This window comes from Tamandua tetradactyla, chromosome 17 (assembly GCF_023851605.1).
Source record: "Tamandua tetradactyla isolate mTamTet1 chromosome 17, mTamTet1.pri, whole genome shotgun sequence".
Taxonomy (NCBI): domain Eukaryota; kingdom Metazoa; phylum Chordata; class Mammalia; order Pilosa; family Myrmecophagidae; genus Tamandua; species Tamandua tetradactyla.
Window position 1 is genome coordinate 82490 of NC_135343.1, and position 60948 is coordinate 143437.

A 60948-nucleotide genomic window follows, 5' to 3' on the forward strand; every position below is an offset into this window, starting at 1 on the left:
CTTCTTGAGGACAGCAGAACTGCTCTTCTCGGGTCACCTCGGGCCGTGACGCTCAAGGGCTCCGTGGGGCGGCAGGGCCAGGCCCCCTTCATCCCCAGGCGACAGCAGAGGCTGAGCTTCGGCGGGTTTGTGCCTGACCTGCACCTTGCCGCTTAGGTGTGCCCTCAGGCAGGTCCCTCCTCTTTCCGGGCTGGAATTTCCCCATCTGCCGACTGTGCATGAACACTGTAGGAAGTGACATAGGGTGGTCCATGCCCTGGCCACTCACCTCCTGTCCTGCTGGGGTCATCAGGTCTCAGCCTCCAGGAAGTCTCCCGGGCAGGGGACTGCATTGTCTCAGCGTCAGCCTGCTGCCAGCGAGTAACCTGAAACCGGAGCTGAAGCTTTATTCTGGTTAAAATTTAGTTTCACAGACCTACAATGTCAGTGGGATTGAACGAAAGGTTGGCAAGACATGCTGCCGAGGATGCCGTGCCTTCACCAGTGTCTCTGCAGCCCATCTCAGGGAGGCTGCTTGTTTCATTTTACAGAAACCCCAGCTGCAGGGCAAGCACTAGGCTTTCCGTAGAACCTGTTGTCCCTGGACTTCATGTTGGAATCCAGAATGTTCTAGGGTTTTAGTAGTACACTGGGGGCACTTCTAAACTGCATCGCGGGAAGACTTGTCTCTAGATTAACTGACACAGAAACACATTTATTTAAAAACGAAAGCTCCATGAATCCTTGCTGCCATTGCCTTTTCCTCTCTTGCCCTACCATGCACCCACCCCTCATTTAATACTTCCCCATCTTGTGCAATCCTGGCCGAGCCCCGGCTGACGAGAAGTCTCGGACTAGCTGCGCACCGCCTGCTAACTGGGCTCCTGTTCGCTCTTTTGCTCCTGGGGGGTCTCGAGGCGGAGAAGGTGGGAATGGGGCCACTTGCGGCCTGTCCTTGGGGACGGGCTCATGTGGGAGCGGGAAGGGAGGCGGCCGGCTTGGAGGGAGCAGTGCTGGTGTTGAGGAAGGGGCCAGCCGGCGTCGGAGCCCAGATGAATCCCGTAAACCAGGCCGGCCAGGGCGTGGGGCGGGGCGCGGCCTCTGCTGCCGGCGTGAGTGGCTGTCTTACAGCGGGGGAGCGGGCGCCTGCAGGTCCTCCACAAGGGACAGACCCATGCCAGGACAGGGAAGTCATCAGAACAATTCCGTGGAGGCACGAGGCCCCAGAATAAGCAAGTGGACAGTCCGGGAGCAAAAGGTCACTGCCTTGGCCAGCCACCACGCAGGGCTGCGTCACCAATGAGACAGCACCCTCAGCAGGGCTTCTTGGGTCTGGTGACCCCTGGTGCCTCGCTATCCCTGGAAGGCAGCACAAGGGCGACTGAGGGCTAGCCCTGGCTCCGAGGCGGCCAGCCAGCGTGGGGCAAGCGCGGCCGAGATGCAGTTGCCAAAGCCATGGACGCATATACCCTCTTCTGCCGTGACAGCGCTTGGAAGCCACTGCCAGGGTTTAGCCCCATGGCTGCGCGGGCAGGGACTTCCCCGAGGGCCCACCTCCCAGACAGTGGGCCCCATCCCAGGGAGAGGCCTGTGCGGCCTGGCCTGCACCTTTCCTGCTGGCCACGGGGCTGTCTCCAGGCTCGAGGCCGTGACACAGCTGCTGTCTTGAGGCCCCTACCCTGGGGCTGGAAGGTGTCCGTCCATCTCCCAGGGAGCGCATCGTGCTTCTGCCCACGTGCCCTGGTCTCACTCTCTGTGCCCTGCGGGGTGGACACACTGATGCATGGCCTGCCCTTGTGTGTGCGTCCGCCAGCCCCCTACACAAGACGGGCTCCCTGAGGCTTTCCCCTGGCATCCGGCAGAAAGGGTCCAAGGCCAGGCACTCCCCCGTGCTCAGCACCCACTCCTTCCCACCAGTTCCTGCCTCAGGAACTTTGCTCCCTGCGCCCTGCACCCCGCAGCCCCACCCGGAACCCCCACCCCTCTCGCCCTCCTGACTCCCTGCGTAGTCCTAGCACGTTGCTCTTGATTGTCTGGCATGCCTTATGGTCCACTTGGGGTAGAGGTCACCTGGCTCAGTGGGACTTTGCTGTCCGGGCCAGAGCTTCTGGGAGGCCCTCTCCCCACATTCTGCTTCCGAGGGCACGGTCGCACCCCACAGCCCACTCGCCTTCCAGACCCAGCAGACTCCACACCCAGAACCAGGGCTCTCTGGACAGCCTGGAACCAGGCAGAACCGAGACCTCGGGAAAAGAAGAGGAAGAGCCTCCCTCACCTGCTGACCACTCGCTGAGCTCAGCAAAGGCTGTGAAGCACATATGTCACACACACGTGCCACACACACGTGCACACGTTTACACACACACACCATAAACATGTGCAATACTCATGCAAATATACACACTATATGCACGTGCACACTCACATATATGCACTCACGTGCATATGCACATGTGTGAATGCTCACATATGTGCACACTCAACAGGCCCACTATTTAAACACTCATATACATGAACACACTTACACTGGTGCATGTACACACTCATGTGTATACACACTTAAACACAGTCATATACATACATACACACTATATACATAGAGACATGCGTACACATGTGCACTTGCATGTTCACACATGTACACACATTCATGCACTTGTGAACACTTACATACATGTGCACATTTAACACACTCATACGGGCACTATATACACGTACACTCACACCCACACATTCACATGCACACATACACACTTTCAAACACTTAAACACACACATACACACATGTGCACACACACCCCTTCTCACACTCACTCTTATGCACATGTGGGCACACTCACAGTACACAACTGCACACACCCATATCTGTACACGTTTAAACACTCCCATATAGGCACCTGCATGCACACACTTGCACCACTCACACACTGGTGCATGTACACACACATATACACTCACACATACACACTCGTACAATACACATTCATACACACACCCTCAGGGCTGTGGCTAGGGTGAGGCAAACTGTAAGGGGGTTCTCACTCTGCTGCCACGCCCATGTGGGGTCAGCACCCAGAATGAAGAACGGTCTCCTGTGGGTTGCACCCAGGCTCTGGGGTCCTCATATGGTCCCAGTTTCATACCCACATGCACATATACTCATGCACATGCTGCAGTCCTTCTGGCACATGCAAGCGTGCCAGGGGGACACCTTTGCCAAGTGTTCACAGGTGCAGAGCCGCCCTGGGCCTGGCTGCTGAGCCGGCCCCCTGCAGGTGAACCCCAACAGAGCCCACAGCTGCCTGGGAGCTCAGCAGACACGTGGGGGAAGCGGGGCCGAGCCCCTTTGGCTGCTTCGCAATGTGAACTGTGGCTTGAGGCAGCAGTTCTCACCCTGTGGAACTCGGCATCTGCCCTGACCCTGCTCACATCTTCTGCAACATGCCGCTCTCCCTCTGCCTGGGCCCGGGCCAGCGCCCGATGGTAGCTCCATCCCAGAGCACGCAGGCTCCGGGCACTGAGAACTGAAGGGAGATGTGGACATGGATGTCAGGTTCTGGGTCCCGCACCCCAGGCATGTTGAAGACCCTGCAGGACCCGCGTTTCTGATTGTCACACCATTGTCATGTCATGCTGACAATTCACTCCTTTGATCAACACGTATTGGCATACCTCGGGCAGTGCTTCCTGCAGTGTGCGTGCTACACGGGAGAGCTGACCAGCAAGGGCTGTGAGAAAAGTCACATCCCCTCCACTGTGAGCACTGCCCTGCAAGTGCCCCAGCGGCGCTGCCCGCGTTTTCCTCGGCAGTTAGCGTCCGGGGCAGCAGTGGGGGTTCGCTTCTCCCGGGGTGGTCTCCGCAGACTGGGGTGGCTCCTGGGTACCCAGGCCTGACACATGGCTGACAGCTGGGCTGGATGCTGGGTCCGCAGTGGCCTGAAGCCACACCGTGGGGGCGCATCCGCACCTGTGTCGGGGTGCCCTGGCTTCCAGTCTCCAGAGCTCACCCAGCACCATTCCTTTTCCTTCTCCTGAGAAGCCCGGTGCCGTCCAGAAACATGGCACACATGCATGGGTCAGCCTTGCTTCCTGGCAGAGCAAGCACACGTGTAGGAGTGCGGAACTTTCCCACCATTTCATCCCTGGGCGTGAATGAAATTCACCCCCATCATGCCATGGGCAAACCGTCCCTCTGTCTTGTCCTCAGTTTCCCTGGGGCACACCCCCCAAGATGTCCTCTGGAGAGCCTGGCACCCCTGAAGTTCTTATCACAGCCACCCAGATAAATGGGGTGTCATGTGGGGTCCTCAGGGGCCCAGCCATCTCCGTGCTGAGCTGTTCTGGTCTCAGTGTGCCACAGTCACTGGATGACCCTCTTTGCCTTCTGGTCAATTTTTTCCTAAAAGAATGCCTGGCCTGGCCCTTGGCTGCTTGCAGCCTTCTTAGCCAACTGCCATTGCCATGGCCAGCACTCGGACCCACTGGCCCCAGGCCTTTGGACGGACCCGTCCAGCCGTGCAGGTGTGCTCGAGCCCAGGCCACTTCAGAAGGCATCACCACGACCTGTTCAGCTCCAGGACAGGGCTTGGGAGGCTGTGCTGCTGCTGGCATGCTGACGCTCCAGAGGGAGAGGAACGAAAACCAGACTTTCTGCCGGAGCTTGGGAGGGAGGCGGCCCTGCCATCCAGGCAGCACGTGGGGAGGGCGGAGAGGTGGGCTGGGGCCGGGCTACTCACCCTGGGCAGCAGGCACTCAGCATGCAGACTTCGGGGTCTTGCCATCATGTGGCACGTAGCGCCTGCTACCAGAGGAGTCAGCGACCTTACATTGACGTCCTACCTCTGACGAGGCAAAAATAAGAACGTGTTTAGATCATCCGATACTCAGCGCCTCACACAGAACCCGCACAGAGTGAGCGTGCATGGAAGTGTGAGGTGAAGCCATGTATCGCTGCAATAGTGACCTCACTTGCACGTTGGAGTTTTGTAGGTGAAGCTTTGCCAATGTGAAGGACTCTGATTCTTTCAGATGCTATTGCTATAATTACTCTTATTTTTTAAATACTGAATGACCACAGGGGACAGAGGAACAAGAATGAAGCCTTTTAGGGACACCAATGAGCCATTGAGGTCTGAGCTGACACTGGGACACCTCCAGGCCCTGATGGCCTCTGACTGGCCTGTGCTGAGACACTGGATGGCAAGGTTGGGGCAGCAGTGGCCACTGAAAATGGCAAACATGGGCAGGCCTGGGCAATTCTGGCCCAACAGGCCACTGTCCAGGGGCTGCTGGATGTCACTGTCCTGGGGATGCTGGACGCCAGCTCGGCAGGTGGTCAGGATCAGAGTATTTGTGAGGACCAGCAACTATGAGATTCTGTGGGCTGGGAATAAACCTACCTAAATGACATTTAACACATAGAAGTATTTACTAGGTGCTTAATACACATTTGCTAAATGTCAGACTCATTCTTTCTTTTCTTTAGAGAAGTATTTCTCATGCGTGGCCTCCAGCCCAACACGTCTCTTAGCAAAGCGGGCCTGGAACACGCACCTTCACCAGCTCCCCAGGTGACTGCTCTGTAGGTGAGCACTGGAGAGCTGCTGGTGTGGGGCCAGCGCCCCGTGGAGGGCGCACACCAGCCGGGACTTCCCGTGTGGTGGGCCTCTTCACAGGCAGTGTTCTGCCGCACGTGGACAGCAGGTTCCCTCACGGCTACTCCGAATGGGCTGTACTCAGACCATTTCCACATACAAAGACCATAATGTTCTCTATAAAACGAGGCTCAAAATATCAGCTTTGCCTTCTCATAGGGTTGTCAAACCCAGTATCAGATGCAACTTAATTGAACTGAATTAAATTTAATTCAGTTGCCTTGTCCTGCCTTACTTCAGAGCTCTTAAGAGAGCCATATGAGTGGTAGGTGAGTTAATTGCCCACCTGTCCACCGGATCCAGGGCCGGGAAGTTCCTGGAGGAGGAGAGAGGGGCTGTGCAGTGTGGGGCCTGGAAGAGCTGGTGGGCTGGCAAGGGCCTGGGGGCAGAGTGGCTTGTGTCTTTCTGGGGCTTTGCTCCCGTAATGTCTTGACACTCTGATGGAAGGACCAAGAGGGGAGACCAGCGAGGGTAAAGAGAGGCAGGGACACTTAGGAGGGCGTGGTGCCATGTTGGAAAACAGGTTTTGCCCCCAGCTGCCTGCCTCAGCCTTGTTTGGAAGAGTCACTTGGAGGTGAAGCCAGGAGGGCAGCCGGAGAGGCTGGGCTGGGGCCTCCCCCAGCCTGCTGTGCCCTGTCCGCGGGGTGTGGCCTGTCCCTTGGTCTGCTCAGCTCCCCTCCCCCAGCCTGTCTGGACCTCCAGAGTGACTGGGACTGCAGCAGTCCTGCAGGGGTGGACAGAGAGAGGAGAAGCGCAACCTTCCCTTCCTTAAACCAGAGCCTGCAGACTCCAGTGTGGACTGCAGCTTTTCACATGTGCAACCCCTTTGCACATGTGAAAAGGGCAGGTCAGACGGGCCAGGTACACACAGGTGCACAGACCACAGGTGCACAGACTGCAGGTGCACAGACCATAGGTGCACAGACCACAGGTGTGCAGACCACAGGTGCATAGACCACAGTTGCACAGACTGCCAGTGCACAGACCACAGGTGCACTGATTGCAGGTGCATAGACTACAGGTGCGCAGACCACAGGTGCACAGCTTGGCCACAGATGTTGTACGGCATGTTGGGCTGAAAAAAGCAGTTCTTCATTTGTTCATACCTGTATCTCTCCCCCAAAAGGCAGGTCCCCTTCCAGGTCCCCACGCTGAGGGCCCAGACACACCCAGACACACCCAGCCATGCTCAGTCACACACCAGACACATACAAGCATGCACAGCCACAGGCACACACAGACACGTCACACACACAGTCACTACCAGGCAGACACAGGCAGTCACAACCCCACACAGATTCACACACAGTCACACCCAGACACACCCAGGCACACACAGTCACACCCACACACTGCCTTTCTAACTGTGCCTCCAATTCAAAGCACACCTTTTCTCGTGGCCTCAGAGCTGAGCTAGTCAACCCTCTGCTGCCATTCGGGTCCCCCAGAACGCCTCTGGCCATCCACACCTCTTTTATTTTCCCGACAAATGCAAAAGCACCAAATGCCAAAGTTAGAGCGGACCTGAATGGACACTACGCCAAACCTCTGGTGAAGCAGGAGTCTCTTGTTTGCCTCGTGTGATTCCAGGAGATCCCTTCTGTGCTTAGCTTCTCTCTCCTTTGCTCTTCTGCTCCTCAGTCACTCGGTTCTCCCAACTTCCACAGCTTCCTGCCCGTTCCCTTCCTCGTCGCCTCCCTCGGCCCCTTCCCTCCCTCACCTACCTTCTCGGGGTGAGTTTAAATCAGTATCTGTACAAAACCCTCGTTCCTTACCTTGTACTCTCAGCTGTAGATTGTGATGTCTGTCACTGGGGCGAGGTTGTGTATGACCCATCCGGACTCCATTTCACACGTGCGCGTGTACACACACAAAGCTACAGTGCACAAGCACACATGAGTCACACATATGCGCACACACCACCACAGGTTTCCAGAGCATTGCAGGAAGGATTGAAAGAGACAATGATGTGGACGGATGGAAACCCCTTTAGATTCTGTGACACGTCAGGGGTCTCAGTGTGCAAGGACCTCAGAGGCAGACACTGTGTCCTGTGCTCAGACACACACGCATCCTGGGGTACTGTTAGACAGAGTGGGTGCTCATGGAACTGAGATCTAATGAGCTGGAAACTGCTTTAATATAGACCCATTTTTTAAACGCAGCCTAACTGCCCAGGGCGCCTGCCCCAGGGGGCACAGAAGGCTCAGCACGTGCTGCGCGTGCTCAGCAGGTGCTGCCATCCACCAGCCTCGCACTCACCCTCCCTCCCACAGCAGATGCGAGGACCCCTCTGCCAGGGCCCAGAGTGTGTGATGTTCATAGGAGAGACCAGGACAAATGCTGCCAGCCTCCAGGAAGCCTGGAGCACCACCTGCAGCCTCTGGCTGCAAGTCCATGTTTAATCAGTTAATTGCTGCTTTCACTAAGTATTTATTGACCATCTAATGAGTGGCGTAAACTTTGAGAAATCACTGAAAGAGCTGCTGAAAGTACAGGTGCAGGAACACCTCCCAGAGAGGTTCTGATTGAACTCATCTCTACTGGTTTGTTAAATGCTGCTGGAATGCAGTATGCCAGAAATGGAATGACTTGTAAAAGGGGAATTTATTAAGTTACAAGTTCACAGTTCTAAGGCCATAAAAATGTCCAAACTAAGGCATCCAGAGAAAGATACCTTAACTCAAGAAAGGCTGATGAGTCTGGAACCCTCTGGCAGCTGGCAGCTGCTGGTCCTTTAGTTTCTCGTTTCAAACTGCTTCCCCTGGGGAATTTTCCTTCTGCATCTCCAAATGTCTCTATCCATGTCAGCTCTGAGCTCTCTCTAAAATGTTTCCCTTACATAGGCAAAGTCACATCTCTATCTAATCAAAAGGTCACACCCACTACTGGGTGTGTCACATCTCCATGGAAACAATGCAATAAAAAAGATCCCATCCTAAAATATTAAGTCAAGACTAAAGAACATGGCTTTTCTGGGGTGCACTACAGTTTCAAACTGGCACATTCCACCCTCTGGACCGCCAAAAGATGAGTTCTTTGCTTATACAAAATATATCCTTTCTATCAATATCACAAAGCCTTAAACCATTTCAGTAACAATACAAATTCAGTAACATACAAATACAATACAAATTTAAAAAAAAAAGTAACAATAGAAATACAATACAAAGTAAAAAAAAAAAAGTACAAAATCTCACCAAGGCAGTTGAAGGGATGGTGTGCCCTAAGGCAAAATTCTCTTCTGGCTGTGGTCTTGTGAAACTCAAAACAAGTTATCTGCTGCCAAAAGGAAGAAGAGTCATAGGCTACATGTTCCCAATGCCTTAGGGAGAAAGTGCAAGGAACACAGGGGCCATTGGACCCAAACGGTTCTGAAAGCCTGCAAGGAAAACTCCACTGGATTTCAAAGTCTGAGAGTCATCCATCCTCAGAGCTTTAGGAAGCGGCTGTCCCAGCCTTCCCAAGGGCCTAGGCATGGGCGCTGCTCTCTGCAAATGCTGGGGTGTGGGCAGCAACCTGGGGAATGTGGAGGGGACCACCTTTCTCTCGGCTTCACCCTCTCCAAGCATAGGGACAGCACCTGGGCTCTCTTACGTCTTTGGGGCACATGCTCAACCCCTCCAGAACAATGGGGCAATCACCAGGCCCCCCCCCAATCCCTGGTTTATGTGCCACACCCTCGCTGAGGTCTGGGGCACCAAAACTTATCCTGAGCAAAGAAGTAGAAACCGGCCCTCCGCCTTCTAGGCAAACTCACTCTTTCTGTGGGGACGAGTGGGTCCACTCTCCTTTCCACCCTCTTGGCCTGAGATTTCTTGACTCTAGGCCTTTGCTTCTGTGGTTCTGCCTTTGAAGGCATTTTTCCTTCAATCTGTCCCTTTTCTGTCTCTTTTAGTCCAGACTGACAGAGATTCCATTTAGACAGATCTCGCAAAAATTTCTATGTAGCGCTCAGGGATCAAAGCCATCAGGCAATAGGACTTCCCACACGTCCTCTCTAGGTAACTCCATATCCAGTCCTGGCTTTCTCAGAAACGATGGCTACTTCCACGTTTGGTTAAATCCTTACATGGGGTGCTATTCTCTGGGGCTTCACCTTCTGGAAGACCAGAATTTTCCAGAACATTAATTTCTGGCTTCTTTGTATGCAAGAGTTCATTTCTCAACTTATCCCTTTCCTCCTGCATTTCGCTATAGGCAGCAAGGAACAACCAGGGTGCATTTAGTTTGGAAATTTCTTAAACTAATGATCCTGGGTCATCACCTTTAAATTCTAACTCCTATCCAACAGCAGTACACATTTTTGCCAAATTCTCTGCTGCTTGAAAACAAAGATCACCTTCCTTCCAGTTTGCAACAACGCATTCCTCATTTCTGTCTAAGACTTCATCAGAGGTATCTTTAGAGTGCACATTTCTACCAACAGTCTCTTCAAAGCCCTCTAGACCTTCTCTATCAAGCGCTTCACAATTTTTCCACAATCTTCCTCTTATCCATTTAAAAAGCTGTTCCAACATGTTTGGTATTTGCAAACCACAGCACCTCACTCCTGGTATGAAAATCTGTATGAGGTTGTTATATGATGCTGGAGTGCAATGTACCAGAAGTAGAACAGTTTTTAAAAAGGGAATTTATCAAGTTACAAGTTCACAGTGCTAAAGCTGTAAAAATGTCCGATCTAAGGCATTGAGGGAAAGACATCTTGACTTAAGAAAGGCCGGTGGGTGTCCAGAGCACCTGTGTCAACTGGGAAGGCACATGGCTGGCAGCTCCTGGTCCTCGGGCTTCTCATTTCAAACAGCTTCCCCAGAGGCATTTTCTTTCTGCATCTCCAAATGCTTCTGTGTCAGCTCAGAGTTCTTTCCAAAATATTTCCCCTTTTAAAGGACTCCAGGAAAGGAACCAAGACACATCTTAAATGGGCAGAGTCACATCTCCATCTAATCAAAAGGTCACACCCATTACTGGGTGTGTCACTTCTCCATGGAAACAATGCAACTGAAAAGATCCCACCCTATAATATTAAATCAGGATTAAAGAACATGGCTTATCTGAGGTACATAACAATTTCAAACTGGTGCATAGTCTGAGGTGGAAAGTTTCTGAATCCCCCAGAGTATTCCAGTGTGCATCCAGGGCTGGGTAGCACCGCTCCCCTCCCTGCCAGCAGGCTTATCATATCAGAAAGACACTGCACCTGCTGTCTGAGCTAAGCATCCAGGGGGACGGTGGAGCAAGTACCCAGAGAACAGATGCAGGGCAGTAGCAGAAGCCCTACTTTCTAGGTGTCCATGAGGGGAGCAGGGGGACAAAGGTTCCTGATTCTTGGCACTGGGTGGGTTTTATTCTCTGGGGAACACCAAGGCCAAGGTGCAGGTTCGGATGAGCTATCCTCAAAGTCATGCCCACAGAAAGGGGGCTTCTCTTCTCCAGGACCCTCAGGGAGAGTTTTTCCTGCTCAGAGTGGAGGAGAAACAGGAGAAAGTGGCCCCGCCATGGCTTGGCCAACTGGTATCGTTTATGGGATCTAAGGAAGCTTGTAGAGGCCTCTAGAAATCAGAAACCCTTGGGAGGGCCCTAAAGGGCATCTGAGCCAGGGAACCCTTGGCTTGTGACCTTCAAGGCTCAAGGGACCCCATGGGTGTCCCACCTGCTTCCGGCCTGCAAACATGTGCTCTTGAGGTTCCAAACAGGCTTCAGGAAAGGGCAGGGCCTCGCCTCTAGCAATGCTTTTCTTGGGGAGCTTGTGAGTCCACTGACATTTGAGCTGCTCCATCCCTGGAAATCCACCCACTGGGGCCCTTCCTGGGATGGAGGTGACAGGGTTAATTTAAGGGCTGGGGGAGGCGGAGAGAAGACTTGAAACCACCCAGTGAAGCCAACCACTTTAATAGAGAAAGAGCGAGGGGGGTAGACCATTAGGAAGACAAAGAGAAAATCATGCCTGAGCAATAGAAAGGGAAATCTAATATCAACTAGGGAAAAATAAATGGAGATTAGGGCAAACAAATTAGCTTTAATGGGTTCACTGCTAATCCAAGAATAACAGTCGAGCTGAGAATGCCTTTGAGGGGAAGATGGGATAAAGAACCTGGGCGGCCATGCGGACGATGCAGGGAGGGGGTGGCCAGAGGCGCCCGGGGAAGGGACGAAGGGAGAAGGGGAAGCTAGGGCTGGAGGGGTGATGGAGAGGTGACAGGGAATGGATTGCTGCCCTTGCAAGGTGAGGATGGGAACAGGGAGGTAAACAGCTAGAGGTGGAGGTACGAGCAAGCAAGGCAGCAAGAAGGAACTGAGGCTAAAACCCAGGAGGAGGAAAGCCTGGAAGATGGGGTGGCGGGGGGTGCGCACAGAGAATGCAGGGAATAAACCCACCTGGAAGAGGGAGCAGAAATCAAAGAATTGGATTAATCCTCTGAGAGATAATCATAGAAGCAAACTTAGGCCCCAGACAAACTGGAAATCCGGAGAAGGTTGGAAGTAGCCCTTGGCACGCGCCTGCCTTTAGTGCACGAGGGAAAGCCACGTTTGCTCATGCAAGTGGAGGAGGTCACTTTGTCAGGCGCAACCTTGGGCAGGCGACCCATGTCCTGCCCCTCCCTTCCCACCTGCAAAGTCAGGGCAGTGTCCTACCTGCTTCCAAGGGTTGTTCTGAGAGTTCAGTGAGAAGGTGTCTCTCAAGTGCTCAGCTTGATTCAGCTGAGTAAATCCCGGGAAGCGCTGGCTGGTGGGGACACCAGGAGGAGCTCCCCTCTTCCCCCACCCCTTCTCCTCTTCTTTTGGGTCCAGCATTGGTGAAATACCAGCCAAATTTGGTTCTTGCCCAGACAGAGCCCTCTCTCTGCCCTACCCACCCTGATCTGCCCTGGACTGCGGGCTGGGCTGACGGGAGGGAGCCAAGTCCCCCCGGGGTTCTGAGGGCCTCTGTAAGACCACGGGGGCGTGCCCAGACTTGCGAGTCTAGAAGGTGGGGGCTAGGCTGGGTCTCCTAGCTGCTCGGGCCTCACATCCTGGGGCTTCACAGTTGCGCTAGAGCACAGGAGCCCCCCAGAGCAGCAGGCCCCCGGTGCATAACTGTCAATGTGGCTCTGGTGCAGGCTGGGGCTCCCTGCCCTTTTCTCATCAAGAGCTTTGGAGAAGCAGGAGCAGCGCTGAGTCGGACAAGAGGAGAGCCAGATGGAGTGGAGCGCAGGGGCTCTGCTACTGGCCGGGAAATAAACTGACTAAATTGAAGCCATTGCAAAAAGAATCAGTCCTCCTTCCCTCCACCCTTCCCATAAAACTATAATCCAAGAAGGCAAGGATCCAGGTGCCTTGCCCCTCCTATACCCCTGGATCCTGGAGCAAGGGGTGGCGTGGAAGTGGGATGCATGGTGGTTGCAGCGCTGGCCGACATCAGTGAAGGGCTCACTGTGTTAAGTGCTACCCATGGATCTTACAAGACACCAAGGAAGGAGAGTGGGGAGAGGTGAAGTTCACACGAGGTCACACGGTGGGAGGTGGGGCAGCATCCAGGCCTCTGTCTCACCAGCCTGCTCGCCTGCCATCTACTCGCTGGTCTTTGCTGGATGAACATCACCTACTACAGGAACCTTGCCCACTCACGAGGAGAAGGGCAGCAGTCAGAGTGGTCCACCGTCCAGACCTCTCGGGGGGCCGGGGTCTCGGAGGCAGGGGTCTCCTCCTTGCTGCAGCGTCCTACATCCCTGTAACCGGCAGGGGCAGGCAGTGCGGTCACCTGTGGGGCCCGCAGGCCTGCTCCCCTCTGCGCTCTCACCGCTCCTGGCAGTGCAGGCTGGTGAACCTCGCAGCAGGTTTCTGTTCCAGGGGCTTGATGGGCCCCAGAAGAGCCTAAGAAAGCAGGAGGCCGGGACACGTGTGGCCATGTCCTTGACCTCGGACTCCGGTCCCTGCCAATGACAAATGGGAGTTGGGGCGTAAGGGACCGCGTTGCCTGGCTGCCCTAGCCCGACCCTCCTCCTGTAGGGGCCTGTGGCCTGATGTCGGGGGCAGGGTGCTGACCTCCCTGGACGTGGGTTTAATCTGTTCCAGCAGAGCTGAGGGCCCCTGGGGGCCGAGTCTCTACAACCGGGGCAAGGATGGAAGTGTCTCAACTCATCGCGGTAAAATGGCCAAAGAATGGTCATCCCACAGAACGTGCCTGCAGGACAAAGGGCAGGAGGGGACCGCACCCGGCTTGCATATGCCAACCCGTGTGACAAAAAGCCACATGCAGTGTTGGCACTGAGGGCTTGGCACAGCTGCTGAGAGGAAGGCCCTCTGCTCCCTCGGAAGCTGGATCTCCTTCTGTGCGTGGGGTCAGGCGCCCTTCCTCACATGTTTCGTGCTTATGGTGATGTGTTTGTGGAGGACAGACAGAATTCTGTTTAAGGCCAGGAACGGGTGGACTTCGCCAAGCTTGCTGCGGCTGCCTCTCTTCCTCCTCCCACCCCCTCACCTCCATCTTTTCCTTTCCTCCATGAATGCACTCACCCAGCACTGCCAGGGTACCCGCTGTGCACCAAGCATTACATTGGGCATCAGAGTTTCGGAGATAAGGTGCCCTCTGCCCTCAGGGAGTGTGGGGTCTGTGGGACACAGCCAGCTGGAGACACTTAGGCGGTGCTAGGTGCAGTGGTACAGATGGTGCTTGTTTAAAATAAAGGAGAGGAAAAGCCAAGGAAGACTCCCTGGAGGGGGCAGCCTCCTGGAGAGACCCATCAGGAAGGGTGCTCCCTGCATGAAGAAGGGCAAACCGTGTGCCGTAGCAGGACCCCGAGCTCTAGGCCCCGCCAGGCAGAGAAGGGAGCCAGGTCAGTACAGCGGGCACCGCTCACACGTCCAGGGCTGCACTTGGCTGTGGAGGAAATGGCCACATGCCGGCCAGGCTCCTGATGAGCGACAGCTGTGCAGCAAAGGGGTCACAGGGCAAGCCTGGACACCCCCTGCCACTCGGCTCCCACACACCTTCCCTCAGACCATGCCACCTGGAGAGCTCGCCTGCGACCACCGCCTTGAACCAATTCCTTCTCTTGCCCCACCTCATCACTCTCTGTCGCCATACCTCGGGGTCTGGTTTCCTTATCACGTCTCCCAAGCAGTGCCCACGTCTTCATTTCACACATGGACCTATCCTCAGACTGGCAATTGCACGAGAGTGAGGATTGATTCTATGCAATCAATTCCAGTCTAATGCTTGACACATGGTGGGCGCATAGTGAACATATATTCAGTGGAAATGTGAACACATGGGTACATGAATTCTGGGGCAGCTAGAAAGGTACCGGCTAGATAAATACTGAAGAGGTAAAAACATCATGGTTTGTGAGTGTCCCACATGCAGCAAATGGGAGAAAGGAGGGTCTGCAAGTTAATTCCTATATGTATTGAATATCTAAAAAAATTCAAAATGAATGAAGCTGACATAATGTGTCTTCACGTAGCCTTTGCTCTAGTGGGACAAGACAGACATCGTTCACGCATTTGGGTGAATGCAAGAAAAGAAAGGGAAGCTACGAGAACATCCAGAACATCCTTCCTCAGCTACTCAGTAAGGCATAGCTGCCTGGAGGAAGTGGTGCTCTGTGGTGGCCTACAAAGGAAGGTGGGGGGCCCCAATGCAGGAGGAGGTGCTGTGAGCTCTGAGGAAGAAGGCCAAAGAGAGCACAGCTCCAAGGGTGGTGGAAGGTGGTCTGAGAGCAGAAGGCACAGGCTCTCGGCTCGGATATTGGCATTGATACCAACGAGGATGACGCAGAGGAAGCGCCTTTGTCACTACAGGGAGAGTCCCAATAGGACGCTGAATGTAAAGGTGGGAGGGAAGATGTGAGGTGGAGAGACCCGGACCCTGGAGATGCTGTGCCAGTTTGAAAGTATTATGTACTTAATCCTGATACAATACAATAGGCTGGAAACTTTCAATGAGATTATCTCCATGGAGGGGTAACACACCCAACTGCAGGTGTGACCTTTTGACCAGATGGAGATGTGTCCCCACCTATTCCAGGTGGGTCTTGATTAGTTTCCTGGAATCCTTTCAAAGAGGAAACATTTTGGAGAGAGCCAGCAATGGCAGAACTAACAGAAACAACAGAAACCTCAGAGCTGACCAAGAGAACAGAGACATGGATGCTTGGAGGTGCTTGGAGCCCAGCAGACGTTGCCATGAGATGTTAAGAAAGCCAGAACCTGGAGAGAGCCAAGGGAAACCAAGAGATGAAAGCCAGCCCGAGAAGCAAAGTGAGGAGCCCTCAAAGGAACAGAGGCTGAAAGCAATGGAGCCCAGGAGCAGGGGACCAGCAGATGCCAGCCACGTGCCTTCCCAGCTGACAGAGGGGTTCCTGACCCATTGGCCCTCCTTGAATTAAGGTATTATTCCCTGGGTGCCTTAGTTTGGACATTTTTATAGGTTTAAACTGTAAACTTGTAGCTTATTAAATTCCCCTGTTTAAAAGCCATTCTGTTTCAGGTATGTCGCATTCTGGCAGCATTTGAGAAACTAATACACATGCTGTCCACATTTGGGCAGCGGGTGAAAGCAGGAGAATGGCCAGACCTCGCAGAGGGCAGTCCAGGTGGAGAGGAGCCTGGGCTTTGACAGGAGTCTGAGCAGCTCCCACATATGATGGAGCCAGTGGGGAGAGAGAACCTTGCTAAAGAGAAATAAAAAGTGCAGCCCTAAGGAATAAAGAGCCAGGAGATGGCACAGAGAGGGGAAGGTGGGAGCGAAGTTTCGAGAGGGAAAGTGCAGTGCACGCCACCTCCAGCCGATGTGGCACACCAAGTGCGAGGCTGGGAGCGCTGACCAGTGGGAGGGGAGAAGTGGGGTCTGAGCGCTGAAAGAATGCCATAGTCACAAGGAGAATATTCATTATTGTTTTGCTTTTTGCTTTTTTTTTTTTTTTTTTTGCAGGTGAGAGGTAGGGAGGCAACATGGATTAATTTAATTGCAATTTAAACAATAATGAAGAAATGGGAGGTTAATCAGTTCCAGAACAGGTAGAAGGATGACGGACCAGTGAGAAATGAATGAAAATTTAAGCACCTTTTAAGCTACTGTGGTCATGCAGCGAGCTGGAGGTGAAACCGGACAGAAAATGCTGCTTTCCAGGTGGCAGCTCCTTTTGTCCTTAGTGTGACGGTGGGACATGTGCAGGTGACCCCCAAGGAGAAGGTGGAAGGAGAGCCTGGAGCATGGGGCGTCTGTGGCGTTGTGACGCTTTTCTTCGGGAGCAGTTTGGGGCAAAGACCCGGGCCTCTGTGTCAGAGCGTTGCCAAGCCAAAGAGAGCAGCGGAGGAGCAGGAGGGGTTTGCTGGCTGCAGGTGAGGGCCAGCTCAGGGCAGGAGGCCGCAGGGGCTGGCGCTGGCCAGGCCCCGCCTTTCTGGAAGGAGCCCTGACCGGCGCTCTGGAGCAGCTCCTCCACCTTCACATGCCTGTGGTCAAGGCAGAACCCCAGGAAGTCAGATGGAAATGTCCGCAGGGGTCACGGCCCCCGAGACCTGAAGCATGGAGTGCCTGGAGATGCCTTCGCTGGGAGCTCTGGGAGCGCTTGAAACAACCAAGCTCCTTACCCCTAACCCTAAGCTAGGTGGACCCTGCCTGTCCCCTGCCTCAGGGAACTCGCTGCCAGTGCTTCAGCAGAGACGCACTCAAAGGGCTCTGGGGACGCGGGGAAAGAGCTCTGCCTCTTAGAGGTCTGGGGATTGGTACATGAAAGGATTGGGGGCAATAAGCCTCTTTCTCTTCTTCTATCAGAGCCTCGCAAGGGGTGACGAAATCACCAGAGGCCATCCCAGGATCTCCCCAAGTGGTCACGCTTCCTAAGAACACACCTCGGCTCCACTGAATTCCCCGAGGGCTTTGCAGACCTCCGAACCCCCTTTCCATGAGATGAGTGCTCTCCGGCCTGGGAAGGCCGAGCCCCTCTGTGAGCAGTACACACCAGCCAGGCAGCCTTGTCTCCCCCCCCGCCCCGCCATGTCCCTCCCAGGAGCCCCCAGACCATGCAAAAGCCCGGGTCCTGCAGCCTCGACGCTCTTCCCCTTGGCACCCAACCCAGCCCAGGGCTCCCACTCCCTCCCAGCCTCCAGCCTCGCGGCCACCCAGACCACAGCCACAGGCAGGGGCAGTCAGTGCAGTGGGCAACAGGCCCTCCCCAGGGCAGGAAGGAAGGCACACCCACTTCTGGGCGCCGGGTGGTGAGTCATCCAGGGGAGTCCACTCCCCCACACCGGACACAGGAACGACAGCAGCCTCCGCACAGGAACTGAGTTCAAAACTTCACCTGGAGGGAATGCTCACCACAGCCAGGGGCTCTTCTACATCCCCCTCCTGCCAGTCCCACAGCGGCAGCTCATCTCTAAGACCCTGTGCTCCGATGATGCCCCAGGGAAATGCCATCCGCTGCCCTCCTGGGTGTTCCCCCTGCAGCTTCCCTGCGACCACTGGGGGCTCGTCCAACACCTGGACCTCTTCCAAGAGAATTTTCCATTAAAATGTTGATGCCCACTTCATCGGACTGCAGCCCAGAGTGGTCTGAAGTTTTGGGAGGGTCAGGGGTTTTGTTTGGCACAGGGTTGCATCCAGGTCTGTGTGCTCAGCTCACAGTGGTGTTGAGATGAAACAGACCCAGAACCGGAATTTAAAGCATGGGGGGCACAAGGGGGCTTCCCAGAGCTTCCGTTACGAGTATGTGGCTCTCTGCGCGGGGGCGCTTCTCTGACGCACCCTGGTGCTGCCCTGGACCTGCCGATCCAGCAGCTGGAGGCACCCAGCTCCCCAGGGGCTCCAGGGGACTCTCAAGCCTGAGAGCCCGTTCCCAGGGCCACGCCTGGCCATGCCGTGCAGCCACGTGCGCCCTAAAATTGAAGGAGTCCACGTCGCAGTTGCTCACCCCCACCTCCTCACAGCAGTTGCTTTAGTTGGGCTCCGTCCAATGGGGGAAGCACTAAGGTAAAAAACAAACACACATTTTTCAAGTGGTGAGAGGAAGACTGGCAGAGGCCAGTGAGACCCGGTCCAAGGTGCTGGAGGCCGCATCCAGCAGCCATGGTGGGAACCCACTTCCTCCACCGGAGACGTACAGGCCCACAGGCTGCGTTCTAGGGCTCCTTGCCCCCCAAAATGGGAGATTTCCCGAATCCACTGCTGCCCCATTCGGTTGCCTGGAAATGGGGTTCGGTTTATTATGTCCCTTTGGCTGCCCTTCTAGGGTGAGAGACCTCTGGCTTCCGGACAACCGTGCTGGCTCCAAGCTGCAGGCGTCCATGGGCAGCGGAAAGAGTCCAGGCAGGGCAGAGCAGCTGTGGCAGGGGGTGGCTGGAGGGTGGCATGGTCTGCTGTCCCTGCCCGGACCCAGGGGGCTGAGAGGCCGGTTCTTTCCCAGGTCTGTGTTCTCTCAGGGCCGCGTTCTACCTATGTACCCTCACCCCAGCTGTGTCTCCCCCACCCCAGCTGTGTCCCCAGCCCCAGCCATGTCCTCCCCCAGAGCAGGTGCTGCCTGCTCTGTGCCGTTCACCTGCGAGCTCTGTGTGAGAGAGAAGAATCCTGGGCTTCAGGCCCCAGCCCTGCCATCACCAGAAAAGCGCCACTGCTTCATGTCTGCATGTCCATGTGACTTGGTTTAAACTCCAGTTCTCTGGTTCTAAAGGAGAAAGAAAAAGAGAAATTTGAAAAGCACTGGAGGCACCTATGAGGGAGCCTAGCCGAGGGAAGAGAAGGAACCTCCCTGGGCCCCTTGGGGCGAGGGCAAGCTGCCCTAAGCAGGGGGTCAGCAGTGAGCTGGCAGCTCGGCCACCCTCCAGGGCCACGCGAGTCCCTCTGCAAACAGCTTCTTCAGGAGCCCTACCTGTTAGGGGGCGGCACTGCTGGTCAGGGAGAGGCCCTGCTGGTTAAGGGGCAGCACTGCTGGTTAGGAAGAGGCCAGGGCTGAGTCCAGCACCACTGGAGCCTTCGGGGAAGTCGGGCAGGGAGGAATGTAGGCATCAAGGAGGCAGAGAAACAGAAAGCAAGGGCCTGTTGATGTCTAGATTTGGGACTTTTTGCTTCCAAATCCGTGAAATTCCTGTTTTATAAGCCACCTTTATAAGTCTGTGGTATTTGTCATGACAGTCCTGGCAAACTAAGACACTGAGTCCTTGGTGACTCAGGACCATCCACCCCCAAGCCCGCTGCCTGCCCATGCCCGGCCTTCCCCCAACCGCTCCCCAGCCCATCCCTGCCTGCACCCCCATGCCCACCACCCACCTGTGCCCATCCCCCTCTGTCCATCCCTCCCCCCCGCCGATCCTCCCAACCTTCCCTACCCCTCCCCGTGCCCACCGCCCGCCCATGCCCATCCCCTGCCTCCGTCCATCCTTCCCCCCGCCAGTCCCCCCATCCTCCCCATGCCCACAGCCCACCCATGCCTATCCCCCTCTCTGACCGTACCTCCCCCAGCCCCCCATGCCCACCTCCAGCCAGGTGGGGAGCCCCTGTGGGGCCCTGACCGTGCCTCGGGCTGCTCTCTCCTAGGCCACGGAGGGCTGAACCAGCTGGGGGGGGCCTTCGTCAATGGCAGGCCCCTGCCCGAGGTCGTGCGCCAGCGCATCGTGGACCTGGCCCACCAGGGCGTGCGGCCCTGCGACATTTCCCGCCAGCTCCGTGTCAGCCACGGCTGCGTCAGCAAGATCTTGGGCAGGTAGGCGCGGCTTCCCCGCCCCCGACACCCCCTCCGGCTGCTCTCCTTCACTCCCCACCTTCCCTCTGCCCCCTTCTCCTTACCCACTCTGAGCCCCCACAGCGGGAGGGTCTGCCCTCTTTGCCTCCTAGCCCCCTCTGGGGCTCCCGAGGGCTCACCAAACACAGGGATGTCTGCATCTCCGCTGAAAGGGAAGCTGTCCAGGCGCTGTCACAGGGCACCAGGGCGTTTGGTCGAAGGGCCCCGCCCAGGCCTGCAGAAGCAGGCTCGGATTTTGTGTCACCTGGTTACGGCGTCTGTAAGATAACCAGGCCATACTTGTGATACTTGTGAAATCCAAAGCCAGAGCAGCCCTGGTTGGCATCACCTGCACCGTCACTACGTGTCCCTACCTGCACATTTTCACGTGCATGTCATCTGCACTTCTCATCTGCACATCACCTGGGCCTTCAGGAGCCCTGACCTAGTGGTTCAGGAGAAATCAGGATCAGCAAAGGCTTCTGTGCTGACATAGCCACGGATTCTCATCTGCAAAACTACGTCCGTCAGAAACATGTTGCACAGAGGATCTAGGGCTCTGCAGGCCCAGAGGAGCTGCCCCTGCACCCACAGGCCCAGTGGAGCTTCCCCTGCACCCACAGGCCCAGTGGAACTGCCCCCTGCACCCACAGGCCCAGTAGAGCTGCCCCCTGCACCCACGGGGCTCAATGAGGCCGAAGGGGCTGAGCTGTCATTGTGGGAAAATTCTGTTTCTTGATGAAAAGCATGGTCCTTTGCTGGGTAGGATAGTGAATCCTGGCAAGGGCTCTATTCTTCCACAACCAAGAGAAAGGGGTGTCACCCTGACCAGCAAAACAGCGAGCGGGGACAAAGAGGAAGAGGAGGCTCAACCAAGCTGGGCTTCCAGACCCACAAGGAGGTCAGCTTCAACTCGAACTGGCCTGGTAGAAGGGGTTCCCTTCTCCAGTGGCCCGATGGAGAGCAAAGGTGGACCAGTAGACAGGACAGAGCCCTGCAACCCCAGCTTGCTTCTGGGTAGGCGTGAGGCCAGCATGGCCAGGGAGAGTGGCGACGCTGCAGCGAGCCACCTCTGAGGACCTGACACCACACATGGCGCTACGGTGCCCCACAGGGTGGCAAGTGCCGGAGCCCAGCCTGTGGGAAGACGGGGAGAGTCCGGGGCCCGGCAGCAGTGGGCTCTACTGGGACAGTAGGCATCCGAGGTGGCGCTGAGGGTGCGTGTCTCCCCTCCTCCTGAGACCCCGCCTGCTAATGTGGGCTTCTTGGGTTCTCTATTGGAGTAGGTACTACGAGACTGGCAGCATCCGGCCTGGCGTGATCGGGGGCTCCAAGCCCAAGGTGGCAACCCCCAAGGTGGTGGAGAAGATTGGGGACTACAAGCGGCAGAACCCCACCATGTTCGCGTGGGAGATCCGAGACCGGCTGCTGGCCGAGGGCGTCTGCGACAGCGACACGGTGCCCAGCGTCAGCTCCATCAACAGGTGGGGCAGGTGGGAGTGGATGGGGCTCGAGAAGCCAGGCGGGTGCCCCGCTCCTGCTGAGCAGGCCCTCGGCCCGGGCACCCTGCGTCCTGAGGCCATGTCTGCAGTGCCCTGCATCGTGCCCACATCCCCTTTCTTTTAACACAAAATCTCTGCACTGGTCATTTCCTTGCCACAAGGCCCCTGACCTGGCTCTCCCTCGGGCATCTGCGCATTCCTTCAGTCATTCCACTGCTCGCTCACTGCCCCAGCTGACCGTTTTCACACCCACTCATTAATTCAGCCGTAGTGCGCTGTCACGACCCTGTTCACAGCCTCATGAGGAAGACACATGGATCACGAAAGCCCACAACCCACTGCCGACGCCTAGGTCCTGCTGAGGAGGGGCCATGGGGTGTGAAGAGGCAGGCGGGAGGGGCTCAGGAAAGGCAGCGTGTGGGCGTGAACTGGTGACAGTGAAGGAGGTGCCCGCCAGGGGCTGAGCCGGCTCCTTCCTCTGACCTCGCAAAAGGGGCGCCCTCGACCGGCTTTAAGCAGGAGGCTGATGCGCATTCTAGCAAGTCCACTCTGCCCCCAGCAGGGGGAATGGGTTAAAAAGGGTAGAGGCGGCTGGGGGCCAGAGTGTGAGACGGGAGGGGCAACGGCACTCTGGAGCAGATCAGGAGGGGACGGTGTGACGGGAAAGGGGGGGAGCAGAGGGGAACCCCCATGCCTCTGCCTGGAAAGATGGGAGATGGGCCCTGGGGAGGGCCAGACTGAGGGAGTAGCCATGGGTTTGACTTTGCCCAGGTGGGGTGTGAGGTTGCAGGAATGTCAAAAAGGGGTTGGATCTGGGTCTCTTCTTCTCTTCCTCACAGAATCATCAGGACCAAAGTGCAACAGCCATTCAACCTCCCCATGGACAGCTGTGCGGCCACCAAGTCCCTGAGCCCAGGACACACGCTGAGTGAGTACTCATTGCACCTGCACATGCACGCCTCCACGTGCATGCACACACATGCGCACGCTGAGAGCTCACTGCATCCGCACATGCACGCCTCCACGTGCACGCACACACGTGCGCACTGAGAGCTCACTGCACCTGCACACACACACACCCACATGCACACACACACACGTGTTCATGCACATGCATGTACACAGGTACAGCTGGTAGGCCTAATGAAGACTGAGTCATTCCACTGTTGCAAAACTTCAACTGGCTCCCAAGATCAATCCGCGAGATATTTAGAGGTGGGAGGAACTTGCCCTGGAGGACTCACCCTGAGATGAGGCAGGGCTCTGTCCTCCAGGGGGGCTTGCAACCCCCAGAGTGGGCACTGGGCTGCGAGGCAGTCACACTCATGACCTGACTTTCGCCTCCCCTGCCACAGTCCCGAGCTCAGCTGTCACACCCCCCGAGTCGCCCCAGTCGGACTCCCTGGGCTCCACCTATTCCATCAACGGGCTCCTGGGAATCGCTCCACCGGGCAGTGATGGCAAGAGGAAGATGGATGACAGTGAGTGCTGGGCAGGCCGCGGGCAGAGACCCAGCTTCTGGCCAGCACCCTGGGGCGCTTCGCGACTCCCCACCCGGGGCCAAGGTCTGGGGGGCGGGCCGCACTGAGTGCTTTCCCTGCCCGGGGGCTCCAGGTGACCAGGACAGCTGTCGGTTGGGCCTCGGCCCCCAGGGCGGTGGGCCCCGCAAGCACCTGCGCACAGACACCTTCAGCCAGCACCACCTCGAGCCGCTCGAGTGCCCGTTTGAGCGGCAGAACTACCCAGAAGCCTACACCTCCCCGGGCCACGCCAAGGGCGAGCAGGTGAGGGCCTGGCACGGCCTGGGCATGGGAAGCTCTTGGGGAGCACGTGGGCTTGCCGTCCTCCCAGCCATGCCACCTCCTTCCCGGGGGACCCCATCCCTCAGACCACCGCATCCTTGCCCCGCTGCACACACTGCCCCCTTCCACCCTGCTCCCAGCTTCTCCAGAGGGGTGAAGGCACAAGGGGTTTCTGAGACACAGCAGCATCTGATACACGGCCATCAGTGCCCTGCTGACACTGATGCCCTAACGAACCACAGACGAGGGACTGAGGAGCCCAGAATAATGACTGACTGAGAAGTTGCCAGGCAATTCCCAGCTCCAGCGCTCAGGGTGGGGAGCACAGGTTTAAATGGTGGGCTTCTGGGATGAGCTGGCAGGGGGCTGGAGGCTCCACCCAAGCCTGAAGACCCCTAGCTGTGACAGACCTTCCAGGTGGCCTCCCCTCGCTCCAAGCCCTAGCCAAGGAGCTTCACACGGGTCAGCTCAGGCCCCCAGGTGTGGCCCACGTGCCTTTACGGTCGGAGCAGGACAAAGCCTGAGGTGGGGAGCCACCAGGCCCATGCTGCAACAGTAGCAGGGGCCACCTGAGTCCCCACCACTGGGTCACCTGTTCTGCCACAGTGCCACTTCCCAAGCCTGGGTCCATTCCCAAGCCCTGCGGGCTCTGTGGGCTCACCAAGCCCAAATGGCTCCAGGACCTGGAACCGCAGGGCCCTCAGTGGCCCCCAGGCAGGTGTGGGGCATGGAGTGCAAGCCTGCAGAGCCCGCTACCTGCTGTCTGTGCTGTGCCCACGTGGAGACTGGGAAAAGAGCTGGGAGCTGCCCAACTCTTCGTCCTCGGGATGAGGAAACCGGGGCCCAGCAAAGCATGTGATGGTTCGTCCCTCTCTTCTTCATTCACGGGCCTGCACTGGAAGCACCTCTCGCCGGCTGCCCTTGTCCGGCCGCTGCTGTGACTGGCAGCTTGGAAGCCCGAGAGGAGCACAGGTGGCCACCAGGTCACTGCCTCCTGGGAACAAACACAGTTCAAGGATGTGCCCCTGGCCTCATCTCTGGCCATCTCACGGCCAGGCCCCGTGAAGCGTGTGCAGCTCTTGTGCCCTGTTTTATAAGCAAAGAAGTGGGTCAGCAAATGGGGACGTGAGAATGAGAGACCAAGCATCAGCAGCGCCTGCCTCCATGCAGTGCAACCATGGCCCCCATCCGTCCACCTCCTGCACCATGCCTGGGTCCCTGACTGCAGCCTTGGGCACCTCCCAGTCCCTGGAGAACACCTGCATTCTGTGACACGCACGCACCCTGTGGGGTGCTGCAAAGCCAGCTGTGGCCGCACCCCACTTTTAAAGCACCACACCCATCTGCCCCACTACAGTGTCTGACCAAGAGGATTCTTTTCCTTTTTTCACCAAATTGCCTGGATCTTAGAACAGCTATAAGATTTTGAATAGATATTATGATATCCAATTGACCGACCATAAGATACTTAAATTTTTCTTTCCCTGACACTCTAGAAATTAGATGTTTTGTTCAATTTCATTAAGCCAGGTCCTAAATAACTCCACCCTTCCTCGAAGTGGCCCTGCAGATGGCAGAGCTGAGCAGCATTTGGTCAGTCATTGCCCTGGTGGCCTTCAAAACGCCCTGCAGCTTCCACAGTGCTAGCAGCAGCTGCAAAGGGCTGCAGCACCCAGGAGAGCTGCTGGGCACAAATCGAGAGCACTGATGGCCTCTGTGGTGGCCTTATGTGACCAGTCAGCCTTAATTTCAGTTTTGCACAGTTCTTGGAATAGTGTATTTATCCTGTGTGATCCTGTGTGGTGCATGTGCACACGTGTGTGTGCATGTGTGTGGTTTGCATATGTGTGTGGTGTGTGCGTGCGCATGTGTGTACGTGGGTGTGTGCATGTGGGTGGTGTGCACGTGTGCTGTGTGTAGGCACATATGCTTACATGTGTGTGCATGCCTGTGGTGCACGCATGTGAGTGTATGTGTTTGGTGTGCATATGTGTGGTATATGTGCATGGTGTGTATGCATGTATGTGTGCATGAGTGTGGTGTGTGTATATATATGTGTGCGCATGTGTGATATATGTGCATGTGTGTGCATATGCACATGGTGTGTGTGTACACCTGTGAATGCATATATGCACATGCACCTGTGGTATATGCGTGTGTGGTGTGTGCATGTGCATATGAGTGCATGTGTGTATGTGTATGGTGTTTACATGTGTGTGCACAGGCATGTGGTATGTGTGCATGTGGTGTGTGTGCATCTGTTAGTGCATGTGTATTGTGTGCGTGGGCTGCACACATGTGTGATGTGTGTGCATATGAGTGCATGCGATTGCATGTATGTTGTGCGTGAGTGCATGTGTGTATGTGTGTGTGATGTGTGTGAATGCATATGAGTGCACATGTGTGGTATGTGTTAGTGCATGTATTTGTGTGTGCACACATGTCGTGTGTACATGTGTGCACATGCATATGAGTGCATGAGTGTGGTGTGTGTGCAGTGTGCGTACATGCTGTCTGGTCCCTGGGCAGAGGGCCATTGCAGGGGTGGTGCAAGCCAGTCTCGGCAGACAGTGTCTTTTGGAAGCAGAACCTTAGTGAACAGCTGTGCCCATGTCAAAGGAGCTGGCAGGGTGTAAATGAGGTCAGACTGAAGAGAACTTCCAGGAACATGAGGACAGACTCCCAGGCTGTCACAGAACCAGGACACTGACGCTCTGGGTCTCAACTCCACCCACAGAGGAGACACCATCACACACCCTGTCTGTGTCACAGGCGGCAGGGTGGGGTGGGGACCCGGGGACCGCGCAGGCAGAGCATGGGCTGCCAGCTTCAGGAGGCCAGGGCTCGTGTCTGTGCTATGGGAGGGGACACACTCCCCGCCCAGAGCCGAGCTGCCCACCAAGCCCTAGGGCATCTCCTCACACCAGCTTTCCCGCAGCCCACCCAATTCAGGGCTTTGCACCCCAGTAGGGTTCCGGATTCCGGGGTGTGGGAGGGGTCCCTGAGCCTGGGAAGACAGTAAACGGTTCGGCTGGCAGCTGGAGGAAGAGCAGATCAACCCATTCTGAGGGATTGGGGGTGAGGGCCACAGGATGGGGTGTGCTCCCCAGGTGGGCACGGGGTCCTCCGCCCTGCTGGGCCCTTGCGTGCTGACTGCTCTGTGTTCCCCAGGGCCTCTACCCGCTGCCCTTGCTCAACAGCACCCTGGACGACGGGAAGGCCACACTGACCCCTTCCAACACACCCCTGGGACGCAGCCTGTCGGCTCACCAGACATACCCTGTGGTGGCAGGTATAGGACCGAGACGCTCACTGGGCCAGCCCGACCCAGCTGCAAGGGCGGGCGGGCAGCGGACGGAAGGGCTTGGCTGGCGGCGCGGAGAGGCGGGCTGGACTGGCCTCGGGGTGCCCGAAAGGACGCTGCTCTCCTCGGCCCTGCGGGAGAGGCAGGCGCACTTGGGCAGCCGCTCCATGCGCACTTGCAGAAGGCAGAGCTCTCGCCCCTCCCTACCCATCTGAGAGACCCCCGCCCTACGCCCTCCCCCGCCCTCCACACCCCCTTCCCCACCAAGCCCCGCCCACTCCCACGCCTGCGCCCTCCCCCCCGGCCTCCACGCTCAGCAAGTCCCGCCATCACCATTTCACCGGCCCTGCTGTCTCCCACCTGCGCCCTGCACCCCTCCTCACCCAGCCGCGCCATCTCACAGCCCTCTCTCCTTGTTGTCTCCCTCCCCCGGCAGATTCCCACTCACCCTTCGCCATAAAGCAGGAAACCCCCGAGGTGTCCAGTTCTAGCTCCACCCCCTCCTCCTTATCTAGCTCCGCCTTTCTGGATCTGCAGCAAGTTGGCTCCGGGCTCCCTGCGGGGGCCTTCCCCGGGGCTGCCTCCGTGTACGGGCAGCTGGCGGGCCAGGCCCTCCTCGCAGGTACGACGAGGCTCAGGCGTGCAGGTGTCTCGGGCGGGAGGGTCCCAGGGCCGGGCACAACCCCTGCCCCGCACAGCCCTGTCTCCCATCACCCTGTTTCCGACGAGGTGCCGGGGGCACCAGGGTGCTGATGGGCCGCTCCCCAGCACTGGGCAGCAGGGAAACCCGGGGTCAGCGGAAAAACAGAGGACCAGGCTTTGGGGGAACAAGGCGTTGGTTTTTGGAGCCAGGTTCTAAAGTTGTTGCTGTTGGGTCTGCCCCACGCGGCGGTCATCGCGGGCTGAGGACCCCGCGCCTTTAAGCGCAGTGAACTCATAGACAATCCTGAGATGGGGCCACGGGCTCCCCACCGCACACCGCACCCACCTTCCGCGAGCTGAAGCGGAGGGGAGGGCAGGGGCCGCTTTTCCAGGCGAAGAGGTGGCCCCGGTCCCCGAGCAGGTCGCTGGCCGCAGGTGGAGCTGCCTACAGAAGGCCAGGCCAGCCGGGGGAGTGGCGAGAAGTGAGGGGGAGGCCCGAGGTGGCGGCAGGACCCGGACAGAAACCCACTGACTTCAGACCTCAAGTAATGAGACAGTTTGGGAAGTGGCCCTGGCGCCAGGACTGGCCGCAGAGTTGGGCAGCCTCAGTCCAAGCAGGAGGGAGTGCATTAGGCTGGCACTGTCCCCAAGGAGGGGGTGACACGAGAGCAGGCTGGAGCGCCGTGGGGGGAGGGCGGCCGGAGGCAGCCAGGCAGCCCCTCTGCACGGCTGGTACCGGCTGCTGTCCTGAAATGGACGCCTTGACGGGAGCAGATGAATGAAGCACACAGAGCTGCAGGGTTTGAGGCAGGGGCCCTGCCCCTAGACGTAGCTCCTGGAATGGCCCTCGGATTTGGACACCACTGCACAGGACGTCTTATTCGAGTCCATCAGCTCTCTCGTAACTGACCCTGCGTTTTCCATCTGTCAGGCACCTGGAATTTCTTTTGCTCTGTGTCTCCCACGTCTTATGCGGAAGCCGTCTTGGAAGAGGTGGAGGCAGAGGTCAAAAGTGGATTAAGAAAGCCTCGTGTGTGGACAGAGAGGCACCATTTAAAGGTCTGAAGTGAGAAAGAAAACATCGACTTGCAGTTGGAAATGTCAAAAGAGGGTGATGTCAGCAGAGATGGAACGTTTGTTGTGGCCAGGTGACTGAGGGAGAGAAACCTGCGAGCCAAGAGCACCAGAGCCAGTGCAGGGAGGTGGGGAGGGGAGGGCTGTGAGGAGGCGAGGGCAGGGCGCAGCACGGCAGGGCTGGCTGAGAGGACAGACAGACAGATGGCAAGGGGAATGGATGCATCGGACCTGCTGAGGGGGGAAGTGCAGTTAGGACAGCACAGGGCAAACCGATGCCCCCCCAAACCTCCTCCCTCTCCCCCTCCCCACCACCGTTTTAGGGTGTCGGGGGTCCCTGTTGGCCACCCAGCTGGGCGCTGCTGCTCCTGCTCAGCGGCCTTGCCCACTGCCCTTCAGGTCCCCAAGGCCAGGCCCCGCGGTGCTGACACACAGCTGGGAGCAGTGCAAGGCTCTGTCCACGCTGGGCCCGCGATGCTGGCGGGAGCTCTGGGCGTGGGCTTGGGCCACAGCGAGAGGACATGCCAGGAAGGGGGGAGTTAGGAGGGAGACAATTTCAAGAGACTGGGGGGCTGGAAACCCACCCAAGGGTGAAGAGGTGGATTTGAAGGGAAGGAAAGGAAGCAGAGGCGCAGCTACTGCTACGGAACGGCGCAGAGGAGCGAGTCTTCATCCCGCACCAGCTCAGGCGCCGCCTCCGAGTGGCTTCCTCAGACCCCAGCCTTCTGCCCCCAGCTCTGAGTGTCTGCCGAGGACCCCAGCCTTCCTTCTGCTTCATAGAACCTCCCCCGAAAGTCATTCCTCTCCCAGCCTAGCAGCTCCCAAGTGGAATTTCCAGGGCAACTATCCTTCTTGGGTCTCTGCTTCTCCCCATTCAACCAAGAAGGTGGAGGCACCAGGGTTTGGGGGGCAGTGGGGCTGCACCTCACATTCGTGCTGTACCCTTTGGACCCCATCCAGCTCTGGCCCGGCCATGGTGTGCTGCACAGGCTTTGCCTGTCTGGCTGGTCTGGGGGTCTTAGCTGCAGAGAAGACCTTCAAAGCACCCCCTCACTCCTCCATCTTCCTGTGGAAAATCACATTTAATCCTGCCAAAGAGCTTTCTGGGCTGCCATACATTCTCCTGGCCATCAGAGCAAGACAAGGAATTGAAAAAGGTCACACAGAGGTGGACATCAAAGGGGACAGATAAAATTGTTTGAATTCCCCTCCACCCTATGAATTCCTCAAGTGATGGTTTGCTGAAGCTGGTCTCCAGCAATGTTTAAGGTATTTACCAATTTTCCTGGGGTGCTGTATTCTCTTAGAACCCCACTCTCCAACCAGTCAAGACAGACCTGTGCCCACATCACCTTCTTAAAATCAGGGCCACACTGGAAGTAAGTCTGAGTGCAGAAGACATGGCCTTGGACACCAAGCTGTAAAAACAGATGCACAGACAAGGGGACACAGTTTGGTCCTTCTGCGAGGTCTCCACTGCATGGCTTCTATGACTTCATTTCTAAGAAGATTGCAAGGCTTTTGGCCTTACCCATGCACTTGAGGAATTAAAGCAGAGTTTCTTCGGACAGGCTCCAGTCTGGTGAGGTGTCTCAAACAAGCAGCATCTCCAGGAGGGCTCGTGGCACGGAGGAGCGTCAGGGGTCTGCTCTGGCATTTGACTCGGACACCTTTCACCCATGCTGAACGAAAACTGGATGACTACAGGAAGTCAAAGATTAAAATATCGGAATTCACTTTCCAGGAACAACTTGGGAGCTGTTGTTCCCAGGAGAGGAGCCCCATGGGACATTGTGGCCTAAACGCAAAGCTCAAGATGCAGCAGTGTTAGGGATAGAGAGGGGCAGGTGAGGGTTCAGGAGGGGCATAAGGGGCCAGATGGACATGGGAGGTGAAGAGGAGGCTGCACCAGGAATGGGGTTGCCACCCCATTCCACCCCTGTCCTGTGCGTCTCCCCATCTTCCACCCCTGTCCTGTGAGTCCCCCCGTCTTCCACCCCTGCCCTGTGTGTCCCCCTGTCCACTCCACCCCTCCTGTCCCCCTGTTCCCCCATCCAAGAACTGGATGGCCAGACAAGTCACCCTTCAAATGGGGCATTTTAAGAAGTGTGCTGGGGCAGAGCACAGCAGGGCTGACATGCGAGAACCCCGATGTGTGGGTTCCCTGCCAAGAACCTTGCGTGGGGGTGTCTGGGCTGGGTCCGCAGGACCCCGGGGCAAGGAGGAGGGAGAGGAAGCCACAGGTCAGATGGGGTCTGCAGGGCAAACTTCGCGGTGTTGAGGAGAGGCAGGCTCAGGGAATCGGCTCCTCACAGCGCTGCCTCCTGCCTCCAGGGCCGGGCGCCCAGCACCCAGCCACTTTCCCCAGGCCCAAGGAGTGCCCAGAGCTGCCATGACCCCTGGGGACCCCCTGCAAGGGGGTTGCAGTGTCGGCCACGCCTGTGCTGCCCCTTGTAGGGCCTGGGAGCAGGGCCTGGAGGGGCCGAGAGCTGAAGCGTCACTAGGCAGGAGGACGCAGGAAGCACACCCCAGCCTCGCTTTTCTGGATGAACAAAACGCCCATAAAAAGAGAAGTGGAGAGTCATAGACGATACACAGCTGCAAAGGCCGGGAGGACGGTGGCAGGGGGGCAGCCCAGGCCACGAGCCCATGCCCCGGATTCCTCGCTGTCTTTCCAGGGCGAGAGATGGTGGGCCCCACGCTGCCCGGATACCCTCCCCACATCCCCGCCAGTGGCCAGGGCAGCTACGCCTCTTCGGCCATCGCAGGCATGGTGGCAGGTAAGGGGCCGCCCGGCGGGGCGGGGGGTGCCAAGGGCGTGGGCCGCCGCTCCTTGAGGAGGCCTGGGGACCCCTCCCCGCAGTCCCAGCTCCTCACCGCCGCCTCTTCCCAGACGCCACCCGGCTCCCACCACTCAGTCAGGTCTGAGTTCGAATCCCCGCCTCGCCTCGCCCCTCTTCGCCCCTGTGCACTGGCGTAGGCCGCTGTGGGCCGGACACTGAGCTAGCCTTCAGCAGTCGGCGTCGTCCCGCTGCGGTGGATTTTAGTTGACCCCTTCTGTAGAAGGTGACTAGGACATGTGGTGCTGAAGGTGATCCAAACGTATTCGCCTTTACTCGCACACTCGTGTGCAGCCACTTCTCCGTGCTGGAGCCCTGCTTGCCAGTGACCTGCACGTGGGAGTGACCCGGGGTGTCTGCTCCAGGCAGGTGTGGACAATGGGACTTTCTCTGGAGGAGTCCTGCAGAAAAGACCAGCTGGCGGGGTGGAATTGAGCCGTTCCCGCCCTCAGGGCCGGTTGGGGACCTGGCGCATCTGGACAGGTGCTATGACCCCCGGGCCTGGACCGGCCACCCTGGCAGGGGCCCTGTGTGCCCACTGCTGAGGCAGGTGGCCTGGCAGGCCTGGGTGGGGCTGCTGTGCTCTCCCTGGGAACCTGCTGAGCTGGCACTTGTTGCTGCCTGGTTACCGTGGCAATGTGCTTAATGCAGCGTTGAAAATACAGAGCACTGACTCCTCTCTCCCTTCTGGCCCGCCCGCGCTGCCTTCCTCTTCTGGAGCGTGAAATGAGATTGGTCAAGATAAAAAAGGAAAAGATTCGGTTATTTTTTTTAAGAGTGTGGATAATGGGGCCTCTCAATTAAAATTGCAAGCACCAGCCTCCCTCCCCACCTCTCCTGCTGCCCGCTTAGAGGAGCAGAGACTAAAGTGCCAGGTCTCTCTTAATTATGACCTATCCCCTGCGTGAGGGGCTCCTGGGGCCAAGTCTGGCCTGCGAGCTGCAGCCTCTCCCCAGAGACCCTCAGGTTGTTTGCAGACAGACCTCATCCCAGGTGGTGCTGTGAAAGGAGTGGCAGCGCGCTGTGGAAGGGAGCTGGGCAGGCCCAGGGAGCCGTGTGCAGGCCAGCTTCCAGAAAACGCAGCTCTGCTTCAGTGTGTCACCCGTTCCCAAGAATTCCAGTGTGCACATGAATTCCTATGGAATTTTTTGTGGAAAAAAATACAAGTATCATTCGCCCATCTTTTAACCAGTCCCAGATCCCCCTGTTGACTGGATAGCAGTCCCTCCAGTCCAAATCTGTAAAGCATTACTTGATCACCAACTGCGCTAGGCACATAAAAGTGCCAGTGACATTCACTCACTTGTGGAAGGGAGGACCCATCCGTTTACATTTACTGCTGTTATTTCTCATTTAACCCCCACCATAAGCGTGGGCGTTTGGTAATAGCCAAATTTAATAGCTAAGGGAACTGAGGCTTAGGAAAGCAGAGTCGTGTGTGCAGGGTCATAGCTGTGCTAAGTGCGGAGGTGCTCAGACACAGGTCCTTTGATTTCCAGTTGGGACTCTTCCCACTAGGCTGCAGTGCCACACTCCACTACAGCGTGAGCCATGAGAAGCTGGGAACAGAAGCAGGACAGATGCAGGGTTCTTTTGTCCATTCATTTGCTCTTTTGCCTTCCTATTTTTGTGTTTCTGCCCCAGTAAGAGTTAATGACCCTCACAGCAAGTTCTAGAGTTGAATCTCCATCTGTCCATTTATCCACCCATCCATCTGTCCTGTCCATCCATCTATCCATCCAATTTTCCATCCCATTCATGCATTCATCTTTTCATTTTCCCATTCACCACATCCATCCTCCATTGTCCCTGCTTCCATCGTCATGTGTTCAGCCCCCCTTCACCCAACCATCCATCCATCCATTCTTGCACCCTCCCATCTGTCATACACTTTTCATTTAGAACACCCTGGTTGAGGGCACCATTCTGTGTGTGGTACCTCGGGCAGGCACCACTTTTCATGGGGCTCAGGGCTTAGTCCTGGAGGGAAACAGGCAATAAGTAAACAAATGAATAAACAATTTCAGATAGCGATAAGTGCTGTGAAGATAATACAATGAGATGATGTTGCAAAGCACCACTGGGAGAGGAGATGACCCCTTCGGGTGGGCTGGAAATAAGAAGCCCAGCTGAGGTGTTCAGAGTGGTCAGCCAAGTGATCGCCCGGGTCTGGGCAATTTTTCTTCAAGAAAGAGCAGGCTGTGTAAAGGCCCCGAGGCAGGAACCAGATTAGCACGATGGCAGAACAAGATGATGAGTTCATCTGGAGATGGTGGCTGCAGGCCAAGGAACTGGGCAGTGTGCAGATGCTGCCATCTTGACAGGTTTAAGAGAACTCAAGCTTCTGGGAGAGGTGGATTGTAGAGCCAGGAGACAAGTTAGGAGACGATGAGCGTAGTTCATGCGTGAGGTGACCGTGGCCAGGACTAGGGGCCGGCAGTGCAGAAGAAGAGGCCCTAATGGCACATTCAGGTGGCCCAGTGCATCTTGCCAGTGAATTGGCTGTAGAGATTAGGAAACAAGGATGACTCTTGGATCTGGGACTGGGGAAACTGAATGGATGGAGGCATTTATGTGGGAGCACGGGAGGGGATGAGGCTAAGTGGCTGGAGAAATGGAAAGTGCAAATTCTGTTGGGTCCTCGTAGGGCTTCACGTGGCATTTATATGAAGTCACAGGAGAACCCTGGTGAAGGGAAGATATCTCAGCTATTACACAGAGGTGTTATTTAATGCCAAGGCATTAGACAGAATCGCTAGAAAGAGAATGTGGATGGAAAAGGATAGAGAGCCTACAAACCAAGTCCGGGGACTTCATATATTAGAGAAGCCAGCAAAAGAACAGGCTGGGAGAGGCCGGGAGTGGGGAAGCCTGGACACAGGACCCTGAACAGCCTGCTGAGTGCATGAGTGGAATGCACAGTGCGGTTAGGGGGCAGCATCAGCCTGATGGGAAGGCAGTGGGGAGGTGAAGGCAGAGGCCATCGAGTAGAGAAATGGGTGGTCACCAGAGAGAATTGTGGAGGGAGGAGAGGGTTTTTAAAAGATGGAAGATACCAGAGAACGTTTGCAGCCTGCAAGGAGTCACGGGATAGAAAAAGAGAGATGGGTGAAGCAGCAGAGAGGGCCCCCATGTATCGCCAGGCCTTTGGGAGGGTCAGTGGGATGGGGTGCAGGGCAGAGAGGAGGTGAGGGACACTGGGCCTGCTATGTCCATGGGTAGGTGCCCCTCGCAGAGCCCAGCTTTCATGGGAATGGGCAGAGGGGTCTGCCTGTAAGTGAATGGAATGCGTGGCACGAGAGGACACACCATTCTGTCCCCCTCTCTTCCCTGCCCTTGAGCACTGGCAGCGCTTGGCATTGGATGCTGCGGGCAAAGCACAGGCGCCCCTGGGACGAGGGAGGTCTGGACACACAGCGGGCATGCCCTGCAGCGTGGGGTAGCAGCGAGCGCCCTGGGGAGAGAGCCAGGTTCGGCTTGAGGCTGCCAGGAAGTGGGGCTGGAAGCCTAGTTCCAGAGCAAGGAGCCCCCCAGAGACAGTCTGAGAGAGAGACTGAGTTTCTGGAAGGCTGTGTGGATGTTTATTGGCTCCCAGGGTTGGTGGGACCTCGCTTTGTAGACACCACCATACTTGAAGGGATAACTAAAGCGATTCCCAGAATTTAGAGTTAAAAGCCCAAAGGGCAAGCTCTGTTGTGGCAGGCCCTCCTCTCACCTTGCCTTTGTGTGTGTCTCGTCCACGGCAGAGTGGGCAAGTCGAAAGGGTGATGTGCTCAGAACCCCGGGCAAGCTTTGGGCTCCCGACCCGAGCAAGCCATGCTGGTCCCGGTCAGCTGTGTGGCTGATGTTTGGAGGAGCCCTTCGGTCATCCTGCTGGTGAAAGAGGGAGCCATTCAAGGCGCGGTGACGTGACATGCCTTGTGTAAACTCATGCCCTGAGCTTGCTTAAAGTGGCCGACTCAGGAGGGAACAGTGTCCTCAGAGCTCCCCAGGGCCAGCTTCCCTGAGGGCCTTCCCTCTCCTCCTTTCAGCCCTCAGCAGCCCCACCCAACAAGCTCATACTTAGGCCAGCTCAAAAGTGTGTGCATATATGCACACGTAGAGACACACACCTCCATACATGCACACATACAGACACACGCAGAGACTCACATACACATGAAGATACAAGCATACAAAGACATGCCCATACACACACACACACACATAGAGACTCACATACACACAAAGACACAGATACAGACACACCCACACACACATAGGCGCACACATACATGTACACGTGCAGAGACTCACATAGGCACACACACGGAGATACACATACATGCAAGCACACACACATATGCAGATACACACAGAGACACGCAGAGGCACACATATGCACACATATTCAAACATGCAGAAACACGCACATACAGATACACACATGCATGCACACAAACACATACATGCATGCACACAGGTACGTAAACACATCCATGCATGCACACACACACACATGCCCACAAAGATATGCAAGTGAGTCTAAACCCGTGTGTGCACACACATGTACCCGAGTCTACCCTTGACTGCTGAGGCCTTGGGCACCCCCGAAAAGGGCCTCGCACAGAGAACCCCCTTTGAATCAGGCCCTGCACTCAGAGCTGCAAGCTCGGATGGGGAGAGTCTGCAGGCCCAGCCTCCATATCATCCGGAGAATGGGCCTGCAGTGGTTCCTGCTCTGGCTCCGTGCAGGGCTGAGGGCCGAAAGTGGAGGGGCCTCCTGAGCACCCCCTCAGCCCCGCCCAGCCCGGCGGCCCACCTCACGTCTCCCCCGTGTGCTCAACAGGGAGCGAGTTCTCCGGCAACGCTTATAGCCACGGGTCCTACGCATCCTACAGCGAGGCCTGGCGCTTCCCCAACTCCAGCTTGCTGAGTAAGTCCCTCCCCAGTTGGGTGGGGCAACCCGACAGCCTTGGGGCCCCGGTTGGAGGGGAAGGCAGAGGCCAGGGGGAAAGGGCGCAGGGAGGGCCGTGAGGGGCCCAGGCACGGGCAGCGGGGCTGGCCGGTCCCCTTCTTTCCCGGGAGGGCTCAGACACCTTCGCACCTCGGCACTAGGCACCTTGCGCGGGCACACTGTGCTCCCCACGCCCCTGGTAGCTGCGCGTGTGGACGGCGCTTTCGGGGCAGCGGGTCCCCGGGAAGGCCAAGCCGCGCGGCAGGGGTGGCCTTGGGGCCGGCCTCGGGCCGCGACGCCCCGCTCCACCGGCCCGGCCTGCAGCTGCTCCCGCAGGCCTGGAACCCGCAGCTCGGCGGGAGGGGAAGGCCAGGCCGTGGGGCAGCGGGTCCCGGGGCGCGCGGGGACGGGGACGCGGCCTTCCGCGGGGCAGGCCCTGTGCGCGCCTCCTGACCCCGCCCCCCGCGCGCCCAGGCTCCCCGTACTACTACAGCGCCCCCTCGCGGCCTAGCGCGCCGCCCGCCGCCGCAGCCTTTGACCACCTGTAGCCGCCGCGGGGCCCGGGCAGCGGCCGAGCAGCAGGACGCAAGGGACGCCACGGAGGGCCCACGAAGGAAACTTATTTATTACACGGAGGCGACGCAGACCCAGCCTTGCAGCTTGCGCCCCACGTGGCTGTTCTCAGGAGCCGAGGACACCGTGGCCTCGGGACCCCTCGGGGAGGTGGGCGGCCAGGGACAGACAGCGCGCCACCCGGGAGGAGGCGGCGTGCCCGCAGCTGGGTCCCGCAAGAGAGGGCAGGGCCGGCTGCAGCCTGGGGGCTCCCCTGGCAGCGCCGGGGCACTCGCAGCCCACCCTGGCCCTGCGCCACGGGGAAGGCGCAGCACCCAGCAGCCGAGCCTGCCCTGCCTTTTCCGGCCCTTGCCTGGCTCCTCCCACGCTCCCTCCTGAGCACAGACAGAGGGCCGGGCCTCCAGCCAGAAGCTCCACACTGTCAGCTGACCTCCCCTTCGCCGACTCTCCTGGGCACACAGAAACCAGCCTGGTTCTGGACCACTGGATCGCCCTTCGCCTGCTGTTGTCCCCCACCCCCACCCCACTCCCGCACAGAGCAGCCTGGGGCCAGGTGGCCCTGGGACGGTGGGAGAGCGAGAGATTTGCTGGGACTCCCTCCCGCTTCTGCAGCCCAACCCCCCCCTTCAAAGAGAGCCTGAGACGCCCTGAAGCCCACAGGGGAGGGTCCCTCGGTGCCCACAGCCACTGCCCCAGGCCTGGCGTAAATGCTGTACATGAAGCTGCTGAGGGGGTTGTTCCCCTCCTTCGGTGCCACACTTTGGCTTCCAGGGGTCTCCCCTGCCGTGTTGGGCCTCTCTCCTTGATGCTTCCTTCTTTTTTAAACAGCCCGCCATTGCCACGTGACTCAATAAACCATTTCTGTCCCTTTCGGGCTCTGGGGTTGGTTAGGGCGAACGTGCACCTTGGCACAGGGCAGGGCACACAGGGGCCGGCAAGCTCACCTCGAGGCCGGAAGGGGCATCTGAGGCCCTGCCCCGGCCCCTCCTGCTGCCCCTGCTCCGTGTTCATGCCGCGTAGGCCGCTCACCTCCGCAACCTCGTTGCTTCAGGTCTGGGTGAAAGGGAGGCTGAGGGCGGCAGCACTGCCAGCCAGAGGCTACTGGGCAGGGGTGAACTGAGGTGGCCACAGAGCAGAGAGCAGCAGGAAAGCCACTGCTGGCCTCTCGTGGCACCAGGACTCCGGGCTTCTCAACCGGGATTAGCCCCTCCTTACACACCAGGAAGCTGATGCTCAGAAAATCCAGTGGCTGGCCCGAAGGGATGCACAGGGGACGAGCCTTGTCCAGCTTTCAGCCAGTACCATGGAGCCTTGTCAGGGCCCAGTGACGCAGCGCCAGGGGAGGCTGCCTCTGAGGGGCTCTGACTCTAAAGATTTGGCATGAGGAGCCCTGGAGAGGCCCGGGCTGGGGGCTGGGGGGCCTACAGGAGCTGAGGGACTCAGACGATGCCTTTTCTAGGAATTTGAAGAGGACTCTGCCCTCGACAGGGTCCTGGGCCCCTGGCTATGTGGGTCTGCCTGACCTCTGCAGTGGAACCAGCATGGACGGGGCAGGGGTCTGCAGCCTTGGCATCCAGCTGGGCGGAGCCCCGTAGGAGGGGGTCCTTGCCCTCTAGGGAGGAGAGAGGTCAGAGGCTTGTGCTCAGAGGAGGAGAACTGTCCCATCCCCTCTGGAAGGGTTCCTGGATGAGGGCTGCCTTTTAGTATCAGCGCTTCCCTCTGTGTGAGGCTCTTAGCACCTGCCGCCCTCCCTCCCCGGGAGCCTTGGGGACGTGCCCCAGGCCCACCTGCACATGCACCATGTCCTCAGAGCCTCTGGTGCAGCCAGCAGCCCCTCTGGGAACACTGTGCCCCTCACGAGTGGCAGAGGGGCTCTGGGCCTATGCCGTGGGTGACGTGTCCCCTTCTCTGAGGGGAGCCGAACGCCCAGACACTGTGCTGGGAGCCAGGGTGCCTGAGGCTGGGGGTCCGGCCAGCACCCACCTGGTGACCTGTCCCTTCAGCCCACATTTGGCTTGGGAATCAGCCAAATGTGGGCTGGGGAGGGGGACGGTTGAAGGGCTCCAGCCTTGGAGATGGTGGGGGAAGTTGGGGTGGCACAAAAGGGGTGTGCAGAAAAAGACAGGGGCCAGGTAGGGCAACTGACAGCAGGAGGGGATGACCCCCCCGGTCTGCAGACAAGAAACAGAAGGCCAGAAATTGAAGTTTTCCCCACCCTCCCAGCCTCGTCGTCCAGTCACAAGCCTGCCCAACCCTGTGCACACACCTTCTTCCAGCACTCTGTCCTTTGCGGGGCCTGGAGCCCTGTACTCAGTACCAGCCTCTGCCCTGCTCAGTCAGGGCACAGGGGGCTTTTCCGGGCCCCTCACCCCATCCTCCCTGGCCTCCCTGACCCTTTACACGGGGTCAGCTTCTTTCTGTTTCCAGAGCCCTTTCACATCCAGTTTTTTCCTCTGATTCCGAACGTTGGCCCCATTCTGCATTAGGGGAAACTGAGTCTGAGCAGTGCCTGGCCTTAGAAAGCCACTCAGCTCACGGGCAGAAGAATCCCAGCAACCCCTCATCTAAGGGCTGGCCTGGCTGGGATGTCTGGATGTGGACAGACCTCGGCAGAGACCGCGAGCCCCCCTCCCCCGCAAGCCATGCACGAACGAGCCCCGGGGCGGGTGAGCTGAGTCCATTAAGCTTTTCCCCACTGCTCCAGGGTCTTGTCCCAGGACTGTGGGCTCGGGAGAGGGGCTACCCACCCGGGAAGGGACGAGCCCCTCTCCCCAGCCCAGCCCTTAGGCCTCGCCCGTGATGCCACCCTCTTCCTTCAGCCCCTGGGATTCTGGAACCCAGGTGCCAGGGCGGCCCCTCACTCCCTCCTGGTCAGCATTTCCCTGGACAAGAGCCCTTTCTCCTGGCCTCGGGGCAGACCGGGCTGGGCCCAGCTGTTGAGAGGCGGCCTGGAGGTTTGGGGCTCGGGGGTCGGGGAGGCGAGTGGTAGGCTTTGGGCAGGAGTGAGGGCCACCTTTCCGCATCTGTGCCCAGGGCAGCAGTGGAGGCAAAGGCAGCCCACGGCTAGCCTTGAGTGAAGCAGACTGTGCAGTGTGGAAATTGGCTTTTCTGTGAGTGAGCAGCAGCGGCTGCCGCCTGGATCCCACCGGGGGCCCGAGTGGGCTGGGAGCAGCCGTGCGCTGAGAGCTCATTAGGGGTAAATCGGGCTAGTAGCAGTGCTCCCCCCACCTCCCCACCGCCCCCCCCCCAGCCTCCCCACCACCCTCGCCTCCTATCTGCCCCCCGCCTCTCTACCCCCCCACCTCCCCACCTCCCTACCTCTCCCGAGCCTCCCTGCCCCCCACCCCCCTACCTCACCCCTGCACATCTCCCTCCCCCTTCCCACCTCCCCCCTACCCCTCCCTAACCGCCCCCACCTCCCCATCCTCCCACACCCCCACCCCCCTCCTACCACTCCCTGGCCGAGGTCCCTGAGCACACACGGGCACACGCCCACCTGCTGTCCAGCTCCTGAGCCATCCCTGAATGAGCAATATTTTCATCTTCAAATAAATCTTTTTTCTTTTGTTTTGTTTATTTGCTTTTGGGGCCCTCTTGCTCCAGGCTGCTGCTCTCTCCACCACCTTCCCCTCCCCCCTCCTCCCCAGAGTGGAATCCCCCTCTGGGCAGCACTGGGGCACCCCAGCTACAGAGGAGGCCCTACGCCCCCACCCCTCCCCGAGGCCTGACCGCGCCAGGAGCGAAGGTGCCCTAAGAGGAAGCTTGTGGGAACAGCTATCCCTTCTCCTCCAAGGAAAACGCAGGGAGCGCCATGGGGCGGCACGGGGGAGGGGCGAGCTGAGGCCAGCACCCCTGCCCCGCCATGTCGCCATGTCGGAAGCCCTGCAGCAGGTCCCAAGTACCCTGTGCAGCCAACACCGAGTCTCGTGTAGGGATCCATCCCCTGAGACCCGAGTCAACCCTGAAGAGCCACTCAAAGGAGGAAAGGAGCTGTGCAAAGGTCCCTCACGGGAGTCCCTGGGGGCAGCAGGAGGGCATGAGGGGCGCCGTGGCCCGGTCTCTCCAGGTAGCATGGCCAAGCTCAGACCCCAAAGTCACACTGAACAGTGCAGCCTCTCCCGGGCAGCCCCCGGGAACCCTGACATCACTGTCTCCGTGTCTGTGGCCACCCTGCATTGCCCCTCCCCCATGCATGTGCTCCCCGTGGCCGGACGAGGAGGGGCCTCTTGGGACTGGAGAACAAAAGGGTGGGGGAGGAAAAGAGAATCAGAGACGGGGGTAGGTGCCCCCCCCCAGCCAGCAGGGCTAGGGGTGGGGTGGCCAGGACCCAGGCCATCTGAGCATGTCGCCTGCCAGGGAGGCATGGAAGCAGGGGAGGGGAGGGCGGGGAGGTGAATAAATAATAGGAAATAAAACTTCATGAAGCAGAAAATAAAAGGCAGATTATACAGATGTGGCAATTTGAAGGATCATTGCCTCTGTCCTCTTTTTAACTGCTGCATCTGGAGTTTTAAAGCAGCTTACCCTCTCCCTCCCTCTGCCAGGTCCCCGCCTGGCTGGAGGCCCCCCCCCCCCCACACACACACACATGGGGACCGCACCTCAAATGGACAGGGCGGCATTTCCCAGCTGCATGCACTGGCTGCCTGGCCTGGGCCAGGGTGCAGGGCTGGGGGAGGGCGGCTGGGTGCAGGGCTGGGGGACAGCGGGTAAGGTGCAGAGTGCAGGATCAGGGCAGGGCGGGCTGGGTGCGGGGTACAAGGCTGGGGAGGGTGGGCAGGGGCTGGCTGTGGGGAGGGCGGGCTGGGCAGGGATGAGAACTGGGGTGGCACTGGGCATGAGCACAGTGCAGTGGCAAAAGGGGGCTTGGCTGAGCCCTTGTTTCAGGGAAAGTCACTGTTTCTTCGTGCAGGCAGCCTTGCCTTCCTCTTCTTCAAAATTCATTTTTAAGCCTCAATTTGACACTGGGCCAGGTGCTTTATAAACAAACACGGCCCCTGCTCTTAAGGAATGTCCGTCCTAAGACAACCTGCTGCCATGCTGTTTACTTTATTTTAGGTATTAATGTATTCCCTAACTTGCTCCAAAGAGGGCTCGAGACCGCTCATAGGAAATGCAATAAATTAGTAAAATATAAATTAAAAATGAAGCCTTGGGACACAGGAGGGAGGCCGAGGTGGGTGGCACGGGCCCTGCACAGCTGCAGGTGCAGCTGTTGAGCGGCCTTTGGCTCCTGGTGGCTGGGGGAGACTGGCCTGTCCCCTGTGATCCGTGCAGCCAGCGAGCAGTGCCTCCCACAGCACCGGGCTGGAGAGGGGAGCGCTCAGTCGGCCTTGACAAAGGGGGTGCAGCTTCCAGCAGGGAGCGCTAAGGGGGGGCCGGCAGTGCCACAGGAGCCAGGCCAGTGGGCTGTGGGGGTGCGGCAGGCAGCCCCCAACCCAAGAACCCAGAGAAGAGAGAGCCGGCGAGCTGTGCCACTTCCCAGGAGGAGGGCAGGAGGAGCAAGTGCAGGGAGCAAAAGAGACCGCCAGGGAGGCGGGGCCAGACATCTGCTTCTGCAGCCCAGGGAGGGCGGGAGAGAAAGAAAAGCTGAGGAAGTCGCAGGTCCTGTGACAGTAAGTGCAGTGGGAGGAGGTCTCGGAGGGGCAGGCCTGGTTACTGCTCAGATCTCGTCCACCGTTCCTGACCCCCCACCTCCAACAACGCCCCGGATCACCATGAGCCTCTCACCATGTGTGCATGGAGCCTGGTGCCAGGGGTGCACGGGGGAGCCCCAGAAGGTCGAGGCAGGTGGGTCCCCGCTGTGCAGCCCTAGGTTAAGCCACACCAGCCCTGGGCATGGCCATCGGGTATTGGAACCAGTTTCCTTTTCTGCTAAATTTTTGAGCTAACTTGCAACTTCCAGCCAGAAGGGAAGTCAAGAGCAGGGGCCCAGCTTCAAATCAGAGGGCAGACTCTGCGCTGGGATGCGGAGAAAGGGGGCACAGTGAGGTCAGCCCCACAAACCTGCATGGAGCAGCTAACCTGGCTAACTCTCCTTCCAGGCCGGGCATTGTCCTGAGCCGCCCTCACCAGCTCCTGGGAGGTAAATCCAGCCTTTATCCCCATTTCACAGATAAGCAAATGGAAGCACCGGCCCAAGGCCACACAGCCAGGAAAGCTGGAGCTGCTGGGGCCAGGCTTAGAGAGCTCTGAGGACTGGAGTGGGCATGAGGCAGGACAGGGACAGGTCTTGTGGCCACGAGGGCCAAAGGTCACTGAGAAGCGAGGACTGCCGGTGGGAAGGTGCTGAATGAATGTCAGCTGAGGAGAGCTGGCGGCAAAAGCCACCCCTGCACAAGCTCATCGTGGGACAGGCGTAGGTCTCAGCCACAGCAAGCAACAGTGGCAGCTGCAGGCCCTTTTCCAGGCCACAATACACGAAGGTGTTTGCAAGGCAGGTGGTGGAGGGGCTGAGGGCGGGCCTGGGCACCAAGAGGCCATGGAGAGGCCGGCCCAGGGCGCAGGGGAAGGGCGGAGGGGGCCCAGGGTGGCAAGGGGGGCCCACCAGGGTGCAGGGGAAGGGGCCCAGGGCGGCAGCGGAGGGGCCAGGACAGGCAAGATGGGCACCAGCTGTGAGGAAGGGCCCCAAGGACTAGGGCAGGCGAAGGTGCTGGCCGAGAGCAGCCTTCGCGGGCCATTCTGGAAACCCGCAACCACGAGCCTGCAGGGTGGGGTGGGACTGGGGGACCCAGGCAGGCCATGGCCCATTTTATTTTGTAATAACCTTAGTTACAGAAACGGACACAATAGTACAGGTTTCTGGGCATGTTCTGACCCTTCATTCCCTTTCTCACGCAAATCACTCCATCTTCATGCAGCAAAGCTCCAAGGCCGTGGAAAGGGCAGCACGTCCCCAGGGAGCATGTCTGGGAATGGACGCCGCCTTGACTCGTCCCTGCTGCCCGCCTGCGCCCCCACCTCTGGGCCCCCCAGCAAAGGCTCGGTCCTGCCCATCTGAGCCCCAAGCCAACAAGGCAGGTGGGAAGCAAGAGGGGAAGCTGGAGACCCCTCCTGCCCTCCTGAGCCCTGTTCATCCCCGCCAACCGCAGGTGGGAAAAGGGGAGACCCGGCTGGAGAGGATGGCAGGACTGGGGGGGGCTCACTCAGCGTTCACTAGGGTCCCCTGCGGCAGTCTTATGAAGCACTCCAGGCTGTCCCCATGGCACCAAAAACTCTTTCAGCGTCCCAGTTGTCTGCTGGGGAGGGCCTCCTAGGAGCACTGGGCCCTGTGCCTTCGGGAAGTGGGAGGTCCTGGTTCCAAGGCTCGGGCGCAGGGGCAGCCCGGGGCCGGCCTTCCACCTCCAAGATCAGGTCCATCACCTCCCAGGCAGCTTCACCTGCCCGGCTCCCACATCCTCTCAGCTTCTTGCCGGCCAAAGGCAGCGTCCACACGGGAACCAGGGCAGAGCTGCCTCCCCCTAGAGGTCCACTGTGTGGCCCCACTCTACAGACAGCCGTCCTCAGGACTGGCCGAACAGGCAGCAGGGGGAGGTAGACGCCCCTCAAAGGGGGCAGCCGGCACCCTTGGCCGAATAAAGACAATGGGGCTGCCCGCTGCAGAGCATCCTCAGAAGAACAGGCCTAGCTGTGAGGCAGCCAGCGGGCAGTTCCCAGGGAGGGCAGCAGGGCCCCTGAGTGGTCTGTGGTGGGACAGGGGCCCCAGGGGGTCCCGGTGCTTTCAGGGCAGCCACAACCCAAAGGGAGCATGGAGGTGCTGCTCGGCATTAGCTCAGGAAATCCTGATCTGACCGAGACCTCCAGCTATGGCTCAGCCTGCAAGGACCCCCTCTACCCTCCACCAGGGATCCCAGCCTCTGCCCAGCTCTGCAGGCCCCGGCACCCCTTTGGCCCCCACACTGGGCAGCTCCGCTCTGCCCCAAGGCTGGGTGATGGGGCCCAGTTGGCCTCACTGGGCTTGCAGCCCCTCTGCTGCTTGGAAGGCCACCCTCCATAGGCAGGGCCTGCGCAACCCATCCTCACTCACAGGGGCTTTAGGAGACAGGCTCCCTGGTGCCTCCCGGGAGTCCCTGGCCCTCCTCCTGGGGTCTTCCCCAACAGACCATCACACTCCCAGAGCAAGCCCACCCTGCAGCCACCTGCCTTCCTGCTGGCCAGGTTGGCACGTGAGGCCTAAGGGAGAGGCTGGCAGATGAGACGTGGGGCGGGGGGGGCCTGGGACGGTGCTGGCGGGAGTGGCGTGTGGCCTGTGGCTGTCTCAGGGCAGCGGTGGCCAGAGCAAGAACAGGGAGCACAGGGAAGCAAGCGCCTGGCCTGAGCAGGCCTGGTAGGCATGCAGTAAGGGGGGGTACTGCATGTCTCCTCTCGGACCTGTGACATGGGCTCCGTGGGATTTGTCGCATCCCCCGAGCTGTGAGGCGGGGGCAGTCACAGCTGGTTGCGGCTCCGCTTGGGAATGACCTTCCCGTAGGCTCTGCGCTCTGAAATGTTGCGCTTCACCTTTGCCGTGCCGGGGGCCTCGTTCTGGTGCAGGGATGGGCTCGAGTGGGACTTCTTCAGGCTGGGCCTAGGCTCCCGCACGTCTCCCATGTCCTGCCCCAGCTGCTCCTCCCACAGGTCCAGGCTGCCGGACGGGCAGAGCAGACGGGTCACCAGCAGCTGCGTGTAGGTCTCATAGCGGGTTTTCTGCAACACACAGGGGCCGAGAGGGGCTGTGCACATCTCCGAGAGGCTGTGGCCATATGGGCCCTGCAGAGAGCTGGATGGACAGCTAGCCCCTGAGGTGCTGGAGAACCTGGCCCTACAGGTCAGTGTAGTCACGGCCAAGGGGACCCACAGGAACTTTGAGAACAAGCCAGAAAAGCGAGGGGGGCCTGGGGGCAAAGCCAGCAGCGATGCTGACGGCCCTTCTGTGTCTCCCCTGTCCTTGCCTCCCAGGGCCTCCACCTCCGGAGAAGGGCCTCAGCCAGGGCCCCACGCACCTTGATGTGGGGTCGGGGTCGGGGGGGGGAGAGAAAACCCTTGGCCCCTCACAGAGCCGAGGCACCTCCAGAGTTGGAGTGGCTTGGAAGGGCAAGGGCTGAGGTAGCATGTCCAGTTGCCACCCTGTCCTTGCCATGTGACCTTGCACAAGTGCTTTTGCAGGGCCCCAGTGCACAACAGAAGCTCGGAAGATACCATCACTAGGAATAACAGACCACAGACGTGTTTTTCCTGCTACTCAGGGTCAGTGAAAAGCACAAGAAACTGAATGCTAAGGATAACTTGTCCCCTCTGAGCGCTGCATACAAGGCTCAAGGGGGCCAAGCCCCGCCGCCGGTGGGCAGCGCGCACCTCGTGCTCCAGGTACTCCTTGCGCACGCGATGCTCCTCCAGTTCCCGGCCGCGGCCCCGCCGCTCGGGCAGGTTCCGCTGCAGCTCCAGCAGGTCGGCGGCGGCGGCGTCCAGGCAGCTCTCGTGGGATCGCTGCTGCTCCTCCTGCCGCGGGGCCGCGGGGGACCTATGCTGAGGGCGCCGCCCGCCCCCGCCCTGCGCAGATGGGCCCCCCCCGCCCCGCCCCCCGGAGGCTGCCCCCAGCCCCGCCCCGCCCCACGGAGGCCGTACCAGGGAGCCGCGGGCCGGGCCCACGGGCAGGATAGGCCGCACGAATCGGCGCTGCGAGCCCACGGCGGCGGGGAAGGGCGGCGCCGAGTGCGTGGCGGCGGCCAGGTTGATGCGCGCGATCCAGGACCGCATCTCCACGGCAGTGCTGCGGCCAGACGGGCGTGGGTCCTGGGGCCAAGGGCCGGTCCCGCCCGCCCCCTAACAGCGTCCAGGCCGCCGCCCGCGGCCGAAGCCCTGCGTACTCTGCCCTTTCCCTCCCGGGATCGCCCTGTTTCTCCCTGGAAAATCCCGGGGAGGCAGCAGATGTTATATCCAGTGCCAAAAAGGAGCCAGGAAATGGCTCCCCAGGTCCGCTGCCGGGCACCGCGAGGGCTGCGCCCGTATGCAGGGAGAGATGGAGGCCGCCTGGGGCCTGCTCGGCACAGCCCGGGCGGAGGGCGGGGAGCCGGCGCGGGGGTGTCTGGCTTGGCTGCGCGCCCCCGGCCCGGGCTTACGGGGCCTGGAAGAGGTAGAGGCGCCAGTCGGCCGTTCGCAGCTGGAAGACGTGCGGCCTCTTGGTGTAGTGGGCGGCGGCGGAGGCCAGCGAGTGGTGCACCCCCACGGGCTCGTCCACCATCTGCCCCGCCAAGCTCTCCCCATCAGCGCAGGGGTCTTCTCCCTGCAACGGGGCACAGGGGCTCGGACAGGACGTCAGGTGCTGCCAGCCCCGCCCGCCGCAGTTCCCAGCCCGCCCGCCAGACCCCGCCTCGCCCACCGGGCCCCGCCCCGCCCACCGGGCCCTGCCCCCTCCGGACCATCCCCGTCCCGCCTCCTCCCTACCTTCAGGAAGTAGAGCGCAGTGCCTCGAAGTAAGGTGTGGAACATCTTCCAGCCGCGTTTGCCCCACGGTGCTGCTCCAGGGGCAGAACACAAAGTGGGAAGGCTGCACCCCACTCCAACACAGCCCCCCAGCACCACCTGCAGCCCCTCACCAGCACACACTCCCACACACACGGAGAAGCACCGACCCCACAGGGCCCACGCACAGTCGCCCGAGGGTGGCATAAAGGCAGATGTTCATGAAGACTCCCCAAACACACCTGCCCACCCGCGTGTTCCACTAGGGCACAGCGCCTTGTACACACCCAGCCCTCAAACATGTCGAGCTGTGTCTCCTGCATGCCCAGGGCACACGTCCCTCCCTGAGCAGAGCCACTCTTGAGCCACGTCGGCCCTGCCCTGACCGTGGCTAACAGCACCCTCGTAGCGGCCCGGGGGCAAATACTCACTCTTCTTGCCATCGGCATCCTGATGCATCTTCCGAGCCAGCGGGCCCTGCTTGTAGGTGGGCACTGAGGCGTCCTGGGTCAGCTGGAGGAGGGGGTTGCCCATCTTGCCAGCAGGGGGAGGCGGCCCAGCCTTCTCAAGTCTGGCTGCATCTCCTTCATCCCTGGACATCGGAGAAAAATCAGCTGGGAGGGGGACTGAGCAAAGACCTTCAGGAGATGCCCATTGCCCCCCCCACCACCACAGTCTTGGCACCCCTTCTCTTGTTGGGAAACACATCCCAGGGGCCCCCAAAAGGAGCCCTCTCTCAAAGTCTACTCATAAATTCCCTGTCCCACTGCCATGCCCACCCCCTCATCCCTCAAGTTCCTGAAGTATTATGGGGCTTGTCCTCACACTCTGAGACCCAAACAGTGTCCTGCCCCTGGCTCCCCCCACTCAGATGGGCAGGTGGCAGAAGATGGGCCCAGAGACAGGCCTCTTGCCTGGGGTGGGGGGGACCGCACACTTACACTGCCCACTCAAGCTTCTCATTTCGGATAGACCAGTAGAGGGCCTGGAATAGAAGGACATGGATCAGCAAATGAACCTCAGGGCCCATCTCTTCTCTGGAGGAGGTGGGATAGAAGCATCTGTTCAGCCTGCCTTCTTGACCCCTAACATAGTTGCCCTTCTCCCTTGACCCAAGGAAGCAGTTCAGCCATCCACCCATCCATCCACCCACCCATCTACCCATCCATCCACCCACCCATCCATCCATCCACCCACCCACCCATCCACCCACCCATCCATCCATCCACCCACCCACCCATCCATCCATCCAACCATCCATCCACTTATCCACCCATTCATACACCCACCCACCCATTCATTTATCCACCCATCCATCCACCCACCCACCCATCCATCCACCCATCCATCCACCCATCCATTCACTTATCCACCCATTCATACACCCACCCACCCATTCATCCATCCACCCACCCACCCATCTACCCATACACCCACCCATACATACACTCATCCACCCATTCATACACCCACCCACCCATTCATCCATCCACCCATCCATCCACTCATCTACCCATCCACCCACCCATCCATCCACCCATCTACCCATCCACCCACCCATCCATCCACCCACCTACCCATCCATCCATCCACCCATCCATCCATCCACCCATTCATCCACCCATCCATCCATCCATCTACCCATCCACCCACCCATCCACCTACCCATCTACCCATCCATCCACCCACCCATCCATCCATCCACCCATCTACCCATCCATCCATCCACCCATCCATCCACTTATCCACCCATTCATACACCCACCCACCCATTCATCTATCCACCCATCCATCCACCCACCCACCCATCCATCCACCCATCCATTCACTTATCCACCCATTCATACACCCACCCACCCATTCATCCATCCACCCACCCACCCATCTACCCATACACCCACCCATACATACACTCATCCACCCATTCATACACCCACCCACCCATCCACCCATCCACCCACCCATACACCCATTCATCCACCAACCCACACATCCATCCAAGTATCCACCCACCCATCTGTCCATCCATCCGTCCATCTACCCAACCATCTATCCATCCATCCATCCACACATCCATCCACCCTCCCACCCACACATCCAGACAACTATCCACCCACCCATTTGTCCATCCATCTATCCATGCATCCACCCTCCAAGCAAATAATTATTTATGGAGCACTTGCCATGTTCTGGGCACTGCACTTGGTGCTGGAGACAGAAAGATGATCAGGGCAACCCTGACCCCTGCCCAAGCTTAGTGAGGCCTGCACTAGTTCTCATGAAGGGGAAATGAACCACCCATATACCATCCTGCCCCAGGAGCTGACTCAGGCAATCCTGCCCAGACCGAGGCAATAAATGTACGATAAATGAATGAAAGATGGATGACATGCTATAACCTTGAAGCCATGTGGACAAAAACATTGCTCTGATGTCCTTGCTTGTTCTCACGGCCCTCCCTCTGCCAAGCACAGTGCCTGGCACATGGGAGGTGTTATTAAATGCTCCCTAAATGGATGAAAGAACAAACCATCCAACTGCTTATGAAAAGCCTGCTTTGTCCCAGGCACTGTGCTAAGTACTCGACAGATCATTTCATCCTGACAACACCGTAGGATGACTTTCACCCTGTAAGGGACACAACTTAGCCAGGAGAGTAGAATCTAACCCAGGAACCACCGGCTCGCAAGTTTGAGCTCTAGACTTGCCCCACCTGAAGCCTCGCCCTTTGCCCACTCAGAAAACCGACAAACCAGTGCTCCTTACCCTTCAGCAAGTCTAAGACTCACTGGGAGGCTGAATAAAGTAGATTCAGTGCCAAGCCCCTGCGCCTGCCCCAGCAGGAGCCCAGCAGCCTGTGAGCTGGCATTGCTGGCAGGTCTCAGGGTGGTGGCTGCTGCAGGTGAGGGGCCACCCCTTAGGACCCTCCAGAACAAAGAACCAAAACACCAGGCCCCCCAGTCCCGGGTCTGGGCCCAGCCCCTCTTGCACCTTCAGCAGCTCTTTGGGGAAGTTCCCGCCATCCTGCAGGCCATTCAGGTTGGTTATGAATTCCTGGCAGCTCATGCTTTTCCCCATATTCTGCAGCCAGAGGGAGAAATCAGGCAGCTGTCACCCCGCCATGTGCCCCCAGCCCCCTAGCGCTGTCACCTGTTCCCCAGGGCCCATCCCAAGCCTCTGGTCTTCACTGCCCCTCACCCCCACCCACACACTTTTGGCTGGCCCCTTGCAGTTTCCAAGCCCCCCGCCCCATCCTTGCGCCGATCCACAGGCACCCCCCCCTACCTGTCCGTGCAGGTCCGTGTTAAGGAGCATGAGCGCACAGGTCAAGCTGTGTACAGAATCTGCACCAGAGAGAGGCCGTGCAGAGAGGCTCATCTGGGTTAGGACTCGGCTTTCCCTCTGTCAGCTCCAGGGGTGGTCCCCAGAATGCTGCCACCTCCCTGCCTCCCCCACCCCATGCAACATACGAGCCAGTGCCCTGAGCAGATGCTTCCCTGCGCCCTCCTCCTACACGCCCTCAGGCCCCCTGCCCCGGGCACAGCCGCTCCTCCCTACCTACTGAGAAGCCCCCAGGGTTGCAGTGGTGGAAGCGTCTGGAGAACTGGTAGAGGACCCGCTCCCGCTCCTGGCTCTCCCCACTGAGCTCCAGGGCCTGGAGGAAGCTCCTGAGAAGGAGCCAGAGTCAGCAGGGCGCCGGGTGGAGACCACCCGCAGCCCCTCCTCGGCCTCCCTGGAGGGCCCCAAGCTGTCACCGGAGGGCGCGGTCCAGGCTCTGGCCGCCAAACTGAAAGAAGGACAAGTACTCCTGTGCCACGGTCCTGCTGAGGTCATTGCTGCAGAGACAAGGCAGGGGCAGTCTGTGGGGAGAGGCCCCTCCACCCAGTGCAGACAGAGGATGCGAGGGGCCTGCGGTGGGCAAGGGGGCAGGGGCCAGGGCTGTGCGGGACAGGTGACCAGGTGTGACTGTGGGATGGCAGGGAAGAGGGCAGGATGAAGGTGAGGAAGATGGGATGCAGGGCGAGCCAAGTGGCTGGAGGCAGGCCAGAGAGAGCCAGCCAGGCCCAGGCCCCTTACTTCTTCTGCAGATAGGCGGCCACTTCGGACTTCCGGAAACCCTCCAGGTGATACAGGCGTGAGGCCAAGTCCCAGGCCATCTTGTCAGGCCTGACCCCGTTGGCCAGCTTCTCTCCTGCCTGTGGCCTCTGGCCTTCCTCTGGGCACTGTGTTTGGGGCATGGGGTCCTCTGGGAGCCTGAAAGAGTCCACAGGGTCCTCAGACCCCTGCAGGCCCCATACCACTAGGGGGTAGACACTGAGGGTTCTGGTCCCAGCGTCCTTAGGGTTGGTCACAGGAAAAGGCACCCCAAGTCCCTGCCAGAGCTCAGGCAGCCTTGCCCAGGGCCTTGCACGGTGTTTAGCCCAATCCAAAGTGAGGTGAGTCCTCCCCCAAGCCTCAGCCACCTCTCTCCCAGGGTGTCCTGACCGCCAGCTCCAGGCTCTATCCCTGGGTCTGGAGGCAGAAAAGGTGTGAAGAAGGGGCCGGCACAGGGAGTGGCCTGGCTTTAGGCAGGATGGGCAGTAGAGGTGGTCCCCCCTTGCTGAGCAGCCCTCACTCTCCCATTCCGGCTGCACCCTGCATCCAGACCGTACACCTCACCCAGTCCACACACCTCACCCAGCCTTGCACACTGCACTCAGCCCCGCACACTGCATCCAGACCGCACACCTCACCCAGTCCACACACCACACCCAGCCCCGCACACCTCAGCCAGTCCACACACCTCACCCAGCCTTGCACACTGCACTCAGCCCCGCACACTGCATCCAGCACCGCACACCACACCCAGGCCCGCACACCTCACCCAGCCCTACACACCATCAGACCAGTGCCAGTGAAGCTAACCTTCCTACAGTTCATTAAATATGGCATGAAATAAATATAGGTTTATGATGCTTAGCGTCTTTTACCAAAATAAAGCCCTAATTCAGCCTCCAGTTGTAGTTGTTTGAAAGTATGGCTCTCACTTTAGGTAGATTTGTGCACTTTCATTTTGAGTTGGGTTTATTCAATGTTTGGGGCACAATGGACCCTTCCTTTGACAGCTCTGCCGGGTGTCTGAGCTCCTCCAGGGACAGCGCAGTTTCCCACCACCAGGGCTCTGGGATGCTAGAGGGCTTCAACCTTTCGGGTGCTGTAGCGTGAGGCCCAGCTCCTCGCCAGAAGCCAGAGGTGGGACCCCTTTCCCAGGGTGGAGGTGGGGGGTCCAGCGCCACAAGCAGGTGGAAACCTCAGGTGTCTTCCAGGGTGGCCGATAGCTCTGGGTCCGTCCCCTCGGCCCATCAACCCTCTCCGCAGAGTGGTGACCCCTCATGAGACCCCAGCCAGCACGCCAGGCGCCAGCCCCAACCCGCAGTTCCGCTCTGACCGTCCAGCCCTCAAAGCTGCCTCACACAGCTCAAATCCATCCCCATTGCTGCCCCGGCCTCCCTCTGGCACGGCCTGCGGCCCCTGGAGGCTTGTTGCAGCCCCTTCAGCTGTCACATGCCACTTCCCATGTCACATACCCCTTCCCAGGGAGCACCTGCCTCGAGCTACAGGGCAGAGCCCCCAGCTCAGAGAAAGCAGGCTTCCCTCTGCGGACCCCAAGGGTGTGACGGTCTGGAGCGAATGCAGCTGAGCTCCCAGCCCGGCCCTGGTCACATCCCAACTCCCAGCGCCTAGCTGGCACTTACCCTTCTTCAGGGGTCATGGCCGGCTGGGCAGCCACGGCCTCCTCCGTGTCCAGGAGCAAAGGTGGTGGAAGATCGAGTGTCCCCCTGAGACCCAGGTGGCCCGGGACAGGGGGCTGCAGCTGAGGGTTGCCCTCCAGGGGTGGCCTGGGCCCTGGGCTGGGCCCTCTGCTCTCGGGTTCCGGGCTGTTTGGTGCTGCTGAGGACGCTGGGCTCCCCCCGGGGCCAGGGTCCAAGGTGCTGATGGCCAGTTCCTGGGCACAGCCAGCATCGCTCTCACCTGAGGAGGGGATGGGTTGGGCAGTGGCCCAGGGGCTTGACGGGGGCCCCCAGAAGCCCACAAGCAGAGGCAGCGCAGCTCCAGGGGCCTGCCCTGCTGAGCCACAGAACCAGCACCAAGAATGCTGGGTCTCTCGTGCCTTCTGCCGTCCACTCAGGACATGTGCTTACAGCCACCTTGTTGGGGAAGCCACGAGGCAGAAGTAGGAGGCAGCCCCAGGCTGCATGACATCAGGACAGCACAAGCCCCTCCTCTCTGCACCCTGAACTCCCTGCCCCCCAGAACCCGAACTGCTCCTCCTCCACACGTCTCACCTCTGCCCTGGGAGCACAGAGGCCCCCCCTCCGTCGGATCTCCTCCAGGGCTGGGCAGAGCCTGCTGAGAGGGCTGCAGGGAGAAGAGAAGACGGGGAGCCAGTGCCGGGATCTCTCAGAGGAGGGCGGGCTTCCTGGGGAGATGCCCCCGCAGGGGGGACAGGTCACACCACAGGGGGTGGAGGGCGGCCCTCAGACCTGGTGGGCCTGGCTCAGTCCAGTCGCATCTGCTATCACCCCCAGGCCCCCTGCCTGGTGCCCTGGACCGGGCCGAGCCCCCAAGGGGACTGGGCCTCCTGGCCACGGAGGGGTGGCTCACCTCACTCTGGACGTGGGCAGGAGCCGCGGGAGCACCATCCCCAGGCAGGGGCTGCAGGCTGTAGGCGGGCACAGGGCACGGGGATGTACTGCTCCCCAAGGCTGCCTCATTTTCCTGTCCTCGGGGCTGTGTGCCCTCGGGCCCTGCCCCCACCCAGCTGTCTGGGACACCCCGGGAAAGGGGCCTTAGGGCTGGGCAGGGCTCTGAACAGGCGCTGCCCGGGAGGAGGGGGTCACCCCAGAGCAGGCCATCATCCGCAGCACTCCACCGCGGGGAAGGGGCCAAGCACTCCCCCTGCCACACCGGGCTCTCCCCACTGGGCCTGTCACTGCTGCCCTCCGAGTCCTGCTCAACCAGTGGGGACCCCTGCAGGCTGGAGGAAAAGGTGCGCAGGGCGGCGGGGACAGCAAGGAGGCGACCCCTCAGCTCAGCCCCAAGCCCCGCGGTCCTCTCCAGCTCCTCCTCCAGGTCCAGGACGCACATCTGGGCCTGCAGGATGCCAGCCCAGAACATGGCCTGGGTGGACAGGCTGGGGCCCTGGCCAGGGGTGCCCCCAGGGGGCTCAGGAGGGTCGCTTGCTCCCCCCAGGCGTGGTCCCGCGCTGGGCTGCAGGTGGGCTCCAGGATGGGTGTTGAGACCTTCCAGGGGCCAGGGGTCTTCGGAGGGGCTGTGGTCGTCCATGATTACAGAACGCCTGCCCTCACAGGGCCATCAAGGATGGCCGAGTCCTGGTGTCAGCTCCACCTGGAAGGCCAAGGCCAATGCCGTCAGCCCCGTGGGTGCCAGACAAGGGTGGGCCTCAGGGTCACTGGGGCCCCGGCCCCTGCGGCTGGACGAACAACCTGACACGGCAAGTCGGGGAATCTGGACGACGCACTGAGCCGTGGAGGCAGAGGGTACCGGAGGCAGAAATGTCTCGACAGGCAGCACCTGCAAACCAGAGTTCACAGGTGAGGGCAGGAGCCCAGGGGGTCGGGGGTGGGGGTGGCCTGGGGGGGTGGCGGGCAGCTCTCAGGGGAGGTTAGCCCTGCCTCAGGAAGGGAGGACACTTCAGCTCTCGGCCTGGCCCAGGGTGGGCCCCCCTTGGGGGTGGGGTGCTGGGGGGGTCCTTTCCCCTAAGCGGTCAGGCCTCCAGCCCTCACACGGCTTTCCAGGTTCAGGGCCCAGCTGGTTCCACTGCCTCAGAGCATGTGTTTCCATCAGCAGCTGCAGAGACTGGTGGTTGCACCCATCTCTTCTCCTGCTGCATCTCCAGCACCACCCCTGCCTCACTATCTCCATTCATCTCTTTCCATCTCAAGAACAGTGCATGCATGCACGTGCGCGTTTGTGTGCATGTATGTGTGCATGAGCACATGCATGTGCATGTGTGTGCATGTGTACATGCATGCATGCCTTCTGTGCACATGTGCATGTGTTCATGTGTGCGTGCGTGCATTACGCATTTGTGTGCATGCATGCCTTCTGTGCACGTGTGCATGTGTGCCTGTGCATGTGTGCATATATGCTTGTGTGTGCATGCATATGTGTACATGCGTGTGTGTGCATCAAAATATTTTGGTGAACAAGGGTGGCAGAAACAACCCCTACATAGGCTCCCAAGCTGCACATGTGACCCCGTCCCCCATCCAGCCGTCCATCCTGGGAGAGGGGCAGGCACCGGCCTCACCTTTCCAGAGGACCCAGGACAAGGGAAGACCCCATGTCCATCCACTGCTCTTTCACCCCACGGCAGCCCAGTCCCCATGGGCACCCCTCTCCCACTGAGGGCTGAAGCCATGCAGCCTTCCTGGCTCCAGACCCCTGTTCCCTGAGGGCTTGTCCAAGCCCCAGGACACAGATGGGCCCCCAACCCAAGACTTACGGCCCCAGGGCTGCAGAGTGGCTTGTGGCAGGAGTGACTCCCCTGCTTACACAACTGTGTGAACAGACCTGGGAGGCCTGTAGCCTCTTCGAGGAGCAGCCCTGGGACCAGAAACACCAGGGAGTGTGACCACCAGGAGACCTGGGGACGTGGGGAAGGCCCCTGCATGGAGCCTGGGCACAGGGCATCCCAGGTCCACTCAGCCGCCTTCTCCAGGGACCCACCCAAGGCCTGGTCCACTGGTGTGAGCTGGCACCCCTCGGTGACCGCTCCTCCTTGTCTAGCCCCCTGCCTGCCCTCCCGGCACAGTGCATCTAATGGATGCCTTACCCCTCATGCCCCCCGGCACACTGCCTCTGACGGACCCATCCTTAGGAGGGCGTTTCTGAGCAAGAATGACATCAGCCTTCCTACTTGGGTTCACAGGAAATGTTCCTTGGCCAAAAAGGGGAGTGGCAGTGGGGGGAGGCTGGAGGTGTTGGGAGGAGATCGGGCCCCCACCACCTTCTGTAAGACGGAGCTCCCCTCCCCTCTGCAAACATGCGTTATAAGCAATCACGAGGGGCAGATAAAGCCGCGCAGCGCGGGATGTTTTTGAGTGCGCTGGGCACAGGTGAGTATCAGATGAGCCTTCCCAGAGGAAACCAGGTGTTGCACACCTGCCTCAGGTGGAGGAGAGTCAGAGCCGCTGCAGCAGCTGCCCAGAGACCGAGGAGAAGAGAGCAGCTCTGGGGTGCAGGGCAGAGACCAGGGCAGGGACGGGGAAATGTGGGGTTCCCAAGGGGAGGGGAGGAGGGAGGGGCTGGGGCAGCAGGCGGCGTCCGCGGGGACTACGGTGGGCAGCGGGACCAGCCGAGGCTCTCGCTGGCCACAGCCAGCACCTCCCCCCCACCCCCCGTCCCTCCCTCCATCCACGTGACCCTCTCAGGCACCTCAAGAGGAGGAGTTTGGGGACAGGGCGGCTCGCTGACCTACCCTTCCTTTACACTCTGCTTAGTCGTTGCTTAATCGTTGTTTGCAGGAGGGTTTCAATTCTGTTTTTACTGCTCCCCACTCCACGGAGGGGTGGAGTCACCCAGAGACTGCCAAGCCCCCACTGCACAGGGCGGGGGACTGGGACCGGCCTGGGGTGGGATGCGTGCTCAGTCTCGGGGAGCCTGGCCTTCGGCCCCTGGGTCATGGCTTCTTTTTTCCTCATGTCCTGATGTGTATTGAAATCCCTTCTGAAGCTGCCTGCCTGTCTCGGGCTGCCCGGAGCAAGGAGGCTGGGGGGACAGGCCCATGGGCGGTTCTGCTAACGCTGCAGCCAGGGGGCTCTCACTTTAGGAACAAGCTGGGGGGAAGTGGGGTCCAAGCCACTGACCTAGAGCTCCAGAGGACGGGGCGGGGGCAGCAGGACAGAGGGGGGAGCCGGGCAGAGGGGGGAAGCCCAGCCAGGGGGTACCACTCCACCACATGGATGCCTGGGCCCCCCGCCCCGTCTTGCAGATTGTGGGCTACCTTTCAGGGAACTTCTGGGGAGACATGCAAGGGCACAGCCTCAGCTCCTGTGGGCAGCGGCACCGACCTCCACCCCGCCGGGGCTGGGACCTTCTTTCAGGCCTCGAGGGACAGGAGGAGGGGCGGGCGCTGGACCCACTACGATGCCTGCCTGGTGCCTGGGCCGGAGGGCACTTGAGGCGGCCGCCTGGGACTCTGAAGGGCCGCGGGACCCCACGCCCTTGCTTCGCAGGGGCGACCCCCAGCCGCGAGGGGCCTCAGCCCCACGGCCCAGCAGCCACGAGGGGCCTCCCTCCCTGCAAAAGGAGGAAGCGGAGCTGCGGCCGGCAGGTCTGTGTGCAGCGGGAGCGCCAGGCCTTGTAGGTCCGCCCAGAGAAGCCAAAACCAACCAAACCAGGGACACAGGAATCGGTCACGCACAAGGCAGCAGGGCACAGCCCCAAGGGCTGCCCAAGTCCTCCCCGCCGGCCCCCTCTGTTCTCTGTGTGGGTCGCTCTCCCTGTCCCTTCAGGCAGGAAGATGCGTCCTTCCATCAGAGAATGGCGCCTGCCGGGGCTGGGGCTGGGGCAGGGCCCCCCTGCGTGGCAGCACGACAGAGGCCCTGCCCCCGGCTGCATGTCCTGCCCACCCAGAGATGTGCAGAGAGCCTGGGCTGTGGGGGCTCGAACCAGGCCAGGGCCCTGGGCCTCGGTCCTCTTCCACCTCCCCCTCCCCTCCTTCCTGCCTGCGTCCGGCCCAGGGAGAGGCCCCGTGGAGCCCGAATGCCCCAGGAAGAGGGGGCAGGTGGGAGCCTAGCTGCAGGGTCACTGTGGCCAGCGATGTCAGGGCCTGTCCTGTCATGAGGCTCGAACCCTACACAGCGCTTGCAGCCTGGTCCTGGGCTGCCCCAAGCAGAGAACAGAGACAACTGTGTCACCAGCGGGGCACAGAGGAAAGGGCGCCTGCACCAGACAAGAGCCTAAGCCAAAGCTGCCGGGCAAGCGCGAGGACAGCCCAGCCTCCAAGAGCTTCTCGGGTGGCTGGAAGGAAGGGGCAGCGGGGAGCCCCCTTCCGAGGGGCCGCACCCAGTCTGGCTCACAGCCCAGGGACCCCCAAGAGGGGATCCAGGAGCTCTCTGGGCCCCCACCCTTAGCTGCAGGCTTCCGGGGGGCAGGGAGTGGGGGCAGGGCCGATGGGCCGATGGGAGGAGAAGGGTGCCGAAAAGGGAGAAGCAGGGGTGTCCTGTCCAAAGCCAGGCTCGCCGCAGGTGCACCAGGCCCCCAGAGACCCCCGGATGCCCTGCTCCCGCCCGCACACCCTCCTCACCTCCAGAGCCCCCCGATGGCTCCCCAGGAGCAGCCTCCCCTGCGCAGTCTCCCCGCGAACGTGGCAGCTTGAGGTCTGACTTCCGCTCTCCACCGTGCTCCTGCGCGGCACCTCATACTTCCTGCCACAGCCCAGGGCCTCCAGGCCCTTTCCCCAGCCCCTGCCCCCTGGGACCCCCCCCCCCCCAACCGCAGCACAGGCACCCAGGGCGGAGGTAGGTTCCAGGCTGGTGACTTTCCTCTCTCCCTTTTGGCAAACCACATTTCAAGTCTCCCGTGGCTGAAGGTCCAGCTGGAGTGCACAGGGCCCGCCCCTTGGGCACCCACTCCATGGCCGAGAGCGCTGGTGGGGGGGACACCGAACCTCTGGCCACGGAGGGGCCTCCCACCCGCCACTCAAAGCCACAGGCACCTGGCCACCTCCCCACGGCTGGAAGGACATGCCCAGCTGACCTGCTGCCCTTCTCCAGGTGCCCAGGACCCCCTCTCAGCCCACCTGCTTCCTCCAGCCTCTTCCCAGTCCCTCTACGCAGCCCTAGGCCACAGATGGGCAGGAGGGGCCGGCAGGGCGAGCACCTGGGGCAGGGGCTGGAGGGGCGAAGGGAGACAGGGCCACAGCAGGAAAGGCTTCCAGGTGGCCCCGGGACAGGGCAGAGGGTGGGGGTGGCCAGGAAGGCTTAGGGTTAGGGTTAGGGTTAGGGTTAGGGTTAGGGTTAGGGTTAGGGCGGCAAGCAGGGGGCGTGTGAGGCACGCATCTGTCCTTCCTTCCACCTCTGTCCTTCACCCCCTGTCCTCCCTCTGTCCTCCCCCCGTCCTCCCCCCTCTGACCTCCCCCCTGATATCCCCCCTCTGTCCTCCCCCATCTATCCTCCCCCTCTGTCTTCCCCTTCTGTCCACCCCCTTTGTCTTCCCTCTGTCCTACCCCATCTGTTCTCCACCTTCTGTCCTCCCTCTCTGTCCTCCCAGGCCGGGGCCTCGGGGCTGCGGGGAACCTCCCAGCATGAAGTTTCCTGTTCCATGCCCCTGCATCGAGGGCCCCCAGCACAGGCAAGACGGGAGCATGATGTGGGTTGGATGAGGACAGGGACAGGACACTGCTGAGCCCACCCTGCCCCCTCAGGGCCAGGGACTGGCAGCCCACACAGCAGTACCCATGCAGACGGCTGACCCTGCAGCACTGCCTGGCACCCCGACCTTCCTCAAGGTGCGCTGGCTACGGTGCGTGGGCACGGGAGGGGCTCTTCCCACGGCCAGGGGGCCACAAGGAAGCGCAGAGGGTAGTGGTGCGACACTCCAAGCCAAGCAAGTAAGAAAACGGATCGCATATTCGGTCGGGTCGCGTTTTTGAAAGCAATGTATTTACCTATTTAGGTGATAAAATACCAAAACGTTCACAGTACTATCTGCGTGCCAGCAGTTCATGTGTCTTTAACTTCTTTAAGCTTTGTTGACACTACCTCACTTTATAAAATATGATGTATGATGTTTATCCAAGCAAACCCAATAAAGCTGCTTTGATGGACTAAATATGATGGGATTCCTCTACTTGCTTTAAAGACCTTTTGCTGTGCTCTGTCCCCACAGTTGCTGAGGGGCATGGGGCTCTGGGGGCGCCTGGGCCCCCAGCTCGGTCTCACTGCCCCCGCCCCGGCCTCACCGCCCCCACCCCTGAGGGTCAGAAGGGAAATGCGCTCCCCCCAAGCGCTGCCTCCACAAGCCCACAGCTGCACCAGCCCAAGCCCAAATGGAACTCTTTAATAGGTGAACAATTCTTTGGATATGCATCAGGAAAATAAAAGCGCAATCATGCTAATGCAGACAATGCCTAATTTTGGTTGTTTTTTCGTGTGTGTGTGTGTATTCAAAGAAAAATCTTTAATATATCATAGTATGGGTGGAAAACTCATGTCAAAGCCACGACTGGGATGCACAGGTGAGCAGATCTCTGTGCAGCAGAAGCTGAGTCTCTGGCATTTACAGCTTTGGAGAAAGAGCCGGAAGTCTGCCCTTTAGTGCCCATTAGCCACGGTCGGCCGTGACCGTGGACAGAAATCAGCTCCCACTAAATGGAAAGTTCCGGCGTCCAAAGGCAGAGCAGGTAAGTGCTGAGCAGGGGAAAGGGGAGGAGAAGCCAGGAGAAGGGCTGTCCCTGGGGTCTGCACAGGGAGCACTGGCCTGCAGGGGCCACTC

General features: G+C 59.4%; 2 protein-coding genes and 1 long non-coding RNA gene across 4 annotated transcripts; 1 reads left to right on the top strand and 2 right to left on the bottom strand.

Annotated features, from left to right (window-relative positions):
- Positions 1 to 16560: 16560 nt before the first annotated feature.
- Positions 16561 to 19803, bottom strand: LOC143660552 (uncharacterized). The gene is made up of 3 exons (XR_013164122.1): positions 19484 to 19803; positions 19154 to 19279; positions 16561 to 18583 (listed from the first exon to the last, which is right to left on the bottom strand). It is a non-coding gene; the product is annotated as an uncharacterized LOC143660552 (long non-coding RNA).
- A 218-nt stretch (positions 19804 to 20021) lies between these two features.
- Positions 20022 to 37026, top strand: PAX8 (paired box 8). Its single transcript, XM_077135118.1, has 11 exons — positions 20022 to 20097; positions 20149 to 20314; positions 21619 to 21816; positions 22674 to 22762; positions 23190 to 23315; positions 23449 to 23618; positions 26808 to 26928; positions 27377 to 27562; positions 31335 to 31436; positions 36325 to 36411; positions 36907 to 37026. Exons 1-11 carry the CDS (start codon positions 20022 to 20024, stop codon positions 36978 to 36980), a joined length of 1395 nt encoding a protein of 464 aa, XP_076991233.1. The 3' UTR covers positions 36981 to 37026.
- A 4803-nt stretch (positions 37027 to 41829) lies between these two features.
- PSD4 (pleckstrin and Sec7 domain containing 4) lies at positions 41830 to 58864 on the bottom strand. Of its 2 annotated transcripts, XM_077133682.1 has the most exons (17): positions 58760 to 58864; positions 54933 to 55020; positions 54091 to 54834; positions 53772 to 53844; positions 53181 to 53457; positions 51523 to 51699; positions 51201 to 51281; positions 51004 to 51113; positions 50731 to 50789; positions 50437 to 50526; positions 48387 to 48430; positions 47877 to 48037; positions 47428 to 47498; positions 47103 to 47266; positions 46609 to 46753; positions 46339 to 46482; positions 41830 to 45690 (listed from the first exon to the last, which is right to left on the bottom strand). In XM_077133682.1, exons 3-17 carry the CDS (start codon positions 54769 to 54771, stop codon positions 45433 to 45435), a joined length of 2535 nt encoding a protein of 844 aa, XP_076989797.1. In that variant the 5' UTR covers positions 54772 to 54834; positions 54933 to 55020; positions 58760 to 58864; the 3' UTR covers positions 41830 to 45432. The 2 variants fall into 2 exon arrangements, with proteins under 2 accessions (XP_076989797.1, XP_076989796.1); XM_077133681.1 differs by having other exon boundaries at positions 54091 to 55020.
- Positions 58865 to 60948: the final 2084 nt, after the last annotated feature.

What these genes read in the sequence shown, in the direction of transcription:
- PAX8 (XM_077135118.1), top strand. Translation starts at nt 20,022, where the DNA reads ATGCCCACAGCCCACCCATGCCTATCCCCCTCTCTGACCGTACCTCCC. An exon ending in GACATACCCTGTGGTGGCAG is followed by an intron (nt 26,929 to 27,376) that starts GTATAGGACCGA and finishes CTCCCCCGGCAG; the next exon opens with ATTCCCACTCACCCTTCGCC. An exon ending in CCCCAACTCCAGCTTGCTGA is followed by an intron (nt 36,412 to 36,906) that starts GTAAGTCCCTCC and finishes CCGCGCGCCCAG; the next exon opens with GCTCCCCGTACTACTACAGC.
- PSD4 (XM_077133682.1), bottom strand. Translation starts at nt 54,771, where the DNA reads ATGGACGACCACAGCCCCTCCGAAGACCCCTGGCCCCTGGAAGGTCTC. An exon ending in TCCCCAAAGAGCTGCTGAAG is followed by an intron (nt 48,431 to 50,436) that starts GTGCAAGAGGGG and finishes CTTCTATTCCAG; the next exon opens with GCCCTCTACTGGTCTATCCG. An exon ending in CTCTACCTCTTCCAGGCCCC is followed by an intron (nt 46,754 to 47,102) that starts GTAAGCCCGGGC and finishes GTCTGGCCGCAG; the next exon opens with CACTGCCGTGGAGATGCGGT.